The sequence below is a fragment of the Microtus pennsylvanicus genome, chromosome 12, assembly GCF_037038515.1.
Source record: "Microtus pennsylvanicus isolate mMicPen1 chromosome 12, mMicPen1.hap1, whole genome shotgun sequence".
In the NCBI taxonomy this organism is placed as follows: Eukaryota; Metazoa; Chordata; class Mammalia; order Rodentia; family Cricetidae; genus Microtus; species Microtus pennsylvanicus.
Window position 1 is genome coordinate 2466415 of NC_134590.1, and position 71908 is coordinate 2538322.

At 47.0% G+C, this 71908-nt stretch overlaps 1 protein-coding gene across 1 annotated transcript; it reads left to right on the forward strand.

The window, feature by feature from the left end:
* Positions 1-24191: 24191 nt before the first annotated feature.
* Positions 24192-29812, forward strand: Barhl2 (BarH like homeobox 2). Its single transcript, XM_075942941.1, has 3 exons — positions 24192-25157; positions 26819-27044; positions 28761-29812. Exons 1-3 carry the CDS (start codon positions 24542-24544, stop codon positions 29071-29073), a joined length of 1155 nt encoding a protein of 384 aa, XP_075799056.1. The 5' UTR covers positions 24192-24541; the 3' UTR covers positions 29074-29812.
* The last annotated feature ends 42096 nt before the right edge of the window (positions 29813-71908 follow it).

A 71908-nucleotide genomic window follows, 5' to 3' on the forward strand; every position in this document is an offset into this window, starting at 1 on the left:
CCCCACATGGTAGAAAGAATATAGACTCCTCCAGGTTGTCCTCTAACCTCAACCACGCATGACCTAGCACATGCACACCCGTAATCACAAAATATATAAATATAAAAGAAAGGGTAACTAACCACACTTACACTACTGGACATCATAATGGACTTTTCCAGAACTTTGACTGTTTTATGACATCATGGGTTGCTCAGGAAACTATCAATTCCCAGGCTAGGTTTCAGCTACCCTGTATATTTCAAGGGTGAAGGGATTTAGTGCATAAAATTAAAGTTTGAACTAAACATGGGGAAGATAAGAGGGAACAAGGATCAGGAAGCCACCAACAGTGGCCGATCTTATTACATCAGGCGATTCTTTTGCATGCATCTGAGAGCTGCTGCAAAACGGCAGTGGTGCCTCTGGCTTCCAGTCTTCCGTGTCAGTTGGAGGCACCAATCAGCACGTTTCACAGTCTCACCTGGTGAGCCCACGCTCCTGGCTCCAACTCCTTCCTGAGAGAAAGGCTTGGCTTCAACCTTTCTGTTCTGTGCTGAGTGGCTCCTACTGCCAGATGTATCCACTCTGACCATGGCCACTGGGGGAGGGGAGCCTGGGATGTGTAGTTTCTGGCTAGACGAGGATGTGGTGAGATTGCCCTGAAACATTCCTGCCAAAGCCCCTTCCCACCTTAATGATGCAGGATTATGTCATACTTACTGATTACCAGACTTACTTTGCAGAAAGTTAAAAAGTGACGGTGATGTGGGATTTCCCTCTGTGTGCTGTGAATCCCATTAATGGATAAAGAAGTTAGGTAGGCGGGGAAAACTAAACTGAGTGCTGGGAGAAAGAAGGGCAGAGCAAGAGAGAAGCCATGTAGCTCGCTGGAGGCAGACGCTGGGAAATTTACCCGATAAGCCACAGCCACGTGGCGATACACAAATTAATGGAGATGAGTTAAATTAATATGGAACAGTTAGCCAATAAGAAGCTAAAGCTAATGGGCCAAGCAGTGATTTAATTAATACAGCATTGTATGGTTATTTCGGGGCTGAGTGGCCAGGAACAAACTAGTGGCCCCTTACTACACAACAAAGCTCTTGTCCCTATGGAAGGCAGAGCAAAGAAAGAGAAGTCTGGAATTAGCACCATGGTGCATTGTGTCTTGGCCTCCCTGGTGGCTAAAGCAGGACTATCACTGGGGCCAGGAGTTCAAGGACAGCACTGGACTGCTTACCTCATAAACAGGGTAGCGAAAACAAAGAGGAGGAAGCTGTTTGTGGGGGAATTGAAACTATAGTTTACTTTTTAATGCATATCTAAGAGTTGAGCCCTGTTAGTTGGATCAGAGGAAACCAGGATGCCCCTCTGATTTTAGATAGCTTGTCTTGCACACACAGGCCTCTGTGTGCAGAGTGTATGATGAGGGTCAGCAGGCGAGAGACTGTCTTTATATAGGGTGAAACAGAACGTAGCTGTGAGAAAACTGGATGTCATTTGGTCCCAAGTACATCAAACCATTTATTTACCAGAAACATGAACATCCCTGACAGTGTGGTTGGCAGCTCTGGGCAGTAGCACACGCGCACTGAAAATCCTGGCAAAGCAAGGTCCGGCGGGGAGTGGCAAGGAGGCTGGTGGAGATGAAGGTGCAGAGTAAAATCCACTGAAACCCTGTCAAGGTGCAGACTTGCTAGCTGGGAACACCTTGCTTTTACTGCAGTGGCCAGAGAGTCCCAAAGACTAATCTGAGTCATGAACCAACTGATGGTGCAATCAGGAGTAGGACTCGAGCAGCCTCATAAACTGTCTGACAAGCTTTCCTTAGAAACGGAAAGAGCCCCACCTGCCATCATGTGTCTGTCTGTCTACTATCCTGTCTGTCTGTCTATCTATCTATCTATCTATCTATCTATCTATCATCTATCTATCTATCATCTATCTATCTATCTATCATCTATCTATCATCTATCTATCTATCTATCTATCTATCTATCTATCTATCTATCTGTCATCTATCTATCTATCTATCTATCTATCGATTATCTATCTATCATCTATCTATCAATCATCCATCTATCTGTCTGTCTGTCTATCTGTATGTCTGTCTACTATCTTGTCATCTATCTGTCTGTCTAGCTGTATGTCTATCTATCTGTATGTATGTCTGTCTATCTGTATGTCTGTCTACTATCTTGTCATCTATCTGTCTGTCTGTCTAGCTGTATGTCTGTCTATCTGTATGTGTGTCAACTATCTTGTCATCTATCTATCTATCTATCTATCTATCTATCTATCTATCATCTATCTGTATGTCTGTCTGCCTATCTGTATGTCTGTCGACTATCTTGTCATCTATCTATCATCTATCTATCTATCTATCTATCTATCTATCATCTATCTATCATCTATCTATCTATCTATCATCTATCTGTATGTCTGTCTGCCTATCTGTATGTCTGTCGACTATCTTGTCATCTATCTATCATCTATCTATCTATCTATCTATCATCTATCTATCTATCTATCTATCTATCTATCTATCTATCTATCTATCATCTGTATGTCTGTCTGTCTATCTGTATGTCTGTCTGTCTATCTGTATGTCTGTCTGTCTACTATCTTGTCATCTATCTATCTGTCTGTCTGTCTAGCTGTATGTCTGTCTGTCTGTATGTGTGTCAACTATCTTGTCATCTATCTATCATCTATCTATCTATCTATCACCTATCTATCTACATGTCTGTCTGTCTATCTGTATGTCTGTCGACTATCTTGTCATCTATCTATCTTCATCATTATCATCTACCCACATATTTACCTGTCTGTCTGCCTTCCTTCCTGCCTGTCTGTCCATCTTCCTGTCTGTCTGTCTATCCTCTATTCTTCAAAATTCCAGACACCATCTATTCAGTCTCCCACCCTCTCCTCTTTCTACCTACCCCATCCGTCTGTATCCATCTAGTCATCTAGCTCCCTCTGCACGGGACTCTATGAAGACATGCACAAGCATCGATTCCCCTTTTTAGGCGAAGGGCTGTGGGGAACAGGGGAGCTATTGGTTTTTGTTTGTTTGGGCTCCTAGCTGTGTAAAGAAAAAGGTTTTAGTCTGTAGAACAGCATCATAACAATAGCAAGACCTGTGAATTTTTACAATAGGCAATTCCAGGCTGCAGACGATGCATTTGAAAAACAGCCTAGTGTGCCATGATATTAAAACAGTAGGCCACAATGACTACAATATACCTGCTATTGATAATGAGATTACAGACTCCAGCCTTCCAGCATTCTCCCCTCTAGGGCTCATCACTCAATTCTGTTGTTGGGGACACCCATGGCTGGACCAAGAGAAGGGTCCTGATGGTATAAGCAAGTCTTTTGCTCACACTTGGTGTAAGAACTCATGTGGTTTTCTAAGGACCAGGCAAGCCTGCCTCATCTTATATCACCTTAGGAAGCAAGTCTCTACAATAACTTGTTCAAAGTTAGAAAATGAGATTTCCGTGCGCACATCTGAATCTAATCATGGTGTCTACACTTACGGTTTGTCAGCTATGTTGAAAGGCTGTTCTAGTCTGCCCAACTAGAGGGGACGCTGGCCAAGTTTGTTAGTTACTGGACTTTATGGCCCATGTCTGAAGTATTTTGTCTGGATTTGGGGGTTGAATTTTCAGAGGCACGTTGGCAGACTGGAGTGTGTTCAGAGAGTGGCCCAGGTCGTTAATAACAATAATACTACAAAATAACACCTGTTGTGTCCTGTGCCAAGCGCACCACGTGACTGTCTCTTTTAATCCTCACAGTGTTTTATTTTTGAGCAAGTTGAAGATTAGAAAGCTCGAGTTGCCAAAGATTTACAGCGAGTGACCAAGGCTCTAATGTCAACTATTAACGTCAACTATGTGCTTTTACCCACTGACTGTGTCACGAGGAAACTTGAAGGTGTAGAACTAGGGATGGCCGGACTGATGAAAAGAAGAGCTGACAGGAAACTTTCAGTGTGTGCATGGGCCAGAGACTGATGTCTGGTATCTTCTTTATCCACATCTACTTTATTGTTTTCATCTTTCCTTCCTTCCTTCCTTCCTTCCTTCCTTCCTTCCTTCCTTCCTTCCCTCCCTCCCTCCCTCCCTCCCTCCCTCCCTCTCCCTCCCTCCCTCCCTCCCTCCCTCCCTCCCTCTCTCCTCTCTCTCTCTCTCTCTCTCTCTCTCTCTCTCTCTCTCTCTCTCTCTCTCTCTCTCTCTCATTTTGAGACAAGGCTTCTCTGTAGTCCTAGCTGTCCTGGAACTCGCTCTGCAGACCAGACTGGCCTCAAACTCACAAAGATCGACCTGCCTCTTCCTCCCAAGTTCTGGGATTAAATGTATGTACCACTACTTCTTCCTTGCAATGGGGTCTCAAAATAAATGTCAAGTTCCTGCGTTCAGCTAGGCTGGTTGGCCGGGGATTCCGGGGATCCCCACCCCTTCCAGGACCCGGGTGGCAGATGTGCACCACCACATCTTGCTTTTATGTGGAGAGCCTTAAATTCAGGTTCTCATGCTTGTGTCTTCCCAGCCCAAAATGAGGAAGGTTTTATTGCAGTATATAGAAGCTCTCATCCTTGTGACCCACAATTCAAGCGAAAGCTGCATGAGTGGAGAAAAGATTTCAATGCTAAGTAGCAAGCAAAATGGAGTAGATAACCAGGTTATTGTTTTAGTTTCTATTTCTATCAAGAAGTTGTCTCTTATGCCCACAACTTGTGTTAAAGGTCACCCCAGAGATGGACGTCAAATGTTAGCAGTTATCTCTTTCATGTGACCCAGTCTTTGAAGCTATCCAAGTCTTTGGCTTCATATCCTACCCACAGTATGGTCTGAAGGATCCGGTGAATTAATGTAGTGGAAATGGTTTGTGATAGATCACCCCACACATAAGAGGGAGCTGCAAACAGAAAGAGGATGTGCTTTAAGCCCCTCTGAGGCTCTTTTTAACCTATCTAATGGTGTGGCTCAACCAACCTTTGAAGCTACTGAGTCAACCAGACATCTGTTGAGCAAATAAGGTCATCATAATTAGTAAATCACATTTATATAATAAATCCACTGGTAGCACTGAGGGCTTACTTTGAAATTATTATGCTCAAATATTTTAAGTTCTTTTGTTCCCTATATATGAAGTCTTCTTCGACTTTGCAGTCTAGGCAATATGAATGATTTCTATCCTATGGCTTTTTTAAAGATAGAGTTTCACCATGTAGCTCAGGCTGCCTCAAACTCATGATCCTCCTGCCTCAGTGCCCAAATTGCTGGGATCACAGGCATGCCCTGAGGACCATTCTTGATTTTTTTTTAAAGATTCCTTTTCTTGTCTTTGAACTAAGCCCTCCCTGCATTTCCTCCTCTGAACATTCTTCCCTCTGATATCTCCCCTACCCCCACTTTCTAGCAAATTTCTGCTCATCCCTTGCCTCTTACCCACGCTTTGGTGCCTGTCTCAGTCATCACTAATCCAGGATGTGCTTCCCAACCCTCCTGCACCCTGAGAGTGTCTCAGGCTTCCCTCCACGGTGCCCATGGCTTTCTGTAACACCACAACTATGGACCTCTCAACTCCCTTGGAAATGTTTCTTTAAATACCTTAAATATTTTCTGTAGCTCATAAGGTCTGGGAATCCAGGGCTTTATATGTTTTGCCCATGATTATATCCCCAGAGATACAGCCATGTCTGGTATAGGATTCATGGGAAACCTGAAGTCATCGTTTCTTATCATGCAGACAAAACCCCGTTAAACTAATGACTTTCCCAAGATCTCATGAGGCAGGGAGAGCCAGGCTGCATATGGATCCTCACAGAATTCACCGCCCCCCATTTATTTTTCTCAGGCAGAACCACACACCTCTTATGAGAGTACTTTCCGCTTCCAAGCAGAGAGCAGGAAGGACTGTGAACTGACATTCCTGAATGAACTCACTTATGTGGGTCGATTGAGCAAAACTTACTAAACATCTAGCCAAAGCAGGCGGTGAGGAAAAGAGCCCCTGCTTTCTGGAGACAGGAAACACAGAGGTGGCTTTCTCCTCAGCAGGGAGTGCGGGTACTTAAAACCAATGAAGGTCCCACGTCTTACAATTTGGGTCATGAAAAGGTCAGATCATAAAAGTCTTTTGTGCAACTGAAAGAAAACTCAAGATTATATTGGGGACGTAGCCACAAAATTTAACCATTGATATATCTGCTGGAATGTTCTTTGTTTTCTAGGAACGGATTTAACGGTTGCTGCTGGTTTTACTGATATAAAAGTAGTAACCCTGAAAATATAAGTCAAGTTTAGCTATAAAATCCAGTTCTAAACTCCCACGCCTAAGAAACGACCACGGAGCCAACAAATTGAAGTTGAATGATGGTTGCAAAATTGTCAGGTAGGGAAGAACCACAGTTGGTTTCAGCAGCTCTCCCTCGGTTTGGAACTAACGCTACTATGTGTGCGCACTGTGTGAGCACGCGTCTTTCCTCAGTTACTGACTCGTCAATGAGCCACCTAGTGTCTCTCCTACAAATCCTTTATTGAGACCATTTGCAGTGTCATAGAGAAAATTACCAGCGTCCACATTTGCAGTTTGTCTCACTATGAGTTGAGCGGCGTATTTGGGGCATCCTTGTATCTGGAACATATAACAAAGGAAGAGCAGAAGTTAGCAGCGAGTGAAGAAGTGAGGGCTAGATTAAGTGTCTGCTCATCCATCACTCCCACAGTAAGGAATAGCAGAGAGCCAAGCATTCATCTGCCATTCTCTTCACGGGGAAAGTAAAAAGAGATAACTCACCTCTCAAATGAAGACGTATTTTTCTGGGAATCAATAGTCATAGATTATATTGTTATGCATGGGTGTGAATAAATATGTCTTTGACTATATATTTCTACCTGCCTGTGAAACTTTGAATACCTGCACCACCACCACCCACCTTTTCTTATAAGAATGGATTTGAGATAGGACTTCTTAAATCTTGGCATCTATAAAATTTATGAGGCTTTATAAGCATGATTGTTATCAAAGTGACGATAATAAGTTGTGAATTAAGCTAGCAATACAAGTTTTTTTTTTCAGGTTCAAAAAGGAAAAGAACGTGGAAGGAATCAAAGTAGAAATGAAGTGGAGGGCAAACCTCACACTGGAAATACATTCATACGTGTTCAGCGTGAGTTCACACGGGAAAGACCTTCAGAGCAACGCTGGAAAAGGGGAAAGTGCAAAGCCATCGCGGCTTAACTCTCCAGGAGAGGGTAAGCACATTGTTATATCAATACAGGCACCAGGTGTTCTTCCACTCCGAAGGCCAGTTGTCCAGATCAACTCATGTTTTCAATTTTACAGAGTATTTGTTGACTTTAACAAAAATAAAAAGCAGTCTTGAAAATCGGAAGCAGACAAATTTGACTTGAATGGACATAGAACTCTGGGCAAAGGAGTCATCTGGACTTTGCTGGACGCTCATTAAAGTCTGAAGCGTCCATGAGGGGTTAGGGCACGCGGACACACTGTGCGTCAGGCTGCACAGGTGCGTTCCACTGCTAGAAACTGCATTATCATGAACAATGATGGGGTCCAGAGATGGCTCAGAGGACCAAGGGGCTTGCCACCAAATCGATGGCTTGAGTTAGATCCTAGCGCTCTTGTGCTAGAAAAGAGAGAACGGAGTTCCGCAAATTGTCCTCTGAGCTCCATATATGTGCCATGGCACACACACACTCACACACATTTGCACACACAAACTGCATCCACAAACATGAACACACAAAAATAAACAAGCAAACAAAGAATGACTTTAAAAAAAGGGGGGGGGGTTGGAGAGACAGCCCAGTGGTTACGAGCACATACTGCTCCTGCAAAGGCCCTGAGTTCAATTCCCAGCACCCACACAACCTCCTGCAACCCCAGCTCTGGGAAGTTCTGCCCCCTTCTGGCTTCCACAGGCATCTGCACTCACGTGCACCTACCCGTGCATACCCACACACGTATGCACAATTTAAAAGTAATAAAAACAAATCATTTTTGTGTGTAAGACTAAGTGACAGACATTGAGTGTGCCTCCAAATCTGCTATATCCATTAATACATAAAGACGTTTGGATGAAGCCTGCCTGCAAGACAGCAAGGGTTCTGAAACACAGAAGGCTCCAGAACAGACAGAATCTTGCCAAGTCATCAGAGAAAAATCATCATACACGTTTCCAGTGATAAACTTCCTCTGTGGTTGCTGGTGAGTATAGACAAGAGCAGGCTTTTTTGGATGTTTCTGTGGGGCTTGCACAAGCGTTTGTTTCAGTGCTCCTACCTGTTAATGATCTAGAGAAGCCCGTGAAATGAAAACATTCACCGGAATCCAGTCTTTGGGCTGGGATCCACTCCTTGACAACGAAAAGGAAGGAAAAGCACTCCTCCAAACTTCCCTGTCACTACTCAGGCAGAGAACTATTTGTCACAAGAGCCTTGGGTCCTGAGTAACAGATTAGCCACCTCCATAAAACTACTGTAACTACAGTCTGAGACAAATCCCCTGTTACGCAGAGGTCAGAGGTTGATCCGCATGGCAGGGAACCCTGCGCATATGTATCACTGGCCACGCGTCAAAGTGAGTTTTTAATTTTGTCAGGCATGAAAAACTGCCGCCAGATGGTGTCAAGATAATTCCTCTCTGTGTTAAAAACACACTTAGACATGGTCGATAGTCAAAATTAAGTAATTAGTCCAAACACCATACACACCTGGCACCATTCCTATCGGCAGTTTGTGGGTGCAGTATGAGGGCTTTTGTGTCTCCCCAGGTAAGACCGTCTTCAACTAATAGTTAGCCCACTAGCTAACACAGCTGGGAAGGAATGGGTTTCTAGCCATGGTTCCTACCAAGACAGAAGGAGGAGACAGCATGGTATGCCAAGTTCTGAGGACCAATCAAGAGGTTCCTTCCCTGCCATCCCACCTCTCCCCCACCCCGTCCCCTCTTAGCTGAACATTAACTCCCTCGTTTATGATTCCAGGCTTTGCCACCTAAAAGGATTCTCTAATTCCTTTTCACATTTATTTATTTCGTGCATGCTTACATGCGTGTACACACGTGCACACCCCACACAAACACACACATGCCCACGCATGTACAGAACAGAGAACAGCCACAGGAATCATTCTCTCTTCCACCATGTAGAACTCTCAGAACAAACGCGGGTTGTCAGGTTGACGACAAGGGCCTTTGCCCACTGAGCCATCTCGCCCCTAAAGTTTAAGTCACCATATTCTGTGGCTATACTTCATTCTTCAATTAACTGGAAGCACAGCACAAACATTGGGAAACTCTTTGGATGTGAGAAACCGTTTGCTAGTGACTCACAACATCTTTGTAAAAAAAAAAACACAGAAAGAAGGAAAAGGATGGTAGTAAAATGTGGAGGAAAATTAATGAGAAAACATGATGTGTCAGAGAGCACAAAGAGAAGTTCTATGAGTTAATATGTAATATGTTGGGTTTCAAAATTATTTTTAGAGCTTGAATTACATTTAATGGTGTAAGCATCGGTTCAGCCCTGGTCTGCATGGCATTTCACTGGCCAGGCCCAGGATGCAGGATCACATTTATCCGGTTGATAAAGTAAAAATCACACTCTATTTTAAAATGTGGGCCCAAGGGGAAGGGTGGCATTGGTCACTTCTAGGCGTGGCTTATTCCACAATGCAGAGGGATAGCCTTCTGCTAGACCCATGCTGGGCACCTTCCATCCTTCCTAGACATAATTGGGGCTCCTATTTCCCCCCACGGGCTGTCAGCTGCATCACCACGCAGCAAGCCTCGTGCCGTGTAAATTGTCAGCCTTATAAAAAGTTTTCTTATTAGCAGGTAGCCAAATTGTGGGAGTTCTGGGTTCGTTTCCTAGGGGGAAAAATCAGTGTGGCTAGGACTGTATTTCCCCCCACACCTCAATGAAGCACAATAAAGATTTTATTTTATGCTCCAATAATCACTGGCAAGAGCCTGGTGCCTCCTCCTGTCATCTCACAGGGAGCCAGCAGCACATGAAGATCCGGGAATCGGGAGGTGGGGTAAAGTGAGGTCACAGCCGGCCACAGAAAACCGTCGGGGCTTTGAACACAGAAACTGTAAAGGTCTCCTGTTTGGTAAACTTATTCTTTTTGTCAGGGCTGTGTATGGTTCTCTCTGCCGTCCCCCAAATCAGGCTGATTATTATTCTGATCACCGGAGGAAGACAGAGTCACATTAATTTGTAGTAATTAATGGCACGGACACGTTTGACAGTGCATGTTAACAAGCCCCTTTGATTGTTTGGATCTCTAACTGGGCCCTTCTTGTTTGCGTCACCTCCAAGGAATTCATAATATCAAAGCTTAACGGCATCTGATACTTGTCAAAATGCAATTTATAAAAGTTTAATTCTTTTATTGATTTAGTTTGGTTTTGATGCCTGCAGAGTCAGCTCCCTTGACAGAACTTAGCGGATTCAAATGCTTGTCACCAGCTCGGCCTCCTTTTTACAGGGAACAATTGCCATAGGCCAAGCCAACAGGCATGGTTTAATTGCCATTAATTAAAAGCATAAATCTCTTTTTTCTTCAGTTGCTCTGCTCTTAAAGGGGGCTGCACACATCTCTCTTTTCCTGTGTTTGTCAGAACACCTCCTGGCAAGCAAAGTTAACCCCTTCCGTCTTGCTAAGTACTTTCTGGGATAATCTTTTGAAGCATCGCTCCTGTGATCTGATATGAAATGTGTGCCGTTCGGTGATAACAAACTGGATTCCTTCTTTATTGCAGAATAATGAGGTCAAATGAGTCCCTCCATGGGTTGTATGCATGCTTAAATGATTTTCTGCATCAAATTCCTTTTGACAGCAAATAAAACAGGAGCCAAGCAAAACATCAGCTACTTACAATTGGAAGGGAGGGGAGGAGATGGGAGGGAAAGGAGCTTTTAAAACAAAAATACATATGTGCTTTTTTAACATTAGGTGCAAGGAACCTTCCAGCAAAATAAGTCTGCCTGGTCATTTCTCAGATTGGAAGCAATTAGTGAGATTCTTGGGAGAAGGGGAAGTGCTGAGCTCAACAGAGCCCAAATGATTATACAGTAAATATTATTCCAGTCCCGTTTACCTTCTAGTATTATCATTAAATCTATTTCATTTAGAAGAGACCCAGGGATGTTGTGAGCAAGGCAAAAATAATGAGGAGAACTCATCGCTCACTTTGAAGGGGGAAGGTAAAGAGGGCGGAGAAAGTGAGTAGGTTCTTTTTTTTTTTTAACTTGCCCACAATTATCCTATGAAATGATTATCCACCAGGCTTCGCTATTCAATGGCGGTGTCAAAACAATTCGGTTTCCCTGGCATGCCAAGCGCCTTCTCGTCCGTCCCCCCCCCCCCCAGCCCCTCCGCTGCCGTGGAAGTGTCGCTGTAAGCAGATTATAGCTTTAAAGCATTTACACATATTAGTTTTGCCGCACCTGCCAGCCTTATAGCAGGACCGCCGCGCTGCCGAAGTCCTCGCTTTATTTTTAAAAAGGAGGGAAAGTTAGTTGGGCGCAGGGGCTGCTGGGTCGCTCATAGCATGGATATGTTACGCATCTGTGTTAACCGGGTTAGGCTGGGGAGAGTGATTGATTTTTTTTTTTTTTGGGCCCACTGTACTTTTTGGAAAAAAACAGAAACAAAAAATCTTTAAGAGAATGCGGTGTCTCTTAATTGGAAATTGGGAGCGTTGGAGCTAGCTGCTGCGGCTGCTGCATCTGGACAGTCCGTCCTGCGGACTGCTGCAGCGAAGTCCCGGCCACCAGCCCCAACCCTCCCGGGTGACCTACATACCGGCCGGCCGGCCCGGGCGCGTGCGTGAGCGTGTATGCGCGAGCGCGCCTGGGTATGGGGGCGTGTTTTCCCTTTCTTTTCTTTTTTCTTTTTTTCTTTTTCCACGCTCCCCTAAGCCTGGCGTTGGAAGGGAGGCGGTTCCAATTAAAACCAAAATAAGCTGCTTTAATGGTCTTTTAAATTGACAAGTGAACAATGATTTTAGTATTGGTATCTGTCAAAGGTCCGAGGAAATCCTCAGCTGATAAGGCCCAATGCTTCCAATTAGGAACCGTACAGATCTGCAGCCAATAATGATTTCTGGGTCCCTGCAGAAATGCTGCAGACACTTATTGCAAATTACTGACAAAAAGCTCTCCTGTATTGATGAGAGGAAGTACAGGCGGCTTTCGGTGTCCCCGTCAGGTATACCTCATAATGAGAGAGCTTGAAGTTTTGACTTAGGTTTTTCCCTTCCCTCCACCCTTAGAGCTGCATCTCATTGATGAGTAAGAGCCTCGCCTCCCACCAGCTTTAAGCGTGTTAGACATTTCTTCCCAGATTTTTTACACGAAGGCCACTAATTTGATGTCAGGCTCCGGCAAAGCTCTCATCAATATTAGCTACGAGGACTGCCTCATGCACGGCTCCATCGCCCAAGGAATCAAAATAAGCAAATCTTTGAAGGTTTTTTTTTTACCCCCCTCTTTCAGGCACCCAAAGGCAGAGACCGAGAAAGGTGCTCCAAGTTCCTAAACGCGGAGATCTCAAGAGCAATTAGGCTGTTTTCTCGCAGTTCCGGTGTCTAGGCAGGACTTCTCCCCTGGAAGGCAAAGCCCCAGGGAAGACAGGAAGAAATCCGGATGGAGAGCCCACGGCACCCCGGCGCCCCCTGCGGTGACCCGCTGGCCCTGCAGCACAGCCTGACTGGGGACTCGAACCCTCAGCTTCTGAGCCCGCTGGGGTCTCACAACGCCTAGGGCTGCCAGACCCACCCCAGCCCACGTTAGGAGCCTTCTACTAGGGACATGAGTGTGTACGTGTCTACACACACATGATGGCTTGTTTTTAATGATGCGTTTTATTTAAATCTTCTCGCGCTTTTGCGTTGGATGTTTTCTCCGGCTCCTTTCCAGACAAGGCTAATAAGAAGGTTCATTTTGATTTTTCCTAATGAATGTTTACAGCCGTCCACCCAGCTTTTTCTCCGCCCAAGCCTGACCACCTGCTAATTACCAAAACGGTTCTGGGCGTTCAGACCTCGGTTGAAAGCCCTTGCCTGGCTTCTGACCCTCGCTCGGGTAGGGTTTTCCTGTAACCCTCCTATTTCTATTTCATTTCAAAAGGGCAAAAGTCTTGGTGGTGAGCGCTTGGCCCTCCAGCCCGTGCCACGGGCGATGCGTGCCTCAGCTGCTCCATCAAAAGCCACTGTACTAACAGATCCTGACTGCACTTAGCTTTGTTTCCCTGACACGGTCGTATCACATCAACCCCACCGCATGTGAAATTACATCGCAACTTTAAGCATTTTGTTGCTATCTTCAGACTGAACAATGTTGTCGATTCCAGACTATATTTTTTGGCAGTCCAGCACATTTATGTCAGATAATAGCTTATTATTGTTCTCTGATATGATAGGTTTTGTGGGAAAGAATAAGGGCCCCTCCTCCGCCTCTGCCCTCCCTCAGCGTACACCCCTCCCTCCCAACCCCTCCGGTGCCTTCCCTCCCTACCCCTCCCCTTACATTTGAATTTCCAGATAATGGGCTGTGACTTCTGGCTGCACGTTTATGGGTCTTTTCATGTTATCAACTTAGCTCATAGCGTGGAACTAAAGAACACAGACTGCAAGTGACAGGCCAGCCAGTCAGCAAGGCGAGCCTGTCAGTGCCTCTCATCCAGTAATGATCTCCCTTTAGTCTATTTTCTGTCTCATTGGCCGTTTCCTTCAAAAACAAAATTGCTCATTTAAATTCTTATGCCTGGGGCATTTTGGTCTTCAAATATTGTTGGAAAGTGAAAGGATTAGGCAAAATATGCTTTTTTAAAATGTTAATATATTTTCTGGTTCACTTTCTCCTCTGAGGCCAATTAGGAAATTTCTGCTGGCTGCATTAATGTCAAACTGACAACCCCGGCTATAATTACGCTGTGCTTGAAACCTAACTTTCACTCGTGGGTAGGATGGCTGCGTCTGGCACTGACATTGAATCCGCTCTGCCAGCTTTTGATCATTTAATCATTGCCCGCTTTCCTTCCCTCTTTGCTGGCTGATTATTTCACCTTTATTCTCTCTGTTGCAAAATGCAGTGTTGTCTTTCATCATTCACAGTTGCATTTTGCAAGGCTCATTAGTGCCATTGTTTCTTCAATTTGCTGTGCACGAGAAGGAACGGCGCCTTCAAGTGCGGCAGCCATGTGTAAGTTGTTTACCTACTTGATTCGCCGAGTACATTGGTGCTGTTTGACTTTAAAATGCAGCCTCTCTTTTCAACAGACAGGGCTCTGCATCCCAGACACGACGAAGGCTATGTGTGTTTTGCTGTGCTTAGAAGAAAGCTGCAGGACCGGCTACCTTCTTCATCTGTGAACCATCAGCTTCCCTGGGAAAATAGATGGCGTGCCCCAGGGGCCAGTGACTTTCTCCTTTGACCAGACTATAACGTAGGGTGCCCTTAGACTCCCAGAGGGGGTCCTCCCCACTTCTGACCCCTTTGCCTCCATCCCTTCTGGGTTAGTTTCCCCTCCTGGGTACAAGGGTATAAACGCTATGATCTCATTTGCTTCCTTGCTTTTAAAATCTTTAGGCCTTTTCTCCTTGGGCAGACACCCAGTTAGGACTTTGGGGACTGTGAAGAACCTCCAGAGATAACTAGCTACCAGAACCTGTTAGTTATCTCTTCCTTCTTCCTGTTTCTTTGCAAAGGATAGGAAAGATCTTTGATTCATGCAAATGGAGAGGCCATCGCTTAGGGCGAATGGGTCTCTGCTCTCCAAACGCCACAGTCTGGGGGTGGGATGGGGGCTCAGAGATTGGCCTTCAAAGGTGAGGTTGCTTTCTAAAACTCTGCCGAGCTGCGCGTGATGACCTGGTGCTCTTGTTCCCTGCTTCACAGACCCAGGCTGGGTCAGACATTCCAGGACCCTAGGCCTGGGTGGGAGTAGCCTGGATCCCCTACACCGACTTGCTAAGTCTGACTCTTTCAGCAAAGCCCGAGAGGCCAGATCTACCAGGATAAACTGACCCAGAGTCGCCAAGCTAGTTGGAATGAAATGGCTCGATTGCCTGGCCCAGTGGTGCCTGGCCCCCGCGGTGCCAAGCAGAAAACTGACTGAGGGCAATCCCACCGGAGCCCTCGCTGCCCTTTGGCTGCTGGGACACGAAGATGCCTGCTGGGGTAGGAAATCCGCTGCTCCCTGGTAGAAGGGAGCTCTGGGCCTGCGCGCAGAGTGTACCTCCCTGCTGCCGGCTCCGGCTTCGCGGGCTCGCCCAGCCTGCTACTCTCTCCTCAGTCCCCGGTGACCAGTGACCTGGCGCTCTAGGCTCGGGGTGTCAGCGGCCTGCCCTGAACATCTGATCGAAGCTACAAAGGAGCAGGAAGCCATCTGAGGGAGGCGCAGGCAGCCTTGCGGAGGGAGGGGAGGAAAAGCATATTTATTGGATTGGCATTTCTCTTAACAGAGCTCTTTCCTAATGATATTTACTTAACTGTATTTGACAGCAGTTACGAACACGTCTCCGGTAAACAGGATCTATACTCCTTGCGTCCACAACTGCCTGTCAGTTCCTAAGCCAATCGCAGTAATAACCGCTGGATCATTTTAAATGTGGCTAAACAGACGTTGGACAAAATCAATCTGCCATGTGCTGGCTCTGAAGGAAATCTCTTGCAGTTTGACGAATTGTTTCCAGTCCCTCCAGCAATCCATAACTCGCTCTCTTCCTTCTCTCTTTCCCTCTCCCCGTTCCCCCTTTCTCTCCCTTTTTCACAGAGCGCAACCCCCGGCGTTTTACCCTTTCTGAAGGACTCCAGGTAATCTGAAATGGCACTGACCCTTCTCGTCCTCCGATTACCTCTCTGAAGCATGAACTTGGGACAAAAATCACACATCAGAAAATTCGCCGTGATTATTTTGCAACGCTATCAGCACCGATCAATCACGCGCGCGGCCTAATGCTGGAATGCCTGACTTAGCCCAGGACTCCGACCGCATCTCGCCTGACTGACAGTTTTGGTAATTAAGTGATTGTATAGACCTCTCCGACTGTTCTAACAACCTTGTCAGGGCCTGTCTGTGGACAGAACAAGCTGAAATCAATGTGCTTCCTGCTCTCTGAGCAGTTCTGATCGAGTACTCAGACCGAAGGGGGAGCAGGCATCTGACCGCAGGGAAACTGCAACTCTAAAAGATCGGATTATTGGAGGGGGGGGGAGGGCGGAGAAAGTTTACTTCTTCGGAGCCAGAAGAGGGTGTAGACCAGGAGTGGGGCTAGAGGCCAGGTGACTGTCACCCTGGGCCCCTATGAGGACTGGCAGGTGCTTCTCCCGACCCTCCGCGGGCAAGGGCTTTCCAGCTGTATGGTAGTCCCGGTAGTCCCCAAGCCGGGAAGGGGACAGCAGAGGCCCGGCACGCAGCAGCCAGAACTCGATGGTTCATCGGTTTTCGCCTGGATTAGAGGCAGAGAGGCTGGTGGCTCAGTGTAAATGTCATGCCGCAGCTTTTAATAAAGGAATGTTCAGATTGTTAGATTGCAAAGCAACGTGAATTCTGTGCTCCCCGCTTCCCTATCCAGATTGGCCCCCCTCCTTCCTGGTTCAGGCGTACACATCACACCTCCGCGCTTGTTACAAATATGTTACATATTCAGAGTGATGTGAGCGTGGCGCCAGCGGGAGGGGCATGGCTCCAGCCTCACATCCTCCAGCCCAGGTTTGCCGGGCACCACGATGGACCACCGCCCCCCCCCCCCCAAAATAGGCAAAAATACCCAAATCCAACCTGCCCCGTGGGAGCTTCCTTTACATTCTCACAATCGAATCTCAGAATAAGGTTCTATAGAAGACGTGGGGATGGGGTGGGGAGGGAATCTCATGACAGAAGAGTCAGGGCCCCCAGCTCTCGGCCTAGGGAACCCGGTATAAGTATTTTAAATCTTTCACTCGGACACTCCCAAACATTAAAACCCCGACCAATTGAAAATACACACACAAATGGGGGAAGGGAATCAAAAATCAATGATGCGAGTTCAAAGCACCGGACTTGGGAGGAGGCTGTCTGGTGTCTGGTGCTGGGCACGGGGCCCAACACGCGGCGAGGGTCCGATCGAGCGCGTGGAGACTGTGGTGACACCCGGCAGACATTCAGCCGAGAGAGAGAGAGAGAGAGAGAGAGAGAGAGAGAGAGAGAGAGAGAGAGAGAGAGAGAGAGAGAGAGAGAGAGAGTTAGGCTGGGGTGGGCTCCACACCCTAATCTAGCCCGCTCCTTACGGATCTCCCCTCCCTTGTCTGCCAGCCGCCCATCCTCAGAGAGAAAAATGTGAGCGTGGGCAACATTACGCACCATTAGGGAGACACTACGGTTTTAATGTGGCCTAATTAGTGCCGCTAACCGAGCAAATATTATTATATTGAATAGTGGTAATACGGTGAAAATATTAATGCTTTTGAACTTTGCACAGGGGAGCCGTTCGTTCGGCTCTCCCGGGACACCCCAAGCAAGCTCAGATTCAACAGCAGATGCGATCAGGCGCACCTCCGGGAGAAAAGGAACCCGAGGCCAGCTCAGACTTCTATGTGTCATTTCAAGTACGTAAGCCACTCACTCCTTGGTCCAAGCGACACACCACCCACCACTCCAAAGGCTTTCTTCCAAATGTTCTCTCTCTCTCCACACACACACACACACACACACACACACACACACACACACGTCCACTCATGTCTCTTTCTGCTGCATCCCCTTTCTGAGATTCTGGAATACTATGGTGGGCGCGCCTGGTGTTTCGTCTAAACACAAGCTTCCAGGCGGGTGGGGGCGAGAGGGGGGCTCACTTAATTAGCGTTTAATTCACAGTCCCTCTTATTACCAAATGTTTTCTCTTGGGATTTTGGTGAAAAATGGGCAACAAACAATTATGAAACGCGGGAGGCTTCTCAAAATAAGGATTCTAAGACTTCCCACTTAGGAGTGTGCAGGGCCTGGCCATGGAGAGGCTAGGTGGGAGGCACCACAGGCTGCTGGTGTGTCAGTCTCCCTCTCTCTTCGGCTCAGAACACTCACCCCTTTCTTAGGGAGCTCCTGGAGACAGAATCTAGGAGGTAGCTGTGTCTTGTCCTTAAAATAGGTCCTCTTTTTCCTATTTTTGGGCCACACCAGGGGAAGGTCCTGGGAATTTTCATCTGGGGTGATGGGTTGGTTGGGGAGGGGGAGGAATGGGACCGCGGGATTCTGGGCGGAGAGCGCCCCCTTTCAGGCTGAATTGCCTCGGCTGCTGGCGAACCGCGCTTGTTGTTGGCAGGCGGGAGAGGAGCTCTTTCCCAGACAAACTCGGTGTTAGTTGCGGCTGAAAGCGTTGCTTTTCTATGCAACCAATCCCTCACTCCCAAGTGGGAGCGATTGCACTATAGACGGCCTTCTAGACACTTGTCCAGTCCCTGGGATCCTGGGGCAGGAGCAGGCGGTTCCACGGGCGTTAACCCGAGACCCGGAGAGCTTTGTTGCCTGTCTGGTGGGAGAGCAGACAGAATTTCCCACCCGCCGCGCCTGATCTGGGAACCCAGCCCCGCCTGCGTCGAGGCTGGAGTCTGGGCGGGGAGCTTCCAATTTGTTCCAGTGATGGCTCTTACTTAATAAGGCGATTGATTAGTGCTCAAAGTGCCGTTTTAATTAGCCGCTTGTTAATTAACATCGTAAATGAATTTCCCCTTCTCTGATTGGCATTTTTGCGCAGCGCTCTTTTGCTGCGGCCTCTCCAAACCTTTTAACCCCAGGAATTGATATCAGAATTATCTCATAGATGACAGGGTTCCTTGTGGGCCACAAGGCAGCTATTTAAACTTCTCCAGGAGCTGGTCTTCAGTGGATGCTGGTTCAATTTAGAGTAAAATTAAGATTTCTCCCCATTATACTCCAGTTTCTCTCCCACTGCGTTCACACTGTCGCTCTTGTGTTAGAAGAGACCTTTCCCTAGGCTTGCTAAGAACATCTAGTCTTCCAGAATTTGGCCATCTAGAAAGTGAAGAAAGAGCAGGAGTGGGGATGGAGATAAAGGGTGCAAGTCTGTTTTTAAAGGGGTGCTAGACTATCTCCTGGAATCAAACCGCAAAAACGGTATAACCTGCCATGCATTCCAACAGCAGGTGTAGGGGATCCACGCAGTCAGTTCCTCTTCTGGCTGCACTGGGGAGATCTCTCAAGACAACATACACCTATGGATTGGATTGTAGGATTGGATTGTAGCCCAGTCTTGATCAATTTTGTAGTTGGTTTAACCCTTAGCTGTCACAGAAATCTTTCCGTAGCCCACTACTTGGGTTGCACCTCAGGGTCTGCTCTGTTCCTGTGTCTTTCCTATAGAAAACCTTGCTGTCCCAAACACTTGCCCTCACATGAGACTCCCTGCCTTCTGCTGAGCTTCCACTGTGCAGAGTTCATTATGACAATTTCCAGAACACACAAAGCACCTGCCACAGAATGCACATTCAGTACTTTTATTAGCTGATACCTGAAGGAATTAACCAAGGGGAAGGAATAAAAAAAGAATGGCTGGTGGGGACTGCCCAGAGCTGGAAATAACTGGGCCTCAGTGGTGAGGGGAAGGTTGAATGCCTTGCCAGGAAGACTAGAAGCTGGGGAAATAGGCCAAACCCACTCCTCCAGGCTTTCCTCTGCCCATGTTAGGTCCCCCTGAGTGCCCTGGGCACCACAGATCTGCCGGCTGGGTACACTCTTCACTAGTTTCTTTCCCAACTTATCAGCATTAATGTTTCTGTAAAGTGATAACTTCTGCAAATTTTACAATACCGGAACTATCTCTCAAAACTTTCGGTCTCACAGAGCAATTACTACTTACTAGTTAACCATTGTAACTCTTTTTTCTTAGAATAACTTTGTTACTTTTTATTTAATTTTTAATTGTTTTTACCTCTGTCTCCCTACTCCCAGTATCCACTCTTCTGCTTTCAGACTAAGGACCAGCTGAAGAAAAGACTCAGTTTCGTTGTTTTTATATTTTTCTCTTTAGTACATGAGTTTTCTAAGCAAATATGCACCAGTATCTAAAGCAATTGGGAATGTATTAAAAAAGACTGCAAAAAGAAAAGGAACCTTGCACGTGGATCCAATCATGAGATGACAAGGTCATGCCGTGGTTGCCAAATCAGCCTTAGATTGCGGAGAGCCTATTTGTGTATCTTGCATCTTTTATAGACAGAGACAATAGCATGGTACCTCGGTTTGGGGTTATTGGCGCCGCCCAGTGGAGAGAAGCGCCTTTGCACCTCATTCCTGTCAATTGGCCCTGTCATAGAGACTCTTCCGGGAGAGAACAGTATTTTCAAGTCCATCATAATTTGGTGGTGAATTTCATCAAAATTAAAATCCATTTAAAAAATCTGATGCTCCAATTTAAATGAATATCAAAGTTAGACGGTGAAAGTGGGTGGAGGGAGATGTACTGCACACTGTTTTGTGTTTGAATTATTCTTTGAGGTGGAGAAAAAGAAATTCATTTTGTTGATTGGCATTGGTGTGTCCTGGACAACTTGGAAGGAGATAGATTCTCTGATGTGCACAGTTAGCAAGTCAACTGCTTTCTGGGCAACAAATTAAAAACTCTCCCCAAATTCAAGAATTTTCTTAATATATAAAAAAGACAATGAAGATTTTGAAGTGGAAGGTCGTTAAAATGTTAGTTTAGGAATGCTTTTCTTACGTTTTAAACCCAGCGAGGGAATTCGAGGTTAAAACTCAGCGAATGTATACATACTTTCTTGACAATGACCTGAAGCTGCCCCATCTGTAACTGAATTTAGATTTCTTTAATTTTAGTTTTGTTTACTTACATATTTTGAGACAGGTCTCTCTACAGAGCTATTCGGAAACTCGCTATGTAGACCAGGTTGGTCTAGAACTCAGAGATCTGTCTGCCTCTGTCTCCAGAGTGCAGGGATTAAAGGCATGCACCACCACACCCCGCTGAATTCTTTTTCTTAAAGATGAAAAGTGAGATATTTTTGCCAGAAAAAATGCATTTTGGGTGTACTTTGTAGCTACTCTCTCAAGAAAATAACAGCATACAAGAAACTGTCTGGAGAGGGGAGCCACTGAGGACAGTTAAATCAGGTCCTCACTCTGAGGGATTGCTTCCCTAAGCTTGTGGCTTGGCTTGGATTTTTGAGGGCATTTCTAACATTTTCTGGGACCTGAAATCAGGGGCTTATATTTTCTTCACCATGATTCTTTTCCGAGGACTTAGCTTATAAACTATATAGTCCAAGAAAACCTGATATTGACATTTTCTTTTAAGATATGATTGGAAACATTCACAAGACGGGGCCTATTGAATTTGCTTTGGAGATTCGTGGAACACGCCCTCCCATGCTCCCCCCCCTCCCCAGGTCGTCCTCCATTTCTCTCTCTCTCTCTCTCTCTCTCTCTCTCTCTCTCTCTCTCTCTCTCTCTCCAGATTCCATCCCCCCCCCCCAGGATCCCCACCATTTCCCCCGCCAACGTCGCGAATTATTCCAAGAAAAACGCCCTGCCGACCTGCCCCACACAAGCTGCGCCAACAGCCTTTGAGCTCTTGAGTCATTGTAGGCGTTGGAACAAAACAAAAACAGGCTTAAATGAATTATTTATCAAGGTCGAGAATAATTGATTTGTGCAGGGCCGTCAGTGCCGATTTTAAGTGTCTTCTCCCCTTCCCCACTCCCCTCGAGCTGACTGCGAATTGAGGCCCCAGGAGAAGGCACACTTCCTTGGGGGATGCTGTTGGGTGATGTCAGAATGGGAACCCTAATTGATACCTGACCGGGGAAGGAAGAGTAGCTTTCCTCTGCATTCTTCTGCAGCCCAGGCGCCTTTCCCGCCCTTTCTGCAGAGCCTCAGGGTGCCAAGACTGTTCACCCGGGCCCTGGAGCCTGACAGGAGTTGCTTCAGTGAGTTAAGTCCCCTAGCTTTGGACCGGAAGGCCAAGGCCTAACCTGAAATCTCCTGGGAGGGTCTGCCGGGCCAGCAACCAGTTCTCCCGCCAAATGCCTCTGTCTAGGCCTTCTGAGGCTTCAAACTAGACTGGCCTGGGGCCACCCACCGGGCCTAGCTAGCCACAGGTCTTTAGAAAGGTCCTGGGGTCCCTCAGACCACCAGCATCTGCTCCCAGCACGTCTTGGCTTCGACTCACCAAGCCGGTTCTCTGATGAAAGTGCTCGCCTTCTGAGAAAGGAGAGACTGACTGCCTAGATGGTACACCTTGGTAGCCTCCGTTCCTTCTCAGAGCCAGAGACAAAAAATGATACCAGGATGGTACACAGCTCTACACACTCTCGAAATAACGCGGGATCCCACTCAGGATCAAAGATCTCGATGTCCCCAGGATGACCACCAACCACCTTCTCCTTTCAGATCTGGGACTCATACTTCCAAACCGTGGGAAGAAATACCCACCCCCACCCCGCCCTCAAGAGGGAGGAAGGGAGGGAGGGAGGGAGGGAGGGAGAAAGAGAGAGAGAGAGAGAGAGAGAGAGAGAGAGAGAGAGAGAGAGAGAGAACCGCAACTAAACCCTGTCACCCTGTCCTTCACTGGCAAAATTTTACACCGAGTCACGGAAACGATGCCAACCACGCGGATCCATAAGGTTCTTAAAAATGGTAATTTGGAGTAAAATGTAACTCAAGGAACTTTGAATCATTCATTAGCACCTTATAATTACTCTGCTAATTAGGTTGACACGGCACTTAATCAGGAGTAATACGCCGTCTTGTCATTGGCGCTTCCCATTACTCTGACATTCAACAAGAGACAGGTTGGAGACGTCCTGAAGAAAAGAACGCAAGATACCCTCCGACGAGGCGGCATCATAGTCGCGCTCTGGGTCCCAAATAAATCCAGTGACTGTTTCCATTCCAAATAGGCCGCCTGCCACAGTAGGCATGGAAGCCCTGGAGGGAGGCGCGGGGGCGTGGGGTGCCCGGTACTCTGTGCACCCCTGTTCCCGCAGCCCCACGCAGCCCGACACCGCAGGGAACCGAGGCTGCCGTCGTCACCAGAGAACGCCTCGGGCAGGGTTTTCCCGGCTCAGGAGAAAGTGGTTGGCCAGGCATTTCTTCCAGCACAGGCTCTCATGGCAGACGAAGCGGGATTTGAGCTTAAGACCGGATCCTCCCCGATAGGGGGTCAAGGAGGGAGGTCTGGTTCTCTCGGTCTCCAGGACCAGCTACTCGGCTGGGCCGAGCTGGAGCGCTCCGCCCTGGAGCGAGACCCGCGCTCAGAGGCAGCGGGCCCGCGCGGAGCTCCCACACTTTCCCGTGGGCTCTCCAGGCACCCCCTTACCCTGTCCCTTGTGTTTACGGACTACTCAAGCGTGCTTGGGAACCTTGCGAGCGCGAACGCGCAGCAGGTCACGGGGAACCGCGGGATCCTTTTGGCCCTGGTGGTCTCTCCACTCAACCCTCCATCCCCGCCTTCACACGGGCGCTTCTAACGAATCGTTACCACGTCCCAGCTCCCCGCCCTCGGGTACCCTTTCTCCTTCGCCCCTCTTTCTTTCCCCCCATCTCCCTTCGCCGGTCACTCGTTACAGTGGGTACCACTTGGACCCCCTGGAGTAGGCGTCGGGCTCAGGGCTGCGGGCACACGGAGGTCCCGGTTCTCAAAAGAGCAGCGGGGTTCGAGGCGCGCTGCTGACGGGCTGGCCAGGCGCGCGCCCATTGGCTCCTGGCACGTCGGCGTCGCTTGCTGGTGCGGGAGCGGCCAATGGGGCGCGGGGCCCGGGCGGCGGGGGCGCGGGCGGGGAGCGGCGGCGGGGGCTGTGACGTCACGGGAGGGGGTCGGCGCCGCCCGCGAGCCGGCGGATGACAAGCCAACGCGCGGGGCAGCGGCGGGAGTCGCCGGGCGCCGCCTGTCCGCGGTCTCCTGCGCCCGCGCCTGCTCCTTCGATCCTTCTCCTCCTCCCGGGACGCCTGCGGCCGCGGCCGCTCCGCAACTTTCCAAGAAAGTTCAGAAACTCAGCTCCGGAGCGGCCGGGTCGCTTGTGGTGGTCACCTCGGGGATCGCTAGGGCTTTGCGTTCGCTGCACCTGCCTTGGCCGCCGCCGCCGCCGCCCAGGACAGGGCAGTGGGCAGACCCAGGCGGCGGCGGTGGCGGTGGCGGCAGCGGAGTCGCTGCGGCCGCTAGCACCTTAGCCTGGGTACCGCGCGCCGCCGCCGCCCACGTGCGCGGTGGTCCAGCAGAGCGCATCTTTCTGCTTGGGGCATTTTTTTGGTTTTCTGTCTCTCATCTTTCTTTCCTTTTACTTTTTGCTTATGGGAAAAAGTTGAGTCGAAAGTGTCCAACAATTGCCACGTTCCCGTTATCCTCCTTTCCCGCCCCACTTTTTTATTTAAAGCAGTGCCAACGGATTTTTTTTGTTGTTGTTGTTAAAGAGTCTGTTTTGTTTTATGATCGATAGTTTCCCTTGCTTGGTCCTGGCGGTTGCTGATCCGCGGAGTGGCGTGGACCTCATGTAGAAATGACAGCAATGGAAGGGGCCAGCGGGTCGAGTTTTGGAATAGACACAATTTTGTCCGGTGCCGGTTCCGGCAGCCCCGGCATGATGAACGGAGATTTCCGCCCTCTCGGGGAAGCTAGAACCACGGATTTTAGGAGCCAGGCCACCCCGTCACCCTGTTCGGAGATTGATACCGTGGGAACGGCGCCCTCTTCTCCGATCTCGGTCACCTTGGAGCCCCCGGAGCCGCATCTTGTGACAGACGGGCCCCAGCATCACCATCACCTCCACCATGGCCAACAGCCGCCGCCACCGCCAGCCGCGGGCCCCGCACAAAGTTTGCAGCCTTCGCCCCAACAGCAACCGCCTCCGCAGCCACCGTCGGCAGCCCAACAGCTGGGCTCAGCCGCCTCGGCCCCCAGGACTTCCACCTCTTCATTTCTAATTAAGGACATCTTGGGGGACAGCAAACCTCTGGCGGCTTGTGCGCCCTACAGCACCAGCGTCTCTCCTCATCACACGCCGAAGCAGGAGAGCAATGCGGCGCACGAGAGCTTCAGGCCAAAGCTGGAGCAGGAGGACAGCAAAACGAAGCTGGACAAGAGGGAGGACTCCCAGAGCGACATCAAATGCCATGGTGAGTTGCGCCGGGGCTGCCCGGGTGATCAAGGCGCTTGAGCAACAGAGTGGGAGCTGGAGAGGGCCTCGGCGTGCGATTCAGCAAACGCACCCCAAACTCAGTGGCTCACATTTCTCCCCTACGACCTTCACCGACAGTAGCTCCGTTCTTTGTTTTACTTAATTGTAAATGAGGAGGCTGGCCACTGGGAGAGATGGGATACAAGATGCTTTTCTTTGAAAACGGGGACCGGCTTGAGATTGTTTTGGTGTGTGGGGTTTGTTTTAGCTAAGACCTTGCGAATGGGATTGGGAGGGGTGGAGAGAAGCTTATAGCTAGCTGGGGTTGCCCCCTCTGTAATCATAACTCGACATTTATTCTTGAATGCAAATGCCCCCTCCCCAAATATTTTTCAAATAACAACAGGAATTGTCTGATTTAATGTTGGACAAATTTCCAACGTTATTACGGGAGCAATTTGTTTTTTACCAGCCGGTGATTAATACAGGAAAAAAAAGCATAGTCCATTAAAAAAAACACCCCTTTCGTCAATACCCCCAACAAAATGTCTGCGGCCTAATCAACACTGGCCCTTTGCAATAACGAAATATTTATGAAAATTAAATTGTATGGACTTGAATTTTTTTCTTGTAAAATGAAGACGACATGGAAATTATCCTTTAGCACTATTTTCTTCCTGGGCAATTTCATAAGTAACTCTTCTGGGCTTTGCATTGTAAGAGTTTTAACATACCAAGAAGGCTTTTTTTCTCCATTTACTGAGAAGTTGTTGCTATTATTATTAATAATTATTATTAATGCTTGATTCTCTGGTCAAGATTGCTGTCTGGAAGGTAGGATATGGGTTCTTCGTTTTACTGTTTAGAGCATTAGCATAATAGTGCCCCAAACAGATGTACAGTCTGGTCTGGCGATTTTCGTGCACCAACCTCCCCAGTGGGTCAATTAGAGAGATTATTGTTCTTCCTGCCGGGAAGATCAAGGAGTGCTCCACAAACCGGTACAAACAGAGAGGAATTGACATATTGATTTCCCAGCATTTCAGCAAAAAACCAAAGTTGACAAATAGAATCCTGAAATTTCTGCACTGTCACCTGGACGGACGGACTCAAGTGGTTTTTTGTTTTGTTTTGTTTTTTTTTTTTTTTTTTTTTGAGCTCAGCTCAGTGTCTGGGTGACACATTGTCTCTGAAGCTTGAAAAAGATCTGGTACAGAGGAAGCTGAAGGTAGCCTGAGTAGCACCTTTTCCAAATGCATCTGAAAAAGGAGAAACAAAGGCTTCTAACTTCCAGTGAGAAGGGAAAAAAAATTAAAAGTAACACGATGTTTGGGTGTCATAAAAACGAAGTAGAAAGACTTTTGGGGGTACCAAATAAAGAATTTCCCTTTGAAAACAATAAATAAATAAATAAATAAATAAATAAATAAATAAATAAATAAAGAGAGGCCACATTGTCTCCTCTCAAATCAAAGAAAAAGAGTTAGCAGGGGATCAGACACCGCTAGAACTCTCACAGGCCTCTACACTAAGGCCCAGTGAGGGGTGTGTGTGTGCTGAGTGTGACCTGGTGTGAGAATGTGTGTGCCAAGTGGACAGTCCTCTCCTCTCCTGCCCTTCAGGCTGACTAACAGAGTTGTACCACTGTTTCTACCCTAGGAACAAAGGAAGAAGGAGATCGGGAGATTACAAGTAGCCGAGAGAGTCCCCCTGTGAGAGCCAAGAAACCCCGAAAAGCCAGGACAGCTTTCTCGGACCACCAGCTCAATCAGCTGGAGCGCAGCTTCGAGAGGCAGAAGTACCTGAGTGTCCAGGACCGCATGGACTTGGCAGCGGCACTCAATCTCACTGATACTCAAGTCAAGACTTGGTACCAGAACCGCAGGTGAGGACAGCTGTCCGCCCTCCTGTCCTCTGGAGACCAGGGACGGAGAATCACAGGGACTAAAGCGGGTGCTTTCAGGCAGGGCTTAGCCACACCTCTAAATGAGAGAGACCTAATTGTCCTAAAAAGTGGTTCTTTCCCGTGTGAAACTTGAGCTACCAGAATTTCCCCCTTGTTGTCCTCAGATCAACCAAGCCGCACCTTCTCAAATTGAAACATCTGTGCAGCTGACAGGATGAGCCTGTGCACCCAGGGTACATTTAGACCTGCCACAGGCCGGCTCCAAATGTCTGCAGCGGGCAACACGACCTAGCTAATGGAAGTCCCCACAGAGCTGTCCCACCAGCCTTGGCTTAAATGTGAGGCAGTTGGGAAAGCCAAGGTCCAAACCTTGGTTGACACAGCCTGGAAGATTAGGGACGCCCATCTGGGTTAGTGTTGGACTGGAGGCCACAGACTGGAGAATCAGGCAGCTGGTTGAGCATCCAGTCTGGAGTGGGGGGGAGGGGTGGGATGAGTGTCCCCTCCCAGCACAGGCTGCTTCTTCTGCAGTCCTGTAAGGGAAAGGGTGGGGGAAAGGAGCCAGATCTTATCCCATACCACGGATTCTCTAAAAAAGACGCCAAGAAAGTGACTGGCCTCACCGTGGAAGCTAAGGACAAACTTGGGCAATAGGAGTTCAGGCTACGTCCTGTTTCAACACCTGGCACTGGGCTCCCTCATCTCCATTTTCTGCCCCCTCTGTCGTTCGTGTTCTAATCGTTCATAAGTGGGGTTGGAAATGCCCAATCCGTTGTCATCTTACCATAATTTTCTGTCTCATTACATACGGTTTCAGCCACCCTAATTCTGTCGGAAGACATTAATGTCATTTGTAGCCAATTTAAAACCGGCGACATGTTGATTAACTTGGCAGGAGCTGCTGGGTATGGGTGCCCCATCAGGCTTCCCTTCCTTCCTAGGGCGTTTGAGTAGATGTCCTCTCTTCCTAACTTGGTGCACTGGGGGAGGGAGGAGACCCAAAAAATGGATAACAGGCTTTAAGTACTATTTTCTCTTTGAGGAGGAAACGTCTTGAAATGCATTTCCTCCCACCTAAGAATGGTCAGGGGTACCGTTCCCTTGGGAGAGCCCGCTCTCACACGAATTCCATTTTTAAACCTAGTCGTCCTTCTGTGCTAAGCTTGTGAAGCCTGGTAGGGCTGAAGGAAGAGTTGTCTCTACAGTCTTGGAGGGGACAAACCCCGAGGCTCAGGCGCCCTTTGTTTCTGGTTTTGGTTTCCTAGGGTGCAATGGGATGGGGGATGGGCCGAGAGCCAGCATTTTAGGTCGCCGGTCAGAGCGCGTCTAGGAGAATGGGGGTGGGGGAAGGCAAAGGGAGACAGCTGGTGGAAAGATGGGGTCTGATTTGGCCTCCGGGAAAGTTGCAGGACCTAGTTTAACCGTGGGGCGGATAGTATAGCAGAGGGCCAGGGAAGGAAACTCGTAGGATTCCATTGGCGAGTGTCTCCAGGTAGAAGTCGCGGTTTGAAGAACTGATTTTGGTTTGGGGCCATCCTGAGAGTGAGTCGGGGAGGCTGAGGCAGGAGTGTGCACCTTGACTTCCCCAGCCTTCCAGGAGCTGGGAGGGCAGGAGACCGAGGGGAGCGGCGGGCTCGGTGCCTGACTGTCCTCCGCAGCCGCCGCCCGCCCGCTCCCTCACTCGCTTTCTTTCAGAACCAAGTGGAAGCGACAGACCGCAGTGGGCCTGGAGCTGCTGGCAGAGGCCGGGAACTACTCCGCTCTACAGAGGATGTTCCCGTCGCCTTATTTCTACCACCCAAGCCTGCTGGGCAGCATGGACAGCACCACAGCGGCGGCGGCGGCCGCGGCCATGTACAGCAGCATGTACCGGACTCCTCCGGCACCCCACCCGCAGCTGCAGCGGCCGCTGGTGCCCCGCGTCCTCATCCACGGCCTGGGGCCTGGGGGACAGCCGGCCCTCAACCCTTTGTCCAACCCCATCCCAGGCACCCCGCATCCCCGGTGAGGAAGGAGGGACCGTGCCGAAGCCCTCCAGTTCCCATTCCGCCCCGGACAGCTGCCCCGCCTCTCCCCGCACCAGGCCAACAGGAAGAGAGGCTGAGGAGTCAAAGGGGAGCTCACCGGTGAGCTGGGGTCCCCAAGGACCAGCCAGCTCTCTGCTCTCCATCTGCCCCCTCAGAGGCAGGGATGCAAAGCTCCCAACAGTGTGAATGGCCCCACTGAAAGGCTACCAGTAAGTGAAAAACATCCACAAAAGCAAACCCTCGACTTCCTTTTTAACGGAATGACTTTAGGGACCCGCGGAAGGGAGGGAGGGGGGAGGGCTAAGAAGGGATGAGAGAAGGGCGTGGAGAGGGACTCTCTGGCAGAGAGAATTGTTGCTGGACACAGCCTGAAGTTCACCCTCGGGCAGAAGGTGATTTCCTGGACATCCAATCTGCCTCAGAGCAGAGGAGGGGGATGGAGAACTTTGCACTGATTTCTCATGAGATTTTTTTTCTTTTGGAAAAAGTGGCATGCTACATAATATGAAAAAAATGTACATTTGAAAGACTGAGTGATAAGTGATATATCATATTTATTATATGTTGTCCAAAACAGAGTCACTTATATACGTCAGTAAAAAACATGATTTTTCTTTTCATGTCTTTTTGATTCAGTAAAATAAATGCTTAGACAAAAGTATAGATTTTTCTGTGATTGAAAATTACAAAAATAAAGTTTATCTTTTTTTAACAAGCGATGAAATCCCAGGGAGCTGATTTTACTTAAAATAGCACGCACCGATGATGAAACGCGCGACTTGGGCGCAGAAAAGCATCCCTCCACAAAATCTGTCGACTTTGGGCTGTCTTGTTGACAGGCCCTCCTTTTCGGGTGCCTGCCTTTTCTGAGCTGCAGAGACTATGTGTAGTGCCTGTCTTTTTATGCGATGGTTTAAAGAATGAAGACTTGTTTGTGGACTGTTAGTGCTAGCAAAATAGGCAACCGACTTTCCCTGCTGTTCCCGTCTGGATGTGAAGGCTTTGCGGTGTGTGGTGATTCTTCTGTCTGCCCCTCCCCTTCTAGCGCTCTCTTCCTAGGGTTGTGAGAGTCCCGAGCCCTGGCCAGCGAAGCCAGCAGGAGCCGGGCGGCAGGCGGACACCAGGCCGGCCTTGCAGCTGTTCAGCCGCCCGGGGCTGGGCACTCGCACAGCCGGACAGCCTGCGAGCGAGAGGCTGCAGGCCGAGCAATTAGGACGCCCCGGGGGACGCTGAGTGCCCCGCTAGCAAACCCTTGTCGCTGCTTTGATCCTTGCCTTCTTAGTCCCCAACGGCGACCTTCCAGCCCCGCAGCCCCTCACCTAGTCGCTCGCCTTAATGAGTTCACTGTGCTTGTGTCTGCGGAGCGGGAATACAGCGTCAAACTCTAGTTGAGACAAGCTTGCCAAGTCTTGTTATCTGTGCTTCTGGAAGGGCTGGCACCCAAAAGGAAAGATCTTGCCCAGCGTGTAGAGTGTAGAGGAGGGCCTTTCGGGACTTCTCAGTGTGTTTGTGTGTGTGTGTGTGTCAGCACCAGGGCCAGACCTTGATTTTAGACTGCAGGTGGCCAGGGCTGACTCTTTACCAAGCCCAGCAGTAAGGATTGTACCAAGGAAAACTGTTGGGACGAGGGGCCGACTAGACACAGCTACCTAGCTGTTCAGGTTCCTGTTTGGGGTCAGGTCACTTCCTCAGCAGCGGGGAGAACTGGTTCTACCAGCTCCCCCTTTCCTCTAGCCTCGGTTCTGTCCCAGGGCTCTGACAAAGAGACCAGAGACGGCTAGTTCACTTTCAGACCAGCTGGCTTTGCTTGATGCCTTAAGCTTTGCTTTAAAAAAAATGTTTTAAAAAAATGTAGCTATGTGGGGCGTAAACTGCAGAGGGGTTGGGAGGAGGAAGGAAGGCAGGAGGTGAGATCAGGGAGGAAATTGACCCGGCACCTTGATCAGACCGCGCTGATTAGGGAGTGGCTTGCAGATCTCCCTCCAGCTCCTCAACCGAATCAAAATGGTCGAGGTCTTTTTATGATTCTAACAGGAGTCTGGGCTGGCCCTTCTAATTTTTTGCCCGCTGAGCAGGGACAAACACAGACAGCTGGGCTTGGCGGGAAAGAGGACATCACTTTGTCCAGCGGAGAGGCCCAGTGCCTGGGCCCTCAGCAGACTCTCCTGTCCCGTCTTAGCTTTGGTTGAATTTTTTAAAAAAATCAAGCTTCAGTAGTTTAGGAGGGTTTGCCTAGGCCTACAAATTCTAAGGCGTGAGGATGCTGAATAGTGTCTATTCACGCTGGACCTGGGTTTGGTGAGTTCGGGGCCCAAGAAGGGGACCTAGGAAAGCACAGGTTTCACGGGTGGAAAGAATCCACATAAAAGATTATCCAAGACCATATGCACAAACCTATACACCCAGGCAAGGCTTTGGCACCCATTGGCACCTGCTGGTTGCCAGGTCAGTCTGAACTTGGACTCTGTGGGTGGTCAGGGCAGGGCAGCCCTTTCTACTCCATCAGTAATGGCTTTGCATACATCAAAACCCCTGCAAGTCCACCTTTCTTCAGAACCATGCTTTCTTCCCTGCATTTGCTTTGGTTTTGGCTCCTTGCTGCTCTGTGATCATTAGATTGGGGTGCTGCAAGAGGAATGGACCCGGGGAGAAAGCTGGGTCCCCGAGTTCTTTCCTCTCCTTCAGTATTGCTGCAGAGGAGACCTGTCCCCATGCTACTGCTTAGACGTCAAGTGTAAAAACTGGTTCATTCCTTTACAAGGGGTCTCTTTTTCCCTGGTGTGGGTGGGGTGATGACTGATGGGTGAGAAGCAAGGAGGAAGCTAATGTGTCTTCTTCACAGGTGACTTAGCTGGAGAAGTGGCTGCCACTGGCTGCACCCCTATGTTTCCCCACTTGCCCTCCCGCTGTCTGCTCTCTGGACTGATTCAGGGAAGCCTAGACAAATAGAAACCCCTGGTGACATTCTCTGCTTCCCATAGGCACACAAGAAAATGAACTTGTATCAGAGGGCTGCTCAAAGCTCCACAGAGGTTCATATCCCCAAGGTTTGCTGGCCTTGAGACCAGCGAGCAAACAGTACAGATCTACAGATCGGAAATCTACTTCTCCCTACTTGTTGGAGAAGCGAAAGTTTCTGGCCAGCAGCCAGTTCTTGCAGCCCAACTAAGCCATTTTCAATAAATTGCAAAGTAACACTTGCTGCTTGGCTCTGGCCCCAGCAAATAGATTTACCTCCCTGTATCAATTTATTTTTTCTCCCCCCCCCAAGGAAAGCCCACACAGAGGCAAATTAGCCAATTTCCTGTGTTGCTGCAAAAACAGTTTTTCCTTAAACAAAGTCTCCCCCCTCCTCCCACCCACAATCTGCCTCCTACCTAGGCAGCCCTTCAGGATCCTTTGCTCAACTCCTACCCCTTGAACAAGGCAGCGTGGGAGTAGTTTGTTTTGTTATATTTTTAACTTTCTAAAAATATTGGGAAAAGCCCTTCCCAGGGCTAAGGAAACTTTAGTGCTTGTTAAACCAGGAGAACACTGGAAGGGCTCTGCTGGGTTTTTGAAACAGTCAGGCAGGGCTTGAAGTCAACATGCTTGGAAAACAAGTCCTGGCTTCTCACAGCCCCGAGGCTGGCCAGCAGTAGATCAACAGCGTTTCCTCTGCAGCATGGAATCCTTGTTGAGGGAAAGCAGGCCTGCCCTGTGTCCTGCTTACTGACCACAGAGAGATGTGGGCATGGGCGAGTGGGGCCTTCTCTAGGGCTGACCTGGTGGACTCTGGACCAACTTCTTCAGGCTTCTCCGTTCTCTGGCTAAGTCTTTGTCCAGTCCTACCTTCTTGAGGGAAATCCAGTCCTCTCTATTACCCATGTCTTGTCTTTTCCTTCTTTCCTTCCTTCCTTCCTTTCTTTTCTTTTTCTTCTTTTGTGAGTTGGTGCCCAGTGCCCAGTACCTGTCCACGTCGCCTCAAAAACAACATGCTCCCAGCTGGATGAAAGTAAGTGTTTGGGCTAGGTGATGGTGAGTGCGTGGGGCAAGGGAGGTGTCACTAGCCTTTTGCATAGGAAAATCACTCCCATAATCTTGGGGAGGTGGGAAAGCTCAGAGGAGCCCTTTGCCTCACTTCCTTCTAGCTGAAACGTGAAGGCCTCTGTCATTTTGAGTTTTTCTGTTTCCTCCTCTTCTCGTCTGTGACTCTTTATGGCGGTCTCCCAGCTTCTCCCTCCTAGCACCACAGACAGCTCCCAGGTCGCGCTTGGAGTCTGAAGCAGACGCTGGCGGTTCCAGGCCGAACCCAGGCTACCGCAGAGGTGGTGGTGGTGGTGGGGGGGAGCGTGCCGCTCGCGGGGGAGGTCCCGAGGTGATTACAAAGCGCCCTCCCCGGCAGAGTTTCCTGATTAACCCTAAGCCCAAACAGGGTCACATTCCAAAGAACACAATCTTCAGATCAATAAAGTGATTCAAAACCCCGAAGATCTGGGGGTAAGTAGCGCTCTGCGACAGAGCGACTCTTAACCAGCCCCGCTACCTCCACTTAAATAGTTCTCAATGGAAGGCGGCCTGGGAAGAGCCGGGCCCGTTGTCTGCAGATCCGAAGCCTCGGCGGCCCCTCCTGCTTCGGTCGCGCCCTCGCGTGGCCTCGATGGCTGCAAGTCAAGGACAGCGCTCCGGAGGAGGCTGCTCTGCAGGACGCGCCTCGCGGGTCGGAGATCTGCAGCGCTTTTCCCTCCCCGCGTGGCTCACCACTCGTCGCGGCCCCGCGAACGCGGGTGGGAGGCCCTGAGAGCAAACCGCGTGGCTAGAGCGAGGTTGAACTTGATTTACAAAAACAAGTTTGTGGCCCTCGGTGCTGCCTGTGGGAGGGCATGGCCTAGGGGCACGCCCCGGACGGCGGGCCAAGCAGGACGCAGCAGGTTCTGGCGCCTCGAAGCTCCTGCTGCTGGCACCCGGCACCCGGGCTCTGTGCTAGCCTGGTCTCCGGGCCGTCTGGCGGGCTGTAAGTTCCCTTGTTGGTGACAGAGGTGACAGATGAGTTTCAGGATGGCATATCTAGGAAGGGCACCTATAGTTAGACCTGGGTCAAAATTCCGGACATTTTTCAGGAGCACTCGTCGGGATAGCCTACCCTAGGGCAGTGTTCTGCCCCCTTTGTGCGTTGAGGAGGGAATGAATGAAAAGCCGTCTCCATCTCCTGTGAAGATAACAAACAAAACAAGTTCGTGGCTCTCTGCTTCCAGACCCGCCGCCTGCTTCCCTCTTCCTAAGGACTCAGAATGGCTTGAAGATGAAATTTTTTCTTCGGTTTTTGGAGTGTTAATGGCAATTAGGCACCAACTGGGTTTTTAGGAGTGTGAATTATTCACTTTTGTGGGTGCAGGCATCTTGAAGATCAGGGTTTTCACCAGAGCCCAAGAGGCCTGGAGGAGAAGGTGCGCAGAGGCCTCCGATAGGCAGTGTCTACAGGAAAGGGATGGCCATGTTTTCTGTAGAGAAATGGGAAGTTATAACACACTGGTGTTGCACCCCTAAGCCACAAAACTGGAGTGCCCTGGTGCAAGGCAGATTGCTCTAAACAGTGTCTGAGTGCTAGGAACCGGCCTGGAAGGCTGTGCTTCCCACAATACCACCGGGCAGCCAAGCTGTGTGGGACAGTTTCCAAATACGGGGGAGTCCGTCGGCAGGTCTCTTACAGCCAGGTTTCCTGCTGAGTGAATAGATTTTTTTTTAATGATTTAGTTTTAAATGGACTTGCTAATATGTCTAACTTCACTAAAATTGCCCCGATGTTACTCACGACGTGTTTCTCAGCCGCTTGAGCTAACATTTGCCTCCTGCAAACTGGGGGTCTGCAGATCTAAGAGGAAGGCGTGTACCCCAGATGAGCAGCTTCCCACGGAAAGTAGGGCGGGTCAGGACCTTGGTGATTTTAATGCGTTACTTCCTTATATGTCCCATTTCCCAGAAATGGTTTATTAGTAGGAGCTTGCCAAGCCGTGTCATTTTAAAAGGGACATCTGTGTGCTCAGTGGCCTTGCGTGAACACACTGTGTCGTCACTTTTGTGAGTAATGGCATGAGGGTCACTTCTTTCCTTGCTGTGAAGTGATAGATTGGGCCAAAATCTCACACACAACACAAACTGACGAACCGGAGCCCTTTTGCATTTTTTTTCTTTGCCTTTAAAATTTCTGGCGGTCCACATTTTCGCCCTTCTTATGAACCTCTGGGTTTACGTCAGAGCTAACTACCAAAAGGCAGGTTCTTTCCACCTCCTCCTGTTGTACCTCCCCCCTCCCCCACCCCTTGTACTGGTGGCTGTGCTAGTCCCGCCCACCTTAGCCCCGTCCAATCAGAGAGCGGCGACGGCCTCGTTTGTGCGGGTTGCAGGATTCCTTTCTTTTTGCTTCCATTTGTTTGAGTGCCGGGGAAGAGGCTACCCAGATGTCCTAGACTGCAGAAACGAGGCCCAAACTCTGATCCACTGCTGTTTTCTCTCTCACTCTTAGTTAGTTTAAAATCCTTTGCCCCCTCCAGTGCCTAGAGGATGCCGCCACGCAAGTTGCTTTGCCATCTGCCTTCTCTGGGGCCTCATCATCCCTGCAAAAGGCTCAATTATTTTCATGTACCCGAACTACACCCACAAAGACGCTTATTAGGGTAGCACTGCCCCTCCCATCCCATTTAAGACAGCAGTAATGGCTACTTTCATTCCTGGGACTGGAAGCGGATTTGGGAGCCACTGGAGAGCCAAGGGAAAAGGCCTGCCAGGGGATTGATTGGAAATTGAGGCCCGGTGTCTGTTTTGCTCTCCAATTTCCTGCTCGATTTTGTCCTGATTTTAACTTTGTTCTTGCAGATGTGTGGGGTGTTTTCGAAGGGGACAGACTAAGCATTCCTATAGAGGGATGTTAGAGAGAGAGAGAGAGAGAGAGAGAGAGAGAGAGAGAGAGAGAGAGAGAGAGAGAGACAGAGAGAAAGAGGAGGGAGAGAGAAAACTAAATTTACAAGTTTATTGTATCTTATTATTAATTTTTGGATCAAGGTTTTGAAAAAGCAGCAACTATTCAAAGTGCACTCGACCCCATCCCCACTGCAGCCCCTCAGGAAGCAGCCTTTTGCTTGGCAAGATGCTTTACAGCCATCAACCATCTCCTCCCTTAGGATCTGTGACTAATACTTGGGTCTGCTCAGAAATTTGGCAAAAGGATATGACCAACAGATGGTTGGTAAGAAGAACTGATCTCAGCCCGATCTCGGAACTAGAAAGTCTCAAGTTACATAGTTACCAACTGGAAGCATCAGGTCTTTCTATAACATATTTCCTTAGTAGTCCCCCTTTCTAACTCCTGTCCTCTCTTCCACCCCAACCCCAAGGATAGACAAGGAAAAATGAAAGAAGAAGCTGCAGGATTCCAAGATGACCCCCGAGGTTAACTCTATGTGTCCTATGTCCACCTCCGGCAGAGGAGTGGGCACTCTGTGAAAGTAATGCGTGCACATTACAGAAATGTCTTGGAATACTGGACTGGAAAAGAGGGCAATACCCGAGAAAGTCACTCGCAGAATCTGGCTGATTATTTCCAGGTTTTGCTGACTGTGCATTATATACACTTATACATATTTCAACTTTCGCTTTTTCTTTATTAAAGCATTTCTCCATGTTCTTTAAAACTCTGTGTTTGTATGGTGTTCGGTGTGCAGTAGTCCTTCCAGGAACTGCGTTAGCCCTTCTTCTAATAACGCACATTATTTGATTTATTATAGAACTGAGGGTCCAGCCTAGGGTTTTACACATGTGAAGTTGATGCTCCACCATTGGGTTACCCTCCTGCTTCATTGCTGGGCATTTAAATCTTTTTTATTTAAATTTTATCAGTTATCTATCTATCTATCTATCTATCTATCATCTATCTGTCTATCTATCTATCTATCATCTATCTGTCTGTCTGTCTATCTATCTACCTACCTATCTATCATCTGTCTATATGTCTGTCTATCCATCTATCTCTCTATCATCTATGTATGTATGTATGTATGTATGTATGTATGTATGTATGTATCTGTCTGTCTGTCATCTGTCTACATGTCTGTCTATTCATCTATCTCTCTCTATCATCTATGTATGTATGTATGTATGTATCGGTCTGTCTGTCTGTCTGTCATCTGTCTACATGTCTGTCTATTCATCTGTCTCTCTGTGTGTACACATGTGGGTGCCAGAGCATACATGCAGAGGTCAGAAGTTAATTTTTTGGAATTAGTTGGTCATTTCTTCCCACCGCAGGTCAGGGGCCAAACCCTTTCCCTGGTCACCAATTGCTTTCTTAATTTGAGATAAATAGTAGTTTAGCAAGCATAAAAGCAAGATTTCAGTTTTTAAGTGGTGCTGGGGATTGAACTCGGGACCTCATGAGTGCTAAGCAGACACTCTATCACCGAACTGTGTTCCTAGTCCTGAAGAAAGCATTGTGAGTCTGGTTTATATCTCAGTCGGTGTATGACCTTTTATTGGTCTTGATTAGGGCAAAGGAGGAGGTGAAAGGACAAGAGGAAGAGGAGAGGCTCTGGAGGGAGGCGGCAAGGAACTGAAGGGGGGGGAGGTCACCCTGAGTAATGCAAGTTTACCCTCCTTGGGTAGGCAGACTGGGAGCAAGTAGAGGAAATGTGCTTAGCACATTCTTCTCTCCCTCCTTCTTCCTTCCTTCCTTCCCTCCCTCCTCCCTCCCACCTTCCTACTTTCCTTCCTTCTTCCTTCTTCCTCTTTCCTCCCTCCCACCTTCCTACCTCCCTTCCTTCTTCCTCTTTCCTCCCTCCCTTCCTCCTTCCATCCCTCCTTTCCTATCTCTCTCTCTTTTGAAATTTTTTTTTAAATCAAATATGTATTTTAACCTTCCCAACTCTGGCCTTAAATTTGTCAGCTGGATAGAAGTGGGAGGACCTTGGACTTCCTGCAGGGCAGGGAATCTGGACTGCTCTTCATTCTCGAGAGAGAGGGGGAATGGAGTGGGGGGAAGGGGGAGAGGGGGGAGGGGAATGGGGGGAGGGGACGATGTGTGGGAGGAAGGGGAGGGAAATGGGAAACCGGGAGGAGGCAGAAATTTTTTTTTCAACAACTAAAAAAAAATAAACAAAAAAAAATTGTCAGCCTGCTTAGCAGAACAGGCATCTACAGAGAGGGAAAGGTGGACAGCTGCCCCCCTACAAAGGGAGCACTTCACTGCCCAGTGTGCCTTATGTGTGTATGCATGTGTAAGTGTGCTTGTGTGCATGTGTGCATATGTGTGTTCGTGTGCATGTGTGCACATGTGTGTTCGTGTGCACGTGAATGTGTGTTTTCTGACACATGTGTGTTCGTGTGCATGTGTGCACATGTGTGTTCGTGTGCATGTGAATGTGTGTGTGTTCTGACTTGTCTATGCATCAGTAGAAGCTTTATCTTCCAGGCCTTTTTTTTACCTGACACACTTGGTAAGAACCAAATTCAGGTTAAGGAGAAAAAAATTATAAAAAACCATAACCTACAAAGAAATTTGATTGTGGGGGTGGGGGATTAAGTAAAAGAATTAAACAGCAGCCGTCTAGCCTTTCATTTGCGTGACACACATTAACCGCACCATAGAAGTTCCAGGCGAACTGTCTTGTTCTCTTGTCTCCAGGAGCCCATGTAGGGTACTTTAATTGCCACATTTTCAAACCGATATAATGGTGGGGATGTCTTAGTAATTACCTTAATGAGATAACACCTTTCCTTCCCTCAACCTACTCATTATCACGCCTCTTGTTCAAATTTCAACTACAAAGAACTACACTTGTAAGAGAAAAAAGTCTGAGATGTATTGTTCCAGGTCTCAGTCCTGTAAAATATCCACATCGCGCGTATCTTAAAATATGAAAGAAATAGTACACACGGCAAATCAAAGATGTGAAAGGAACGGCTTTAGATAAGTAAACTAAACATCTGGGTGCCCTTTAATTATTCTTGGTCGGATTCTCTGCCTTGACCTATGGTGAGGCGAAGGTGCCAAAATGATGAATTTTAAGATGTCGGGCTGTGAAGACACGCAGCTGCAACACTGATGGGTTTAGGAAGGGATGGTAACAGGGTTAGCTGCATGTGAAGTGTGAATTGAGATTTTTGCAAAGAGACTGTGATTGCAGATGGGCATAATGTTGTCCCCTTGCATGAAATCTTGCTATTATTGTATAGTGGTCAGACAGAGTGTGAAATGACTTATTACTTTTCTTTTATTCTTTAATGAAGTTGCTTAGAGCGGCGGTAACGCTGCTAGTCAATATTAGCGATGCACACACATGCAGAACCCTATATGGCAGGTGCTGAAATATTAAATATTTATTTAGTTTTGACTCTTTCCCCTAATTTTCATGAATATCCATATGCAAACAGAGGCCCTTCTTCCATATAGACAAGTTTGTACTGATTTGTGTGCCTGCACTTACCCTTATTATCCTATATAAATATCATACAAGGCCCTGAAGAATGGAAAGGATTTCAATGGCCAAGAAACTCCCACGGCCCTTTAGAAGTTTTTTTTTTTTTAAATGCTACAGTGCTCTGGTCAGATTTCCTTATGAAATTCTGACGTGAAGACTCTCTTGGATGATTGTGGAATATCCATCAGTTCCTCACCATGGTGGCTGGAACAAAGCAGTAAAGACTCAGTATGATTAGGCTTCTAGCACTGTTGGGGGCATTTGGAAGAGCAAATCATGACCTTTGGCTTTATAGTGTGTGTGTGTGTGTGTATAATAGAGTCCATGTCTTTCCACTGTCTTGTGATGAACGTTTTCGTTATGAGCCCTAACTGGAAATCTTTTCTTGCTTCCCCAGCTGGAAGAGCAGGAAGAAGCCAGCTTAGGAGACACGCTGCCATGATGTCCAGAAAGACACAACATTCCCTCTCCTCCCACAGCCCTGCTTTTTCCCTCCAGATGTTCCTATTTAGACAGCAAGATTTATGGCTTTCCTAAAGCTCAGTTTTTGGAGGTTGAGGATTCTATAAACTATAGAAAGGCTTTATATGGTGTATAAGATTCATAATCACACTTTTCGTTTGTTGGGTTTGTACTCTAGATATAAATAATGAATGATTGAAAGCCAAAGAAACCTTTGACATGGGTTTTCCTTTCAAATGAAATCCTAACTTTTTCCAAGAAAGATGAATTGGAATTTGTTCGCATTTTCCATATTGTTCTAGAGTTTTATCTGGATCAAAATGTTTGTTTCATGGTTTGGAATATCTACAGAGTCAGACAATGCTCTTCAGAACAGCATAGGTCAGTCCTCAGAAGCAGGGGCCACTAGCCTAAAATAAGCGTATTTAGTCTTGTCCCTCAGCACCATATTGACCAGCCTGTTCCCCTACCTTCTTTTGGCTTAGTTTGCTCCATAAATAGAATTCCACAGCTATGCAGTTCCTTCTTGGCCAACAGCACAGTGTCATTCATACTTATTTAGGTGGAATATGGAAATAAACACAGCACCTCTTCTTTTTCTTTTTTAAGTTGACAAATGTTATTTTTTATTAGGAGCATTTTGGCGTGACAGGGGTCCGATGGTGGAGTTTCTTTTAAGATTGTTCTGTAGACAATATTATGGAGTACTATATAGAAAGAGTACCTTTTTTGTTGTTTTTTGTGATAGGCTTTGTCTGCATAGTTCTGGTTATTCCAGAATTTGTTCTATAGGCCAGGCTGGCCATGAACTCACAGAAATCCACCTGCTTCTACCTCCCAAGTGTGCTACCACTGCCCAGAAAGGATAGTTTTGAAGGAATAGAATTTGTGGGCTATTATAACTTTGCGTGTTTGTCACACCAACCTCAGGAAAGATGAACCTTCTGCTGTTTACATGGGAAACATTGGCAACTGTAGTTAGGGACCGCTGTCTGCTTGTTCCACATCCCCAGCGTTCAGTGTGGTGACCAGCTCCTGGGCCACTCAGATTAATCCCTATGTAGCTATCTGAAAGAGAGTGTACATGAGAATCTGATTATGACATTGTGGGAGAACTTGATTCAATACTTATGAATTCTAGTAGTCGGGTGTGGTAGCACATACCTTTAATCCCAGCACTTGGGAGGCAGAGGCAGGCAGATCTTTGTGAGTTCAAGGCCAGGCTGGTCTACAAGAGCTAGTTCCAGGACAGGCTCCAAAGCTACAGAGAATCTTTGTCTTGAAAAACAAAACAACAACAACAACAACAAAAACAAAACCAAAAACCAAAAACGTAACCAAACCAAAACAAGCCTGATTAGTGGTGTCTGCTTTGCAGTTAACTCTGCCATCATTATAGCAGCGTTCTGCATGTCAGCATCCATGTCGTGAAGCCAGCATCTTAGCGGTCTCTGTACCTCAGCATCCATGTCGTGAAGCCAGCATCTTAGCAGTCTCTGTACCTCAGCATCCATGTCGTGAAGCCAGCATCTTAGCAGTCTCTGCATCTCAGCATCCATGTCGTGATACCAGCATCTTAGCAGTCTCTGCATCTCAACATCCATGTCGTGAAGCCAGCATCTTAGCGGTCTCTGCATCTCAGCATCCATGTCGTGATACCAGCATCTTAGCAGTCTCTGCATCTCAACATCCATGTCGTGAAGCCAGCATCTTAGCGGTCTCTGCATCTCAACATCCATGTCGTGAAACCAGCATCTTAGCGTTCTCTGTACCTCAGCATCCATGTCGTGAAGCCAGCATCTTAGCAATCTCTGTACCTCAGCATCCATGTCGTGAAGCCAGCATCTTAGCGGTCTCTGCATCTCAGCATCCATGTCGTGAAGCCAGCATCTTAGCAATCTCTGTACCTCAGCATCCATGTCGTGAAGCCAGCATCTTAGCAGTCTCTGCATCTCAACATCCATGTCGTGAAGCCAGCATCTTAGCGGTCTCTGCATCTCAACATCCATGTCGTGAAACCAGCATCTTAGCGGTCTCTGCATCTCAACATCCATGTTGTGAAACCAGCATCTTAGCGGTCTCTGCATCTCAACATCCATGTAGTAAAACCAGCATCTTAGCGGTCTCTGCATCTCAACATCCATGTCGTGAAGCCAGCATCTTAGCAATCTCTGTACCTCAGCATCCATGTCGTGAAGCCAGCATCTTAGCAATCTCTGTACCTCAGCATCCATGTCGTGAAGCCAGCATCTTAGCAATCTCTGCATCTCAGCATCCATGTCGTGAAGCCAGCATCTTAGCGTTCTCTGTACCTCAGCATCCATGTCGTGAAGCCAGCATCTTAGCAATCTCTGTACCTCAGCATCCATGTCGTGAAGCCAGCATCTTAGCAATCTCTGTACCTCAGCATCCATGTCGTGAAGCCAGCATCTTAGCAGTCTCTGTACCTCAGCATCCATGTCGTGAAGCCAGCATCTTAGCGGTCTCTGCATCTCAACATCCATGTCGTGAAACCAGCATCTTAGCGGTCTCTGCATCTCAACATCCATGTTGTGAAACCAGCATCTTAGCGGTCTCTGCATCTCAACATCCATGTAGTAAAACCAGCATCTTAGCGGTCTCTGCATCTCAACATCCATGTCGTGAAGCCAGCATCTTAGCAGTCTCTGCATCTCAGCATCCATGTCGTGAAGCCAGCATCTTAGCGGTCTCTGTACCTCAGCATCCATGTCGTGAAGCCAGCATCTTAGCGGTCTCTGCATCTCAACATCCATGTCGTGAAGCCAGCATCTTAGCAGTCTCTGCATCTCAACATCCATGTCGTGAAGCCAGCATCTTAGCGGTCTCTGTACCTCAGCATCCATGTCGTGAAACCAGCATTTTAGCATGTCCTGCACGTCAACATCCATGTCATGAAGCCAGCATCTTAGCATGTTTTGTATCTTAGCATCCATGACGTGAGGCCAGTATCTTAGCATGTCCTGCACATTAACATCCATGTCCTGAAGCCAGCATCTTAGCAGTCTCTACACCTCAGCATCCATGTTGTGAAGTTCTAAGCACTTCCTCCTCAGAAAAGTTTTCTGCATCCTGTGACTACACAGTATGCATACAACAGACCCTTCAGCTGAGAGTTTAACCCTTGAAAACTCTTTCCTGATCTCATTCTAGGATGAGAGCCATCAATCTTCATGTTGAAATTATTTAGTAGTGTTTTCTTTAGCAAGATGGGACGTTTTCTTTACAGAACGGTCAGGGAACGGCACAACAAAGCATTGATGATGCAGTCTTAAAGGGAAATCCTTCCTCTCTCTTCTCCTCAGCTGCTCCTAATTCTAGATTTATGTCCAGAACATTATTCTATACACACTTTGGATCACGACTAATGAATTTGTACCTAAAAGTACCCTCAGTATGTGATGTTTATATTATATATACACACATGAGTTACATACACACCTCCTTTTGTCCCTGGTCTCTAGGACAGTTACTCAAAAAACATTGGTACTCAGAAAAGTTAATATATTTGAACATGAAGTCACAACTAAATGAAAAGCAACATAAGCGAATGACGTTTATGGGGGCATGCATGCCTTGATCGGAGGAATCACGGGCAATATTCCATTATATTTTAGTTACCTGGCTTGGAAATCTTAGAGATGCAATGTGAATTTATTACTAGCATTGGTCATGGTGACAATGGAGTAGAATTTCAAAAATTGATGCTGACTTTTGTGTAGTAGAGTTCAGTGGAAAGCCCACCTGCTGAGCCCACACCTGAGTGATGACATCATCCACTCACTCCTGAGTTAGCCACTCTCCTGAGTGATGACATCATCTGCTCACTCCTGAGTTAGCCACTCTCCTGAGTGATGATATCATCCGCTCACTCCTGAGTTAGCCACCCACCTGAGTGATGACATCATCCGCTCACTCCTGAGTTAGCCACCCACCTGAGTGATGACATCATCCGCTCGCTCCTGAGTTAGCCACCCACCTGAGTGATGACATCATCCGTTCACTCCTGAGTTAGCCACCCACCTGAGTGATGACATCATCTGTTCACTCCTGAGTTAGCCACTCTCCTGAGTGATGACATCATCCGCTCACTCCTGAGTTAGCCACCCACCTGAGTGATGACATCATCCGTTCACTCCTGAGTTAGCCACTCTCCTCAGTGATGACATCATCCGCTCACTCCTGAGTTAGCCACCCACCTGAGTGACGACATCATCCGTTCACTCCTGAGTTAGCCACCCACCTGAGTGATGACATCATCCGTTCACTCCTGAGTGAGCCACCCACCTGAGTGATGACATCATCCGCTCGCTCCTGAGTTAGCCACCCACCTGAGTGATGACATCATCTGTTCACTCCTGAGTTAGCCACCCACCTGAGTGATGACATCATCCGTTCACTCCTGAGTTAGCCACCCACCTGAGTGATGACATCATCTGTTCACTCCTGAGTTAGCCACCCACCTGAGTGATGACATCATCCGTTCACTCATGAGTGAGCCACCCACCTGAGTGATGACATCATCCGCTCACTCCTGAGTTAGCCACTCTCCTGAGTGATGACATCATCCGCTCACTCCTGAGTTAGCCACCCACCTGTCTTTACCCATAGGTCTGCGATGATTTGTTTAACTTTGTCGTTGTTATCAGTGTGTAACTCATGGAATAATCTTCTCCCAAGTTTTCTACTTTCTAAAACTAAGTGCCAAGCAGTGAGCAGATGCCAAGGACCGCCTTGGTTCTGCATGGAAAACTGTAGTCTGAGTTGTGTTGGCGAGCAACGTCAGGCAGCTGGATAGGCCTAGGAAAGGAACAGCAAGGTTGTCATCTTATTAAGGATGTTTCTAGCAGGGTAATGACAACCAGGGAAAGAAATTGAGTTAGTAATTTAATAGGTATAATTTAGAGAGTAAATAGATGCGTCAAGACTTCGTGGTTAATGGGATTATCGAACAAGCTTGTTAATAAACACTGCTAATAAAAACAACAGCTTTCAAAATGAAGCTACATTAGCAACCACTTTTTGCTTGAAGTACTTGGTACCGCTGTTCTGTATTGTTTGATGCTTTCTGAGCTGGACTCTGGCATGCGCGGCAGAAGAGAGAAAGGGATGCCCTGCTCATGCAGAACTCCCGTCTTCAGATTCTCTTTGTGTTTTCCAACACCCGAGCTCGAAGAGTCTTGAGAACGGAAGCCCACCAACAGGAAAATCTGCAGCGTCTTGTCAGGTATTATTTATGTATTATTATTTTGCTGAAAAGATGTGAAAATATGAAGAATTAAAAACAGAGTAGCTAAAATAAGTTATAATGACTTGCACCCAAAACACACTGTGGAGACAAAAAATATAATAACTGCATATTTTCATTATTCTCTAACAAAATCTGTCTGATAGTTTAAAACATATTAATTGGATATTGTAGCCACTCGCCAAAGGGATCTGACTGTAATAAGCAGACTTTCCTTCCAGGGGACAAAATTAGAGTTAATATAATTTTACATGATGAATGTAGTTTTTTATACTACATAATTTGTGGATCTGAAAAGTGCCTAGGATGTTTTGAAAAAACTGTATTAAGATATTTCATAGGTGGATTTCAAATTTGCTAAATTGTTTTCGCATCAAGATATTTGATGGGAAAGTTGAAAACAAAGCAGGAATCTTAGAGACACAACGACTCCCTCCAGAGTGCCTGCATGGTTCATAATTCCCAGGGGACTGGGACTCAAGTGGCCTGTACTTTTTTATGGTACAAATGGGATTAATATTGTGCTTCACAGATACAGCATGCCCATAGCAGAGAAATCACCTCTCAGCTCTCTGCTACATCAAGGCCTAGGGGAAAGGGCATTACAATGTTTTTAAACTTTCAGAATAAAAAAGATCACAGGTAATAATTTATCCAAAAGTTGAGATGCTTTTAGAATTATTACAGTCCTTTCTTTCCTAGGCCACCAGGATCTATTCACATTAAGCATGGCTACGATTCATATTTATTGCTTTTGAGGCATTGAAATATGCCATAGTTTTTTCAACTTGGGTATTGTTTTGCCGGCACATAAACATTAAGGCTATCTGTTTCGTTTCTAAACCGTCAGAGCTCCAGTAATGAAGTGGATCCTAACATGTGGATGAACATCCTTCCTGAGTGCTCCCTGCGTCACACCTTTCCCAACACGGCAGCAGGCAGGCAGCCAGGCAGGCAGGGCAACCAGGCAGGGCAGACAGGCAGACAGGGCAGACAGGCAGGGCAGACAGGCAGACAGGGCAGACAGGCAGACAGGGCAGACAGGCAGACAGGCAGACAGGGCAGACAGGCAGACAGGGCAGACAGGCAGACAGGCAGGGCAGACAGGCAGACAGCAGGCAGGGCAGACAGGCAGACAGGCAGACAGACAGCAGGCAGGGCAGACAGGCAGACAGGCAGACAGGCAGACAGCAGGCAGGGCAGACAGGGCAGACAGGCAGACAGGGCAGACAGGCAGGGCAGACAGGCAGACAGCAGGCAGGGCAGACAGGCAGACAGGCAGGGCAGACAGGCAGACAGGCAGGGCAGACAGGCAGACAGGCAGGGCAGACAGGCAGACAGCAGGCAGGGCAGACAAGCAGGCAGATAAGCAGGCAGCATGAATACACCAGGTGGTACTTGAGCAAATTAGGGCATTGCCCACCAGTTCCCAATCTCTCTACCACGCCCTTGGGCTGCTCCCCCTTTCTCCTCTGCCCTGACTCCTGCTTGCTCGTTCTTTATCTGTTCAACCTCTACTTAGTACTTGTATTATTTTCTGTAAGCTACATTAGATTGCTTGTCTATTTCTCTCCTTTTGAGGACTTACACAACATATTTAAAAATTCCCGTGGTGCCCTGTAGAGATGTTGAACAAATGTTCTACAAGCTAGTATTCTTTTTTTTTCTTTTTTTTTTTGTATTTTCGAGACAGGGTTTCTCGTAGCTTTTGATTCCTGTCCTGATACTAGCTCTTGTAGACCAGGCTGGCCTCAAACTCACAGAGATCCACCTGCCTCTGCCTCCCCAGTGCTGGGATTAAGGGTGTACGCCACCACCCCCTGGCCAAGCTAGTATTCTTATTTTACAGGCTATGCAGGAAGCTATCGGGGCTGAACTCTAGAACAGGCATTTATTTATTTATTTAATTTTAATTATTGGTACCTGTGCATATAGCTTTAAGTGCCCACCGTGCTGGAGTCTCCACAGTTTTGAGCGGGGTGGTTGGGTTATCACCACAACATCCAGCATTTGGTGGATCAGGACCTTCCTGCCCAGCTTGTTTACCACCCGCATCCTGGGATTGGCCATGACTTTCTCTCAAACACAAGGCTAGAGACTAAGTTCACGTTTCCTGAGGCAGACAAGAAGACGGAGCACCTTGTCTTTGCAAGGGAAGTTAGAGTTATGGAGCTGTGAAGTCTTCTGGGCCAGACCCCAACCCGTAAAAACAAACAACAAACAACAAATACTCCCTACACCCCTAACCAAAGAAAACAAGGGAGCTAGAGTGAGATGCTTTGGGAAAGACAACCTTATTGGTGAGATGTCTTAAACAGAGGAATTAACATTCAACAAGCATTTTGATTACTTCTCCTATTATAAAGTACTGTTTGATATTTTTAAATGCCCTCTTGGACCTAGGTAACTGCTGGTTGATCTAACCTGAAAGGGTAACTGGAGGCTTTGATGGCGCTGCTGCTTAGGTTCCGCCCAGCGTTTCTTGGCAATGGTGAATCACCCTGGAGTCCTGGCAAGGGGAGTCTTTAGGAGTTGGCAGTGGAGGCAGGCCCTACTCATTTTCTCAACCACCCGAATATTTCATGACTTTAAATCTCAGCAGGTGTCTCCTCCTCCATAGCAACAGTGCAGTGGGGGATTACTGTGTCCCCCCTCCCCCCTCCTGTGGGAGAATACCACTCTTTCTAAACTGGGATAAATCAGGTCACTGGCTGAATTCAGCATGGCACCGTTGGAGTCTATTTCTGGAGAGTAGATACACATGCAAAGGTAGGCTTCTTGAGGGGCCCTAAAAGAACCACAACCAAATGGAACATAATTACAACTATATTCCTTTGCAGCTATAGGGCATGTTAAAAATGGTATTTTACCAATAAGAACTAAGCGCACATATTCATAACATGCCAGAAAACAAATCCTCCATCTTAAATTTATTCCACAGAGGGCTCTTATTAAATCAAAAATTAACTATGGATAATTATCAAGCATCTAAGTGATAGGTAAGTGCTGTGTTGCTGGGCTTCATTACATGGATTGCTGTGCTGTGAACATTCCCAGTGATTGGAACAAACCTTTGCCAGTGAATGACAAATTTACATATGCATCATGTCAGCCAGCAATATTTTGCAGCTTTAATTGCTTTAGCTTCAGGCGTTCCGCGTCAGAATGGAGTGTTTAATGTCCTGCAAGTTACTTTGTTTCTTTGCAACGTTAAATTATTCTGTAATTTGCCTGCTTCCTTTCTACTGCATTGTGCATTAAGTTCTTTAATAATTTACGGTATAAAATGCATGATGCAGTTTTCAGTAGCATGTCCAGCTCCTTTTACAGAAAGTTTTGGCTATGTGGGTGTTCCGAAAAGCAGAAAACTTGAGATACATTTGCATAATACGTTCATCTCTATCCTATATTTCACTTGAAAAACTTCTGTTAAAATTTTAATGTGCACTACATTGTGTGTGTGTGTGTGTGTGTGTGTGTGTGTGTATTTTTCTTTTTCAAGACAGGGTTTCTCGCAGTGGTGGTGCACACTTTTAATCCTGGCACTTGGGAGACAGAGGCAGGTGACTTTCAGTGAGTTGGAAAATGAGTATCAGGACAGCCAGGGCTGTTACACAGAGAAACTTTGTTTCGAAAAAACAAAATCCAAACCAATCAACCACCACCACCACCACCAAAAGACAGGGTTTCTCTGGATAGCCCTGTCTTTCCTGGAACTCACTTTGTAGACCAGGTTGGGCTCAAACTCACAGAGATCCACCTGCCTCTGTCTCCCGAAAGCTATGACTAAAGGCATGTGCCAGCAAGACAGGCCCAAGAATTTGTTCATCTTATTTTATAAGTGTTTTGACTGCATATATTTATGTTCTGAGATTAGAAGTGTACACCTCATACCTCACTCCATCTAGTACCTTTTAACAGTAGAGTATATTATTTTATTTGAGGACATGTAAGATAAAGAGTGAGAATTGAAGTCACCTGTGCTCAGGTAAGCCAGTTTCAATGGAAAATTTATCAAAATTACATTACTATTTACTTGAGTTATATTAATTTTACCCATTGGAAGCTGACCTTAGGTCTGTTCGTAAAGATTAGCTGTTGAGTTACCGTCTCCAACTTTGATGCCACCATTCACACTAAAGAAATTAGTGAAGTTTCCTGAAGGTTGCAGAGTCAAAGGTGCCCACAAATGCTCATCTCTCCCAGAAATGTTGATTGCCTAATCCTTAGCTATATAATTTATAATTGTCAAAATAATATTCTTAAAAGTAATAACGTATTCCTAAAACAGTGTTTTTGTTTTCAAAATTTCATGAATAAGTTAGATTTATGCATTTGAATACCTATATCTGAAAAGATAGAACATGTCATTTAAAACTTAAAAAGGAAAATGCATGCATTCTTATATTATAAAATTATGTTTTTTCCTTTAGTCATTGTATTTTTCTGTTGAGTGTCCTAAGTGCCTTTGGACAAGTTTAAATTTTGTTTTTTCAGCCTTTGTGATTTTTTAAAACAGGAACCAACACTGTATTGTTGTTTTCCTGAGTGGGAGGGATTTCTAGTCTCATCTATTATCTAACATATCTTCAAGAGTATGTATGGATGGATGTGTGTATGTGTGTATGTATGTATTTTTCGGTGTTTTAGCAGACAGGGTCCCTCCACATAGCGTTGCTCTCCTGGAACTCACTATGCATAGATCAGGCTGTCCTTGAACTCATGGGTCTTCCACATGCCAGAATTAAGGGAGTGAGCCAACACACGACCCAGCTTTCATTCATTTTGTTTTGTAAGTGTTTTGACTCATGTGTATGGGTGCACCGTGACATGCCTGGTGCCAGCAGAGAGGGGAGATGTCAGAGCTCCTGGAACTGAAGACTCCAGGGTGGTTGTTGACCATCATGTCGGTGCTGGAACTGAACTCTGGCTCTCCTGGAAGGGCAGTAAGTGCTCTTAACTGCTGAGCCATCTCTGCTGTCCCTATTCAAGACGTCTTATACCTCTGAACCCATAGAGAAAATAGAGTTGCATGGATATTCACCCAAGGCCGATAACAGTGTGAATTCCCTCATTTGGAAGAACATGTTACTCTGTAGTGGTATTTCTGCATCAACTATGTAACTTATGATGAAATTTAAAACTGCTGCATGGGGCTGGTGTGTTGTGGGATATTTGCACACTATGGGAAGATGCATTGCTGCGATTGGTGTAATAAAAAGCTGAATAGACAATAGCTAGGCAGGAGAGGATAGGCAGGATTTCCGGGAGAGAGAAGAAGAGGAGGAGGAACCCAGGTGCCCTGATTATGCCAGGGAGATACTGAAGAGACTGGGTATATGGTCCAAATATAGCTGAGCCGCGTGGAAGAATGTAGATTAATAAAAGTAGGTTAATTTAAGTTATAAGAGTTTGTGGGACAGGCCTAAGCGAATTTCATAATTAATAATAAGTCTCTGTGTCATTATTTGTGGGCTGATGGTCCTGATGAGAAAATCCAACTCCACCGGTGAGATGGTCCAATGATAAGGGTGCTTGCTGTACACCTTGTATATGTACGGTCTTGGGACTCGCATAGAGAAGAGACCCGACCCTCAAAATAATCTTCACCTCACATGGATGCTATGGCATGTTAAAAATGAAAAACAACAAGCTGATGTTTGATGGAACCGTATCTGGAGGATTTGAGCACCTGGCAAAATGTTCTTGAATTTTTTTCCCCTTAGCATTCTTTCTGGAAGAGCGTGTATCTCATCGAAAGGTTGCTAAGAGTGAGTTGTTCTGAGACGGTAGGTCTTTGGAAGAGCGTGTATCTCATCGGAAAGGTTGCTAAGAGTGAGCTGTTCTGAGACAGTAGGTCTTTGGAAGAGCGTGTATCTCATCGGAAAGGTTGCTAAGAGTGAGCTGTTCTGAGACAGTAGGTCTTTGGAAGAGCGTGTATCTCATCGGAAAGGTTGCTAAGAGTGAGCTGTTCTGAGACGGTAGGTCTTTGCTCCCACCATCAGCTTAGTTTTCGTCTATTAGTGAAGTTTTCCGACGACAAAGGCAGCGTTAGGGACATCGAAGCTGAGACGACATCATCAAACTCTAATTTGTGACTTAGAATATGAAGTAGGAAGCCTGCATTTACTCTGAAAGCTTGAATTGAGTGCCTGTTCTTAGCGTTTCCAACCTCATGCTGTCTCTACTGCAAATTCATCGGGGACAGAAGGCACATCCATGATCAGTGAGAATACTTTCCCGGCACCGGAAAGGGGATGCTCACACCATCAGACAGACTGAAACGACGGGAAGCCCCATGTTAAGTTCTTTTATTTCCTTGTAGATGAACGCTATGGCCAGGACTTTGTCTGAAGCAACGGTGGCCTCACAGTTCTGAGAGGAAACTCCCACTGTTTGCTAATTTCCAGAACATTCGTGGCAATTACTATGTTCCTCCACTAAGAAAGAAGTATGCGAGTAAACACGGATTCTTCTGTTCGCTTTCCTAGGTCGGTGTCTTCTCTTCTTGCTGTCTTGGAAATCAGGAGGAATAAGCTGATACTCCACCACATGCCTGGGGTGCTGAGGGCACAGGTAGGGTGAGGAGCAGGAGCTTGTGGCTACGTCTCTGTATTGAATTTAATTTTTCATTGATAATTAGACTCTTGAAGCCACCTGATATTTTTGACCAGCAGGAAACAAAAGCCCACTGATTGACTCAGGGGATACGCGGGAGCAGCCCCCACTGTGCTCACACAGCGGTTCCACAAAGACTAAAAACAAGAGCTGTGGCAAATTGGATCACCGTACAAGTTCTAACTGGCCCATTGTGTACAAGCAGCGAACGGGAGCTGGGATTTCTGAGAACTATTTATTAGCAAAGCGTTGTGCTTTCCTCCCCCACCCCGAAGTTTTCTTTAGCAAACAGCTTTTGCCAAGTTAGATGAGCACGCTAAAATACTTACCAAATATCTTGTTAATTATCTAAAGAGTTGTCCAGACCAGAAGTGTGCCAGTTACATACGGCAAATGGAATAAAACATTTCCAGCCATCATAACAGGCTTTTATATGCGTGGAATTGTACAAAGGACAAACAGACAGCATCTGTCTGTAAGAGTTTACCAAGATGCATGAAAGGAAATAATATTTTAAATTTCAATTGTATTGCTACATGTCTTAATTGGGAGTTTTAAATGAAGCTGTCTCGCTGACAGCTTCTAGTAGCGTGATCGGTTCTAACCATTTAGTACAAAGAAAGGTGTGAAGCAGTGGCCAGTTAGCAGAAATCAGAGCTACACAAGCCTGGACCTGCACGTCTTGCAGGAGAATTGATAACTCTGGATTTTGTTTTCCATATGAGTAATGCAGAGAGAGGAAGGGAGGAACAGAGGGAGGGACAGAGAGAGAGAAAAAAAAAGAGGGGGGGGGCTGTTCCATTAGTGGCTCATTTGTGTACCATATCTGAGTGTCTGAGCTCTGTGTGAGTTGGGATATAGTATGACCATTTCTATCAATGTCACAGGGACAGGGAATACAGAAGCTTAACTATAATAAGGTTCTTGTGGTGACATCAGTTCGGTTTGGGGCATTTGTTCATTTGGTGTTTCCGAATCACCATCACATACTTTGTTTTCGAGTCTGTCCATTCCTCCAGTGGATAAGCTAATTCTATGGGTAATGAGATGTTGGAGGGAGGGACTCGGAGTAACATTGGCAATCATGGTATTCCAGTCAGGAACACAATGGGGACCGTTATGGAGAGGGCGCACGAATATCCAGTCAGGAACACAATGGGGACTGTTATGGAGAGGGCACACGCATATCCAGTCAGGAACACAATGGGGACCGTTATGGAGAGGGCACACGCATATCCAGTCAGGAACACAATGGGGACCGTTATGGAGAGGGCACACGCATATCCAGTCAGGAACACAATGGGGACCGTTATGGAGAGGGCACACGCATATCCAGTCAGGAACACAATGGGGACCGTTATGGAGAGGGCACACGCATATCCAGTCAGGAACACAATGGGGACCGTTATGGAGAGGGCACACGCTTATCCAGTCAGGAACACAATGGGGACCGTTATGGAGAGGGCACACGCATATCCAGTCAGGAACACAATGGGGACAGTTATGGAGAGGGCACACGCATATCCAGTCAGGAACACAATGGGGACCGTTATGGAGAGGGCACACGCATATCCTGCTTGTTGTCTTGTTTCTGAGTATGAGGAGTCAGCCATTGAGTAATAACAAACGCCTGGAGCCCACAGTCTGTTACAAGCTGTAGGGCGAGAGAAGAAGATGAGGATCGCTTTCTGGCATCTAGAACCTGTCGCTTGGGCAGACAAAAATCACCACACCAAACAATGGTCAGACTTCTGCCCTGCAGGACGGCAAGGATAGTCTCAGAGCTACAGATGCTGGAAGGCCCGATTCTCCCTTTCAGAAAGAGTGTCCATTTGCTTAGCTGGGAACCTGGTATGGAGTCATTCGTTGTTATACCCCAGAGAAGAACAAAATTTAAGACAACCCCGTTTGACTTCTGGGGACCAATGCAGGCAGTAGAGATTCATGATCTAAAGCTACAGAGCGACCTCAAAGGCCAGGAAGCCGCAGGGATAGAGTGTGTTGATAAAGATTGGTTTTGTCATTATAATCTTTTAGAAGTGAGAGAAGTTGAAGGGGATACAGTGATCTCTGTGAAAGGGTTCTTCAGTAGGCCACAGTGCAGGGTGGATGGGAGCAAGTCTGTAAGCTACTTGGCATAAATTTACTTTAAAATATAAAACTGTCCGTGAAGGTTGAATGTTTTTGGGTGCCTGTGAATCAAGACTAGATTGATCGGACGTGATTAGCTGTCCTTTCTCAGCTCAGGGGTGATGGGCTGGTGTCTGCCAGCCATGAACTTCTCCCTTAACTGTAACTGGGTCTCCAGCTCCCTTTCCAGCCAGAGCACTTACTTCTAAAACTGCCCATTTGCCATCACCATGGGAAGTAGACCCAATCTCTGGATCCCGTGGGTTCCTCTCGGAGGCGTTTGACATTTCCACCCTTCCTCTGGTCTTCTGAAAACGTCCTTTCTTTGGCTTCTGAGACGACCGTTATTTACTTCTTCCACTTTCGTGGATGCTTGCTCTGCCTCCCTTGATGGATTCCTTTCTTCTCCGTGCACACCCCCCATATTTTTATTATTTTTTTACCCTTAGTTTGATTCTCAAACCCTTTTACCCAGTGTCTGAATAGGCTCCCTTGGAGACGCTCACCTCCCCCACCTTCTCGTTGGGTGACTCTGGCTCTCCACATTCAGCTCTTGCTGCTCGGTCAGGTTCAAAACTAATTTCTCTTGCATCTCCCACAGTTATCTTAAATTCAACTTCTCAGGTTGGAATTCATTCCCACAGCAGGCATGTTTCCCATATCCCTGAAATAAATGACTTCTTATCATATCGTGCTCAAATGAACAGAGTGCCCAGGACAAGAAACTTCCCAAGATGCTGGTCATTCAGTGTGGAAAACAGAGAAGGTCCTGGGCAATCTGAGACTACTCAGCCACCTCCATGATCCAGAAATTCCCAAACCAGATGCTCGTCAGTATTTACCCCCTTGTCTCCCACCTCTGCGGTCTCACTAATCCCAAATCCTGTATCTATCTCAAACATCCCTGAGAACTCCCTCCCATCTCTCAGTGGGACGTTTGCATTCAGTCTCTGTTATTTCATATGCGACACACACACTGGGAAAGTTATCCTTGTCTATGTGGCCTGGGGAGTTTGTATCGCTGTCATCCTGGGTGTCACAGTGCCGCTAGCCATAAGCTAAAAGTTATGAAGGGGCGAATCTGAGAACATTGAGTTTTGCAGATTAACTCATCAGCTCTTCCACTCTACCACAAGAACCCCACGATAGGGGCTGCGGGCAGCCTCAGGATGGCGACCTTGGTTAGAGGGCAGCACAATGTCTTCCACAGCATCAGGACGGATGTTTCCCCTCTGACTGGGCAGGAGAACTGTGGGCATTGTTAGCTATTCCAGTGGTTCTCAACCTTCCTAATGCTGTGACCCTTTAATACTTACAGTTACTCATGCTGTGATGATCCCCAACCATAAAATTATTTTGTTGATACTTCATAACTGTAATTTTGCTACTGTTATGAATTACAATGTAAATATCTGATATGCAACCCCGAAGGGGTTGAGACCCACAGGCTGAGAACCACAGATCTAAGCAGAGCGAGACAGAAGCAGCCATACTTTTCTATGTGGTAAAAGAGCTTGGTCCTGGTGATGGGATAATGGAGTACAAAATAGCGAGAAGATAAAAAACACAGAAATTTGTTGTGGTCTGCGTGTATTCTTCTCTCCGTCCACCCTGTCTTACAAACATGACATCACTTGTCGCTCATTGCTGACACTCCCTGTGGCCAGTGTGCCAGATGCTGAAACTTAAAAGGTGTGTAGAGATTTGAAGATCCATCTGAGCCCTTCTGCATGGAGGGCGAGAGTCACGGAGGTAACGTAATTCTGTTCTAGCTTGCTCTGCTGACAATGGTTAGGACTTTAGTCTCTGACCGGAACCCAAGAGCGCTGCAGGCTAGCAGGTCGTCTTTCCGTAAGGTCAAAGCCTCGACTTTTCATAGTTCTTGACCATTGAAGCCATTCTCCTGGATCCCACCTCGCTTTGGTGGTAAACACACCCACTTTCCCTTAATTCGATTGTTTATTTACTCCATGAAAATGTGTTAAGCTTGCAAACTTCACTGCTTTTGTGTGTACATGCACTTTTTGTGTGGGTGTGTAGTGTTTGTGGATGTGGATCTGTGAAGGGAAGAGGCCAACCTCAGCTATCGTTTCTCGGGGGCAACTACTTTTATTTATTTATTACAATTTTTTACAAGTTATTTATTATTACATTATTTATTTTTATTTATACATGTGTGCGCGCATGTGTGCGTGCCCACCTGCTTGAGTGTATGTGTGCTGTGTACAGTGCCATGGCTATGAAGAGGGCCAGAAGACGGCAACAGATTCCTTGGAACTGGAGTTACAAAGGTTGTGAACCTCGCTCTGTGGGAACTAAACCCAGGTGGTATGCAAGAACAGGAAGTGCTCTTAGCTGCTGAGCCACCTCTCCAGCCTCATCACCTTTTTTATTTTGTTTGTCTTTTGAGACAGGATCTTACCATGTACCTCCAGTTGGCCTGTAGCTCACTGTGTAGACCACATACCACATAGACTGGTCTCAAACCCACTTAAGTCCGCCTGTCTCAGCCTCCAGAGTGCTGAGCCACCATTACTGGCCATCACTTTGCTTTTGAGACAGGATTTCTCATTTGTTGTAATATGAGCAGCAGGCCGCTTCCCGCCACCTGGCTATCTTTACCTGAAATAATTACACGGAAACTGTATTCTTTTAAACACTGCTTGGCCCATTAGTTTTAACCTCTTATTGGCTAACTCTTACATATTGATCTAACCCATTTCTATTAATGTGTGTAGCACCCCAAGGTGCGCTTACCGGGAAGATTCTAGCCTATGTCCATCCTGGCTCAGAGCTTCATCGCGTCTGCCCCAGAGAGGAGAGCTATCACTTCCTCTTCCTCCCAGCATTCTGTTCTGTTTACTCCGCGTACCTAATTTTCTGTCCTATCAGGGCCAAGGCGGTTTCTTTATTTAACCAATGACCTTGCTCCATCACTCATTGGCCTAAAACTTGGGGATTAGGTATGGATGACTGGCCAGCAGAGGTCCTGACATTTCTGCCTCCTCAGTGCTAGAATTGAGAATATGGACCATCACCCCAGATTTAAAAGAAATTATTCATTTTATGTGTGAAGGTGTTTTGTCTGTCTGTACGCCTGTGTACTACATGGGTGTCTGATCCTCTGGAGCCCTGGTCCTCCGGAAGAGAGGTTAGTTGTCTCACCTGCTGAGCTGTCTCTCCAGCCCCATGTTCGGCTTTCTAACTGCGTTTTTTGAGGGGTTGTTGCATCTTAGCAAATGCTTCAGCAAAGGTTCATCTCAAACAGTCTTCTCACATCTTCCTTAGAACTCTGCCGAAGGACAATGCTTCTGCCTGCTCCATCTCCATGTTCTTCCCCTCAGAATCATGACACCCACTACCCTTAAATCAGTGTATAAAACATACTTCATTTGACAATATTTACCCCGTTGTTTGCTTCGTTCTGGCCGTGTTCTGGCTGGAATCACCCCATTCCATCTTTGCATTCTCCTGCTTCCCTTAAGTACTGAGCACTTATCAGTTGTTAGCTGACGGCATCGATGTATCATTTAAAAGTCATCTGTTTTCTTTTGTAGATTTATATCTATCCTGGACAAGAAAGACAGTGAAGCAGGGGTGAGCTTGTGTTTGTTTTCCCAGGAAGACACACAGATCTGAGCATGCTCTGTACTGCTGTCATTGAGCAGTTCGGGTAGACCCGAATGTTGTTTTGCTTAATCCGGACCTCATCTGTGACTTTGCTGTGTGTTTTGAACGTTAAGCTTAGGAACATCCCTGAAAGCGCCCACTCCTAGGAGCAGATGGCAGCTCTTGAACAGCCTCTGGCTGACTCTGCAGAGCCATTTCTCTTCGCGAGCCCCAGTCTTTCCTGCAGCCTGAGCCTTTGTCCAAGACTTTTTTACTATTTCCCTCAGGCTTCCACTCTCCAGGAGAAAAAAAATCCCACTAAAGCGTTCGGTCCTTTGTCCCTCTCCTAACTCCTCCGTTCTCTTTCCTAAACTCTTTAATGTTTGTTCTCTGAGTCGAGACCGGCCTCCTTGGCTCCATAGTTTATTCTCAGTGGGAAAACATTAAAAATAAGAACTAAACCAGAAAGTTTCAAGAAGAAATTTTTTGGGGATCTCTTCTACACTTTTTGATGTTTAATCTGTTCTAAAAACACAGAAGTTTTGCTAATCAGACCCTTACACTGCCTCACCCTGGAAGCTTAAGCCTTGTGGGCAGAATTTTTATATTTTGACAATTTTTCTATACAGCTTTTTAGGGATCATCAACCTTCAGCAGACCACTGGTCTGCAGGCTCACGAACTTGGATCAGCTCTTGGGAGTGTGATCACACGGTCATCAGAATCAGGGAGAAGATTGTCTCACCAAGCAGACACCCAAGAGTAGGGTGAGGGGAGGGTGAATCTGGTCCTGGAAAGTGGAGCTGTATTTCAGCCATAACATGATTTAACCGGTCTGGTGCTGTGCTGTAGTGCCCACATCGAATTGTATATTTTAAGCAGAGACCAAGACCTTGGATCCCCTGGGTCAGTCACTAGATATAGCCTTCCTCCAGGAGGCTGGTCTAACCTTGGGTAAGACAGCTCTTTTCTGTTCTCAGTCCCATGCTTAGCGATAAGACCTCATACACATTTGTGTGTAGATTTTTCTGTGAATGAAATTTTTCTCTCTCTAGCATGAATACCTAGACACAGGAGAGCTGAACCCTGTGGTCAGCCTAGCTTTCATTTTATAAGAAATTGCTTGGTGACATAGGCCTTCAATACCAGCACTTGGGAAGCAGAAGCAGGCAGATCTCTACAAGGCCAGGCTGGTCTACATACCCAGTTCCAGGACAACCATGGGTGCATAGAGAGACCCTGTCTCATAAAAAGGAAAGGAAAAGAAAAAAGCTAACTTTTCCAGAGTGGTCATATCATATTGCTTTGCTTACTCCCTCCTTCCTTCCTTCCCTCCCTCCCTGTCCTTTGGTGTACGTGTGGTGTTTGCACAAAAAGTCAGTGTCTGACGTACTCAATCACTGTCCTTATTTTTTGAGACAGTGACCCTGGAGCTCACCAATTTGACTAGAAGGCTGGCCAGTGAGCTTCCAGGATCTCTGCCTGTCTATCTCCCCAGCGTCGAGGTTAAAGGCACCAACTACCGTGGCTGACTTTTCATGTGGGTGCCGTGACTAGGAACACGGGTCACCATGTGTGCGCAGCAAAGGCTTTGCCTGCTGTGCCCTCCCCCAGCCCTGCTTCCTGCGGATCCTTCGGCAGCACAGCATGTGAATGACGGCAGCAGGTGAGTGACAGTTGCTCTGTGATTGTCACTCCATATTGTTGGCCTGTGGCTGTTCACTTTCTTTTCTTTTTTACATCAGGAGCTGAACCTCGGGCTTCATATAAATGAGGCAGTCACTACATACATGAGGCAGTCACTACATACACGAGGCAGTCACTACATACATGAGGCAGTCACTACATACATGAGGCAGTCACTACATACACGAGGCAGTCACTACATACATGAGGCAGTCACTACATACACGAGGCAGTCACTACATACACGAGGCAGTCACTACATACATGAGGCAGTCACTACATACATGAGGCAGTCACTACATACACGAGGCAGTCACTACATCCATGAGGCAGTCACTACATACACGAGGCAGTCACTACATACACGAGGCAGTCACTACATACATGCATATACAAGGCAGTCATTACATACATGAGGCAGTCACTACATACACGAGGCAGTCACTACATACATGAGGCAGTCACTACATACATGAGGCAGTCACTACATACATGAGGCAGTCAGTTACTACATACACGAGGCAGTCACTACATACATGAGGCAGTCACTACATACATGAGGCAGTCACTACATACATGAGGCAGTCACTACATACACGAGGCAGTCACTACATACACGAGGCAGTCACTACATACATGAGGCAGTCACTACATACATGAGGCAGTCACTACATACACGAGGCAGTCACTACATCCATGAGGCAGTCACTACATACACGAGGCAGTCACTACATACACGAGGCAGTCACTACATACATGCATATACAAGGCAGTCATTACATACATGAGGCAGTCACTACATACACGAGGCAGTCACTACATACATGAGGCAGTCACTACATACATGAGGCAGTCACTACATACATGAGGCAGTCAGTTACTACATACACGAGGCAGTCACTACATACATGAGGCAGTCAGTTACTACATATACGAGGCAGTCACTACATACATGCGGCAGTCACTACATACATGAGGCAGTCACTACATACATGAGGCAGTCACTACATACATGAGGCAGTCAGTTACTACATATACGAGGCAGTCACTACATACATGAGGCAGTCACTACATACATGAGGCAGTCACTACATACATGAGGCAGTCACTACATACATGAGGCAGTCACTACATACACGAGGCAGTCACTACATACATACAATAAAGATGGCTGAGAGTCACTCTCAGACAAGCCAGGCTGCAAAGATGACTCTGAGGCCAGCCCAGCTGCCTGGAGGAGGTTGAGACCAACGGAGTCACCTGAAAAGGATGCTCTCCAACCTGGTGATCTGCTGCAGGCTGTGCAGTGTGCTGCATGTTCCCAGATTTGAGAGCTGTCACTTATACTGGGGTGTGCAGCTGTCTCTGAGTCATTTCTGCTCCTGGAAGTAACCTCTCACCCATATTCCTGTAAGTAACCCAAGTGGAATTCGGCAGTGTCTTAGTCAGGGTTTCTATTGTTGTGAAGAGACACTATGACCGCAACAACTCATATAAAGGAAAAAGTTTAATTGGAGCTGGTGTACAGGTCCAGAGTTTTAGTCTTTTATGGTCATGTGGGAATCCTAACAGCACAAAGGCAGACTTGGTGCTGGAGAAGGAGCTGAGTGTTCTAAATCTGGATTGGCAGGCAGTGGGAAGTGAGAGTCTCTGAGCCTCACTTTGAGCTTCTGAAACCTCAGACCCCACTCCTGGTGTGTTGATTTGAATAAAACTACTCCCCCCATAGGCTCATAGGGAGTGGCACTACTGGGAGGTGTGGCCTTGTAGGAGTAGGTGTGACTTTGATGGAGGAAGTGTGCTCTCAAATGCTCAAACAGGTCTAGTGTGGCATTCATTTCCTGCTGCCTGCTGGTATGGTTGCAGAACTCTCAGCTCCTCTCCTTCACCACGTCTGCCTGCATGCTGCCACACTCCCTGACATGACAATAATGGAGTAAACCTCTGAAACTGTACGCCAGCCCCAATTCAATGTTTTCCTGTATAAGACTTGTCATGCCATTGTGTCTCTTCACAGCAATAGAAACTCTGTAGACATCCAGCGACAAACTTCCTCCAATAAGACCACACTCACTGCAGCAAGTCCGTATCTCCTACTGCCACTCCCTAAACATTCGAACATCTGGGCCTGTGGGGGCCATTCCTATCCAAACCACCACAGGTAACTTCCATATTATGTTCTGTCACAGGTCCCCTATCTGGGATGAGTAGAAGTGTGTTTTGTATCTCAAGAAAAATTTTGTCACACAATACACTATTATTAGTTAATAAAATGAGTGGCCCCATTTAGAAATAATGTGTATTTATTTGGGGTTCTCTAGAGGAACAGTGCAGAAAGAATGAAGTGTGTATTAAAGGGGATTTATTAGACTGGCTTACAGAATATAGTCTGGGTAGTTCAGAATAGCTGTCTTTTAGAGGACAAGGACCCAGTAGCTACTCAGTCTGAAAGTGGAGCAATCTCAGCAATCTGATTCTGAAGGCCTGAAGGATTCCTGCTGAGCCACTGGTCTTTGGTCCAGTTTGGAAGCCTGAAGCAGGATCCTCCTATTAGCAAGGGAATTGGCAGCGGCAGCAGCAGCAGCAGCAGCAGCAGCAGCAGAGTTGAGGAACTTAGCCATCAGACGGAAGGAAGGCAAAGAGGCTGCCGGCAGAAACTTCTCTTTCTGTCTGGGCAGCCACCAGAAGGTGCCACCCACGCTGAAAAGTGGGTCTTCTTACTTTAGATACTCCGATCAAGTCAGGGTTTCTATTGCTGTGAAGAGACACCATGACCATGGCAACTCTTAGTCACCTCTTAATAAGGAAAGCGTTTAATTGGGGTGGTGGCTTACAGTTCAGAGGTTCAGTCTATTATCATAATGACGGGGAACCTGGCCGCATACAGGCAGATGTGGTGCTGGAGCTGAGAGCGCTACATCCTGCAGGCATCAGGAAGTCAAATGACAGTCACACTGAGGCAAACCTGAGTAAAAGAGACCTCAAAGCTTGCCACCGAGGTGACAAACTTCCAACAAGGCCACACCTCCTAATGGTGCCACTCCCTCCAAGGGCCATTTTCTTTCAAACCACCACATCAACTCAGAAAGCTGAATTTCTGCCTTTCCTCCTAGTTCAATTGGTTCTCCATCTTCTCCTCGCATCCCAGGTCCTACCTGTTCTTGAGGGCTCAGCAACCATCATATCTTCTCTCATTCTGTCTGCACTCCGAAATTTTACACCAGAATGCTTACAGTCCTTTCATGGCCTTCCATCTCCTCCACGGTCTGTGGGAAAAGGCCACGTGGCGATCTGAAGCTCAAGGAAGCTCCGTGTGAATGTTTGCACCATGGATTTGTTGACTTAAAGCATTGCTAGAACTTTCCGAAACCATGCAGCTGGTCACTTGCTTTCCTCTACTTATGTCTCACTGGTGACAAGCCGGATTCAGAACACACAACATAAAGTGCCACACATAGAACACAGTTTTTAGTAATTCCTGCGGGAAATCTGGGAGCCTCTGTCTTTCCTTGGACTGGAATCCCTGTGTTGTGGCGAGGAGATGGTGGGAGTCTACGTAGGCTGAGCGTGTGGTCATGTTAACTGGGAGCAAGATTCTAGCAGGTCCTGCAGGTGGGAAGGCTATCTGGATACTTAAAATTATTTGGGTAATCTCTTAAAGTTTGATTGATAATGTTTTTACATACACAAGACATGCTATTAGATTTGAAGAAATAATAATTTTCTCTGACCCTTGTGTTTCAGAGTTTGGCAAACGCTGACTTCCTGGAAGATGTGTACAGGAGCCAGTGCTTTCCCTTGACACCCAGAGTGGAGGAATGGATAGTAAGTTAAATGCTGTTCTAGCGCATGAGTGGTGTGCTTTTGGTTACCCCAGAACACTTGTCTTTTTTTTTCTATTTGCTCTTCTACAACGCAAGACAGGTATAGCTATCATTATCATGCTGCCTAGCCAGTTAGCTATTCTGTGAGACGATGATGCGGAGTGTAGAGGGAACCTTATTTATAAACTTAGTTTCCAGGAAAGAGAAAAACAGAGTCAAAAAGCTAAGCCAGCACACCATCTAATTCTCAATGTAAAATAATGCAGAAGTGCGGAAGACGAACATCTGATACACTAATGTTTTATCCAAAAGGAAGAACACATTGTAACGTGCTCAGTCGTCTGCATAAACACCACCTGTCCTTGCAGGCATCGCTGGAGCGGGAGTCAACCACGGAAGGATGGCAGGAAAATGCAAAGGCTCTTCCTTTTAACATAAAAACAAGGAGCTTATTTACCAAGTAGCAAAATCTGATACATTTTTTTCAACAGCATAATATCAGTGTGATTAAAGCGAAGTGTGGAACTTTCTGCATTAGGGAATATCTGATCACAATTCCATAGGCTTTCAACAGCTGAAAAAAAATCCTTATGCTTTAAAAAGGGGGTAGATGAATCCGGACCCTGAGCAATAACATATTTATTACAACATGAAGCAACTTCCCTTGGGTATATAAGCAGGCCATATACTGAAAATAGTTATAGTTTTTGTGTAAAATATCTTGTTAGAGAGGGGAGAATTTTTTTTCATCTTCAAACTGACACATTCTGGTTGTATGCCTCAGTGAGCATGTCGCTGTGCCACACTGCTCAGAAAGAGGTAGCGTGGGTCCCCCGGTTGTCCTCGTATAAAAATGAGACACGTCCATTGCCAGGGCACACCGTACCAGCTCTGAATATTTCAGAGGGCACTTACTGAGAGGGTGATCGAGACTGATGGGTCGCCATTAAAACAATCATCCTGACACCTTTGCAGCTTAGTTTCAAGGTGGCTACCAGAGGGCATACTGAGTAATCAGAAGTGTGATTTCTTGCTAATTGCTGAATTCTTTCTGATTCTTGTTTTTCTCATTGAGAAAACATTACGAAGGCTCGAGAAAGATGGATATGATAGGTGTTTAATTACTTTTAAAATCAATTATTTCTTTGCAATTTTATAAGTATAAGAAATTTACTTATATATTATACAAACATTACATATTATATATAAGCATTGTATAAACATTATATATATTGTATTCTCTATAATGCTCTCCGAGCACAGCCCTCCTCACCTGCTCCTGTCTTCCCCCTGCTGCCAAATGCCTCCTACTTTCGCATTGTTTTCTCTTTTTCTTTTCTTGGGAGATGGAATTGGAGGACTGCTGAACTCTGTGGCTAGTTCCTTCATACACCGACTATCTGTGAGTCATCTCTAGGTTCCAGAAGTTTCTACCTTTGAGTAAGTCTTCCAGTTATTTATCACTCCCAGGGGCCCCTTGAAAAGTGAGTTCACAGCTCTTTGGTGTAAGGGTTCCAGACATATGTCCTCTGCCAAGCCTTCCAGTCACGGCTTTTTAATGTGTCTCCTGGTGATGAGGGTGACGGCTCTCCTTGCTGCTGGAGCCAATTCCTTATGATAGACTGTAGCCTAACTGCCCAGGACGTCCATGTCAAGCTAAGGTAAAGACTCCATCGCGCTTACACCGTTCATATGCATCTTCCCACAGCCTCTGGCACAGACACCGTTCATATGCATCTTCCCACAGCCTCTGGCACAGATCCTCATTTTAAGTGCTTTCTCTAATTCACAGGGGGCGCGGGGGGGGGGGGGGGGGAGAACTCCTGAATCAGATAAAGAAAAAGATTTTATTTTCTCTTTTCCACATTCTTAGAGAAGTCTAGACAACAATTTTATCATTCATTATTCTACTGTTTAAAGTGCTTCCTAGGTGGCACGGTCGAGCAGAGACAAACAAAAGACACACCTTGTTCTGCCTTTCTGCCAACTTCTGCTCTACTGCGTTTAGACGCACACTGAGGGTTATTCAGAAATAACTGACCATGTTTCCCTCGTAGGGACAGCTTCTTCTCAAGCTAATTAAACAAGACCAAGCTAAAATGAGAATTGAGTCCTCAGTGTGAGACCTGCTGCGGCGCTCACCTCTGAGCTCGGCTGCCCCCGTAAGCCTGAATCAAGTGGATTAAGAACTGAGGTCAGCCTGTGCTACGTAGCGAGGCTGTGTGTTAAGAGAAAAACTAAAGCACCTCTTTGCGGGTACAGGGCCATCTAGGGTGCAGGACTGGGCTGTTGTCAAGAGGGGTTACCAGAAACTTTGGGGCACCCCAGTGGAGCCACTGTATGATCCTAGGAGAACCGAGGCCCCCCTCTTGGGGCTCTTTAGTTACAGAAGGAAAAGCATTCAAGAATGCAGGCAAATGGAAACCCAAGAACAACTTATCCGAGTTCAGAAGAAAAGCTCAAGGGCAGGCAGCTGTAAACCTTGAAGCTGCCAGGAGGGGAAAAGAAGGAAAGAAACAGGCCACGCTTTTTGAGATAGTTGCGTGGTCAGTCGCGTGGCAGCGGGAGGGCAGGGAGTCTTCAGGAAAGCGGGCTAGAGTCCTAGGGAGTTTAGAAGCTGCCCAGGCCCTCACCAGCAGCTGAAAACCACAGAAGGAATGAAGACTCACAAAGTCCTGCACACACAGGGAATTCTGGGAGGGAAATGTTACAAAGTAAACTTGTCCCCTAGGGGTGTCCCCCGCCTCCAGCCAGGTTCCTGACCTGAACCATTGGATTAAGTCTGCTTTTGTTTTCTTGAGGCAGTCTTTCTCTGTGTAGCCCTGTCCTGGAACACTGTAAACCAGGCTGGTCTCAAACTCAGAGATCCTCCTGCCTCTGCCTCCTGAGTGCTGGGATTAGAGGCCTGAGCCACCTCCACCGGATAGGATTAACTCTTAAGGGAGGAGACACTGACACATTTCCTCTTAGAAGTAGATTTCATTCTCCCCTCCTACCACGGGGCAAATAAAACTCATCTATGTGTTGGAATTGACTTGACGGACACCAGTAGAAACTTCTGGATTATAGGCTATTATCTCTGAGGTAAGAGGAAGCAGTGGTGATTCATTTGGTCATTATGCCCCTCAAAAAAACTGGAGACAAAATGCTCTCAACTTTGCTTGTAGAGTTAAGAAGCAAGTATACGAAGCCACTCCCAGTGACCTAGACTTCTTTCTATTACCTGTGAGCCAAGAAGTAAGGACCCTCAGCTCCAGCACCACGGCGGTCTGCAGGCCACCAAGTCACACCAAGTCATAACGGACTAAACCTCTGAAACTGTAAAAGCCACCCCAGTAAATGTTTTCCCTTTGATTTCTCTCCACAGCAACAGAAACCCTAAGACAATAGTGTTATTATATTAGTTATTAGAGATTCTCAGTGGCGAGGGTGTGTGTGTGTGTGTGTGTGTGTGTGTGTGTGTGTGTGTGTGTGTGAGGTGTAGGGTTGGGGAGATGGGAGGTGTTGGTATGTGAGGGGTGAGAGTATAGGGCTTTGGGGGTAGGAGGGAGGGACGGGGTGTGGGGTGTGTGTGAATGGGGTGTAGAGGTGTAGGGTTGGGGGATGGGAGGGGTTGGGGTAGAAGGGGTGGAAGTGTAGGGCTATGGGGGTCGGAGAGATGGGGTGTGGGGTGTGTGTGTGTCTTATTTGAAATCACCTGAATGGACAAGGCATGCAAGAGTTACAAAGCCACCAGGTTAATGAATAAATATTAAGTGAGATTCGTATACATTTTAAATTATACAAATATTAAGTGGGGTTTGTATAAATCTTAAATTATCTTGAATGTCTTGGCTTGGACTGGTTTGGAGTATTATTTGATGAGGTCAACACAGTGAGCTAAGAACAATCCTGGGAGAAACACCTCCTCCCACCTCTCAGAAGGCTGCTAGGATGGCTGAGGGGTAGCTCAGTGGGAGAGTGAGCTCCACAGAGCTGGAGCTTCAGTTCCCAACCCTTTTTAGATTTTTTAAAATTTGCCTTCTGGTTTTAGAGTTAGGCTGTTTCAAATAAGTTTTTCCAGAGCCCGAGTTAATTATTAACTTTCAGTTTGGTGCGGTGTTTGCAGTGACTATAACTCTTTTCTTTGCTAGTTTATCTAAGCAAACCAAATGAAACCCAACTCTGTGCTACTCGGGTCCAGGGATTCATGAAAAACATGCGTGGCAGGGACAAGGGCTCGGAACCGAAGACGTGCCTCACAACGTTGGTGCTTTCTGAGCCGGCACTGCAGGGAAAACTTGTCTTGAGGAATGATAGGAGCTGGCAGAGAGGAAGGGAGAAGGAGACCAAATGGATGGCTTTTATAGAGGCGGGAAGCAAATCCCAGGTCTGTGTGAGGGATTGCTAATGGCCTCTGTTGATGCAGCACTGTTCTTTCGGGGGACTAGGAGCTGCTGGGACCCCATGTGGTCATTACTTTTGTGAGGTTCTTTTTCATCTTTGGAGAAAAGAGGCCAAGGGTCAGTGGGAACACTATTTTTTCCCTCTATGGATAGAATTCATACAGCTTCATGCCTAAGATCTTAATGAACTCAGACTATAAAACTGAAGTCAGACTTAAGACACTGCTGCAAGCAGTTTGTTTGAGACTCATTTAGATCATTCTAGGGAAGAGGGTCTTTTTCTTGCTGTTGCTCGGAGAGAAGCCTAGAACTAATTTTGGTTGGCTTCCCGGGGCCTGGCATTGAGGTGAATGGGGTTCATGCAAAGTGAGTTGGAACTGTGAATTGTACCTATAATTAAAGCTAGTCTTTCCTTGAATCTTCAGCGACTTGGGCTGGCCAAATGGCTCATTGGGTTGCCAAGCCCAGTGACCTGAGTTTGGTTCCTAGGACCCACATGGTGGACAGAGAGGGCTGACTCCAGTAGGTGGTCTGTCCTCTGAGCTCCACACACGGTGTCATGCTCCCACCCTAAGTGCACATAACACATACATGTGAAGACATGAACATTCACCATCCAGAGCAGAAATAGTCGTGTCTTTGCAAGTCTTCAGTGACCTCGTAACTAAAACATACAAAAATAGAAAAAGCAGGACAGGATAGATACAATTACAGTCTAAGCTTCTAGCGATGGGAAGTGGTAAAGCAACAGATTTTACGAGAATATGCTGACTCAGCTACACACAACACAGTCTAGCCTACAAGAGAACCACTACAGGTAACAAGTGACCACGTAAAACAGTCAAGTTCTGAGTCCACTTAGGGACAGGGGACAATGGGGCTTGGCCTTGGAAGTGGAAGAGACAAGGGAGAGCTAAGTATGCTTCTGAAGTCTTGGTCTCTGAGGACTAGCTGAGGAACTGAGCTATTTTTTTTTTAATTGAACTTGAGTGTTAGAGAGAAAAATAAAAGTCCTTTTTGTGGCAAGTGGAGTAGGAATTTAGATTGGTGCTAGCAGGAGGAGATTTGTAGACAATACCCCAGTCCCGTTGACATCTCTCACTTCACGAGTGAAGATACTAACATCCTGAAAGCTTCTTACAGTCCCACAGAAAGAATGGAAGTCTGGGTGTTCTCAAGTGAAACTTTGCAGACAACAGTGAATGCTCTTCCTGAATGCTGTGTGGACGCGAGGAGATTTGACAGAGAGCGAGGCCAATAGCTAAAGTGAGTTACGTTGATGGCGTCTTCCCAGTGTTGTGGATGCCAAACACTTAGGCTTTCTCTTGACTTCCCTTTTCTTTTTAATAGTGCAAAGATGTAGATACTTAATTAGCGAACTGTATTGCTTCTGTTAGTACTGAGGGCTGAACCGTGTCCTACCGCATGCCAGGCAAGTGCAGGGGAAGCTACAGCCTTGGCCACGCCTCCTCGTTTTTATGGAAAAGAAAACTGAATTTTTTTAGGTTGAGCACCTGCCATTTTCTCTTTGCCCCATGATTTGGGAAGCCAGTTTAAAAACCAGGAAGCTCAGCCAGCTATAGCTACAGTTCAGTACCCTTTTCTTTTATGGTAGGAACCACGCCCGGGTGGAGAAATGGCTCAGTCTGTGAAATGTGTGCTGTGAATTCACGAGGACCTGTGTGCAGTACAGAACACCTAAGGGAAAGCTATGTACTTCTATTCCTATCACTAGGGAGGCACCGACAGACAGACGACAGACAGACAGGCCAGTCAGCCTGCCAGCTCAGGGAGCTCTAGGCTCAGAGACCCTGCCTCAAAAGACACAGTGGGATGGGGCTGGAGAGATGGTCGGTACTGAGGAGCGTGTAGCATATACTGTTCTTCTCGAGGACCTAAGTTTGCTTCCCAGAAGCCCTTTGGGCGGCTCATCTATAACTCCAACCGGAAAGCTGGCAATCTGGTCTCTGCAGGCGCCGGAGCTCACGTGCACCCCCCCACCTCTACACCCACATAAACATAATAAAAAAATAAAATCTTAGACACATAAAGTGCATGGGTCTTGGCAACGGCCCTGGGAGCTGACTTTAGACCCCCACACGCATGCACGGCGTGCACCCACACAGACGGGCTCCTGCGTGCACGCACTGAGGGGAGATAAACACTCAAATCGTGCCGTTCTGTGGAGCTCCTTTGATTGTCTTGGGGTTGTCATCAGTTTGCAAGCCCAACGTTTGATTTTTAGCTCTCCCTGTTTCTTCCTTTAAATTTTCAGCTCGACAGAGGGCCGCTTCCATCCTGTTCAATTTGGGGGCATTACTGGTGCATCCTTACTTACGCTCCTTTTCCGGAGCCCTGGCAAACGCCTCATCAGGATTTATTGCTGGCTTCTTAAGCTCCGGTAGTAGCTGTCACTGCTCTCTTTCTAGAACAAAGGAATAATTAGAGATCATTTGTAATAAAAGCCACTTCTCTTTGTCTGACAGAAGAGCTTTTGAGTCTTTGTTGACCTCTTTGAAAATTACAGAAAAATATAAAAAATCAATCCATCAAAAAAATCCACAAAACTCAACACCTCATCCAAATGACTTGCCCATCCTAGACTGAGGTGCCCTCAGAAGGAGGCTTTCTGGTCTTTCATCTAAGGCCAGTGTGAAAGCCTAGGTAGTCCCTTGGACCACTTTAATCAATTTAATGGGATTTGTCGACTTCAGCCTTTGGGACAGTACAAAGAGACACTCAGATGTAAGCACTGAGCGTATTCTTTCCCAGAGCGCTGGACGAAAACAGTTGTGTGTGACGAGGAGCCATCCAAGAGAAGTCAGGGATAGTCCATCCTGGCTAGACTGATACAATCTGAAACGCACTGTTTATTCCTGAAGGTGTGGCAGAGCCAGCTGGTCCCTCTGTCCCACATCATTTCCTTTACAAGGTACTTGTGAGAAAAGATGTGTACGATGATGGACCTTTGTTAGTTCAGAGGTTTCTACCTCTTTATTCTAAAGCCCCATTGTGAATTCACAGGGCTTAAAATATGTATTACCGTCCCTTTCATTTTATCTTTCCAAAAGAAATCAAAGACGGAAAAGTTTTTTCCTTCCCAATGAGCGTGTGTAGCGTTTGCACGTTTGGTTTCTTAACATCTCAGCTGGTTCCGTGGATGCCGCTGAGACATTGTTCTCCTGGAACCCGACTGACGCTCTTCTCTTCGGTAGTTACAGCTCAGTTTGTAGTAAAATGATGTGAAGAAAAAAGCCCTCGAGGGTATATAGAAACTTAGTTTTTGTGTATGGATGTTTCATCTGCATGTCTGTCTTTGCACCACTAGAGTGCCTGGTGCCCACAGATGCCTGGAGAGGGGTCGGGTCCCTGAGTGCTGGAGTTGCAGGAGGTTGTGAGACTCCTCGTGGATGCTGGGAATCGAACCAGGTCCTCTGAAAGAGCAGCCAGTGCTCTCAGCTGCTAAACTCTCTCCAGCTCCTTACAAGTGCGTTTTTAAAAAGATCTGAGAGTGTTAATTAGCCTTTCCTTTTCTATTAAAACTGAGGAATTTGCCTCCCTATAATCCCTACCGTTGAGAATGGCGTCGGGGATCAGAGAGTTTCAGACATGTGGCAAGCACTCAGAGCTGAGCGGCCCTCCCCCCACTGTGCCGCTCAGCTGGTCTTGGTCTCACAGTTTTCCCAACGTGGTCCCCAGAGTGCTGGGGTTATAGTGAGTGTCACTCTTCTTGACTTCCCATCTTTGAGTATTTCTACCCACAACTTTTGCTTCAACAAAACTAGATAAAGAGGAAAGGCTTTTGGCACGGCCATTGTATTCTATATAGGGGGAGAGTTTAAGAAAAGATCTTGCCTGTATGACCAACATAATAGTCTCATGAGTATTACTAATTGCTGTTTGCTATTGTCAGCCTGAGGAATTTCTCCTGCAGGCTCTTATTTCTTATGGAGACTTGCTTGCCCTCTGGAGTCTCCACGTATTATGGTTTTTTATCTGACATACAATCCATACTTTAAAGCGTATCTTTTATCTACTCGATACAGTTTAAAGTTCTGTTGACTGACAGTTTATGAAAACAAGGCACGTTCACTTTTTCAAATCTGGGGAAGCAGAGTAATCTCTTAGTAGCACACGCACAAACAAAACAAAACAACCTCCTGCCCCCCACCCAAACCCCACTGGTGACACCATCCAGTTTCCTAAAGAAACACATTGTTCGCCAACTCCTAAAATGTGATTCAAAATGCTCCCGACAGGTGGAAGAAGGGAAGAAAATGAAAACCAGGCACAAACAAAGCAGCGTTAATAACTCGGGTAAATACAATCTCTCTATAAAGGAAACTGTCAAGGTAATGGAGAAGGCTCCTGGAGGACACGGCATTTAGT

Bases quoted from the DNA above. Each gene is read 5' to 3' on its own strand.
- Barhl2 (XM_075942941.1), top strand. From the start codon at position 24,542: ATGACAGCAATGGAAGGGGCCAGCGGGTCGAGTTTTGGAATAGACACA. The intron at 25,158-26,818 runs GTGAGTTGCGCC...TTTCTACCCTAG, and splicing joins GAGCGACATCAAATGCCATG to GAACAAAGGAAGAAGGAGAT. The intron at 27,045-28,760 runs GTGAGGACAGCT...GCTTTCTTTCAG, and splicing joins ACTTGGTACCAGAACCGCAG to AACCAAGTGGAAGCGACAGA.